Source organism: Pseudorasbora parva, chromosome 25 (assembly GCF_024679245.1).
Source record: "Pseudorasbora parva isolate DD20220531a chromosome 25, ASM2467924v1, whole genome shotgun sequence".
Taxonomy (NCBI): Eukaryota; Metazoa; Chordata; class Actinopteri; order Cypriniformes; family Gobionidae; genus Pseudorasbora; species Pseudorasbora parva.
In genome coordinates, this window is record NC_090196.1 from 22,244,212 (window position 1) to 22,305,826 (window position 61,615).

Sequence of the window (61,615 nt, forward strand, 5' to 3'; positions counted from 1 at the left end):
AAAATTAACATGAAAACTAAACATATAACAGCTAATTGAAAGTTTTAATAATACTAACAAAACTTTAAATAAATATATAAAAACATAATAATATATTAAAAACTAAAATAACACTGGGCTTTTCAAATAAGTATAAGGATTTTATATTTAAAATATATAGTGCACATCTCCTCAAAAATATGATTTGAAATCTCATTCATATTTGGCACATAAATTGTCCAATGTTGTTTGTGATACAAAGAATAAGGTTTACACTTTATTTTATGGTCTATTTTAGACAAGTAACTGTAGTAGACAGTTGACAAGCAGTAGACAACCTGAGGTAATGGATCAGGTAGAAGAAGTTGAATTGGAAAGTTACTTAGAGTCAGTACACTGTAAAAAATATTTCCATTTTATATTTTGTCAAATCAACTAAGATAATTATTGTGATAACAGATAACATAATATTTTGAGTTTCTATTTATCAAATCAGTCTTAAAAGTCATTGTATTAACTCAATGAAGACTCAAAATTTTAATCTGAATTAACTGAAAAAATATTGGTTTTTACCCTAAAATTTTTAGTGTAGGTAGGTGGGGGTACCATAAAGTAGGTGTAGGTAGGTGTTCAGGCACATTGGTGGTGTGTTGCTATTTTGAGGCAACTGAAAACGACTGTGTCATTGACCAACAAAACCTAGTCGAAAGTCAATAGCGCAGTAATTTTGTGTTATTTAAAAGGCGCATATACTCTGCTTATTACACACACAGGGATGCGCAGCAGCACACAAAAAAAAAATGTTAATATAAAAAAAAGGATTCCTCTCTGGAGAAACGTTCAGTCTTTCCGCCATGTAGTGAATACTCTAATGACTGGTAGCTGACATGTAGTTGCAAAGTAACATAGTTAGTGAAAATTTCTAAAGTGGACCATCGGAATAAAGGTGTTACCAAGTATAATACTTCGGGTTAGAGGTTTGTTCAAATCCGAAACCTGCTGGATGAACAATAATAATAACATACATTATTTGTACAGAAACGCACTTACAATGAAAGTCTATGGGTCGATAGTTAAATGTTTGACGCATTGACTGTACAACTTGCAATACATCCCGAGAAAAAAAAATGTTGCCCATATTTCTCCAGTGCCTTTTTGAAATAGGAGACAGTGTGCATAAAAGCAGAGGAAGAGACGAAAGTCTCTCTGTTTAATTGTATGTGACAGGACGGCTGGCATGCAGAACTCAGCCATGCACTATAGCTGTAGCACACAGAGACAGACAGAGAGCTGTGCTACATATTCTACAGCATGCACAAACACAATGGTTTGGGCAGCGGCACATTTTGCTCTACTGGAGGGTCGGTCATGGTGAAAATAGTTCCACAGATCTCCCTGATATTTAAAACCAATATGAAGTTGATTCCACTGCAGTGTTTAAAAGAAAATATATTCAGTATGAAGAAAGTGGGTGGGGTTTGATTTTATGCATCAGGAATTGATTGGATTGTGAAGAGGGATCTTTGTATGACAGGAGAGTGGAGGGGCGGGCTGAAAAATAAGAGGGCTTTGTGATGTCATCTGAAAAGGAACGTTGTTTTAGTCGTTTATGATGAAAGATTTTAAAGATGTGTAATTTCGAAAACTTCCCTAATGAATTTCTCACAAAAAGACTAGGAGCATGCATCAAGTAAAAAAGTACACTATTGTTGAAAGGTTTGTGGGTTGGTAAGATTTTTTTCAATCTTTTTAAAAGTATCATCTTATGCTCAGCAAGGCTACATTTATTTGATTGAAAATCAAAAATACTGTAAAATTATTGTGAAATATTACTATTTAAAATAACTGTTTTCAATTTTGATATATTCTAAAATTTAATTACATTTCTGTGATGCAAAGCTGAATGTTCAGCAGCCATTACTTCAGTCTTCAGGGTCACATGATTCTTCAGAAATCATTGTAATATACTGATTTGGTGCTCAACATTGATTATTATTATGTAGAATATATATTTTTCAGGATTCGTTGATGAATAGAAAGTTCAAAAGAGCAGCATTTATTAGTCTTTACTGTCCCTTTTGATCATTTTGTCGTATGTATGTATGTATGTATGTATGTATGTATGTATGTATGTGTATATATATATATATATATATATATATATATATATATATATATATATATATATATATATATATATATATATATATATATACTTATAAGGATTATATATACGGCCCACACAGTATATATATGAAATAAGAAATCCATGTTGAGCTGTGTTTTCTGCCAGTGATGTAATGGGGTCATTTATTTCAGTAAATAAAACAGTGGGAGGAGACCTGAGTTGGCCTGCTGATATTTACAGAAAACACACACACACACACACACACACACACACACACACACACACACACACACACACACACACACACACACACACACACACACACACACACACACACACACACACACACACACACACACAGTACCAAATACCACCACAACACCAATAAAGCTGGTACCAAAACAAATATCCATTCTGTATAAATGACATTTATGAGGTCAACCATACACGCTAATAAAACACCTATAAACACTCAATATGTAATAGGATTATACATTTAAATAAATATTGATTGTCTGATTCCAAGAACTAGATGTCGAGATGGCTGATGGGAGAGTTTGTGTGTATGTGTGTGCGTGTGTGTGTGTGTGTGTGTGTGTGTGTGTGTGTGTGTGTATCCAAGACCAATGGGGATCTCGTACGGCATTCTATAAAATTCCCCCGAGCCTGTCTGCCGAGCTGAACGTCTGATTGAGTCGTGTCACACTAATCTATCCTGACACCACGCGAGCAGTTGCCATGTACCCCTCCCAGCCCCTAATGCACTTTTTTGTGTGAGAGAGAACGAGAGAAGCCCATCCGCCCCTCCGTTCACTTCAGAGAGGATGACGTGGTGTGTGTGCGGGATTGAGTGTGTGTGGCAGAATACCTCGGGGTTTATGTGAAGGGTGATTTGTAAAGGAAAGAAAATCAATAGTTGGTCCATAGACGTCCTCTGCAGAGATGCTATTTTTATATCATATAAAATATACAGTAAAAGAACACTTCATAATGTAAAATTAACATAAAACATGACAGGTATTTAGGTCTTTAAGTCAGTTACGTGATTGGCTTAAATATTCATAGGATCGTGGGAACTATACGGTTCTTTTTCCCTTTTATTAAACTTTTGTAGTCAACTTTTGTACTTTTGAAGCATAAACCGATGGACAAAACTAACCAATGCTTTTATTATTTTGATCTATTTTTGTTTAAAAGTTTATAAATACATTTTTATTTTTATTTTTATACATTTTTTATGTAAAAGTACAAACAAGAAAAAATAATAATAAAATATGATTGAAAAGATCAGCACAATTTTATGTGAACGATAATGTTTGTAAAGGAACGAAAATCAATATTTGGTCCATAATGTCCTTTTGCATTAATATATAACATATAAGCTTCGAAATATTTATATATTTACTATAAACGAAAAAAAATGTTTCGAAGCTTATAATGCGTAATTTTATATATATATATAGCAATTGTATTTATTGCTATATATGCGTGTATATATATATATACGCATTATAAGCTTTAAAACTTTTTTTTCGTTTATAGTAAATGCAAAGAGATGGACGCATAAGTAATGCTTTTATATTGTTTTATTTGTATTATTTAAATTATTATTTTTAAATATAATATAACAATATATTTTTAATTATTACATTTTTTGTACAAATTGTACTAGGAGTTGTTTAAAATGGCCAATGCATGCAATGGGAAATAAAAAAGGCCTAAAAAGCTAGAAAAGAAGTCATTTGTGTTGAACTTTTTCCATAGTTATTCCTGCACTATTGTCTGGCCTTGTCTAATCCCGTCCCGCTCCAGATGGGGATCAGGCCAGGAGAGAGGACTGTCACCCTGCAGGTGGGTGTGGAAAGCGGCTGGGGGATCACTCCCCTTACGCCTCACCTTCTCCTCCACCCCCTCTCCCCAAAATCCTGTTTTTAACACATGACCGGATGCCCTGAATTATTCAACCTTTTCAATATTTCACATGGCCCCCTTTTCCATGTTTGTTGCCCTGGCCTTATGCAATTTTCATGGAAAAAAATGTTTTTGTCCTACTTTAAAACACAAGAGAGACAGAGCAAAGGTTTGGTATCACTGGTGTGGAGACTGTTTTGTATGAAGACTGAAAGGGGTTTGTGATAAAGACATGGAGAGTTTCTCATGAATTTAGACCGGCAGGCAAAAAAAAGAAAAAAAGTATGAAGATCATACAATAATAAAGCTATTTCTTGTTTCTCACATAAGCCACTAATATGACTATAAAACACCTGATTCTGTTTGGTCAAATAAGGCATTCTTGGGTTCAAATACTTTTATATACTGACCGTTAAACTGTATATTTGTCCCAGACAAAGGATTTCCTATATAGCTAGTTTCACCTCTCTTGTATCACTCCGCGGTATCATTTCTCACACATACAATAAACAAAAAAAATATTTGAATGGCTATTCAATAATTATTTGTAGCACAACCATATGATTAGAGGCATAGGTTCAATGGTTCAATGAAGAACCTTTAATATAAATGGAACTTACAATGCACAAAAGGTTCTTTATCGTGAAAAAAAGGTTCTTTAGAATATTAAATAGTTCTTTTAAAGACCCCCTGTGGTGATAATCAAGTTTTTAATGTTGTTTATATGTCTATGTGGTGTTTTTAATATGCTTTCAGACAAACCATATGCATAAGTCATCAGTCAACACCCTTGCTCAGTTTTTAATCTTTAAAACTGCAGTGAACCAAAGACCAATCCCATTGCTGGTGTTTCTGACATCCGAACTACTTTCTAACCAATCACGTTAACGTCTAGGCGGGCTTTTGCATATCATCATTGCTATGCTGTGAAGCAGGGGAGTCTCGAGAGAAGCCAGATTATCCCGGTATATTTTTCTGTTGATATGAAAAACTGTGTGTATTTAGTACACTGTGTATAAATCTGGTGAATTAGGGATATGATGTACAGGTGCTGGTCATATAATTAGAATATCATCAAAAAGATGATTTCATTCATCCATTGCTACTCCTGCAACGCTCGCTCCTTCTGGGTTACGAGAGGCATCAACAAAAGTTTCAATGTCGCAGTGGTGGTGACGTGATGGGTCAAATGGCATATTGTTGTTGCATGTATGTGTAATGGTAATTTGGACATAGAAATTGTAATAGCCATAGCCTACAATGTTCGAGGGGGGAAGAAGGAGGCGGGATCCTGCGAACATTTAAAAGACTTTAACCAAACAAAACGAAAGTAACATTGGGTAGCCCCTCACGGACATCTGCCACGTGCACACACATAATAAAACGTAAACACAACTCAACGTCAAATCCAGCTGTGGTGATCTCTCATGCCATGATATGCCTCCGAGCTCCCTCAGAGGACTCGAGACCGGTGTGGCTCGCAGGTGATGCTCATTCACAATCACGCCCCGGTCTCGCTCTCTCTCTCGTTCACCTTGCCACAGAAATATTGCACATAGGCCTATTTTTCATCCGCGCTACTACCCGCCCGCACAGAGTTAAACATCCGCCCGCATCCCCGCCCGTGAATTTTATAAATGTCACAATCCACCCGTTTTAACCACTTTTATGCGGGTACCCGACCCGTCGCAGGACTCTTCCCCCTTCTAGCCATAGACAGTAAAAGAAATGGACAGCGCTATCCCATTCACTTCTACGGCGTTAAGTGAAGTCAGTAAAGGAGCACTCACTTCCTGATGGCTGAGCGAACTGTGCAGGCTCAGACTGAGCTTAACAACGTGAGCCTCCTGTCTGACAGCTGTAGGTCTTCTAGTAGTTGTGGAAAGTGAAATCTGAATCCCGTTGTTTAAATATTTTCTCCCGTTGCTTTTGGCTCACTATGGGCTTCTCCCCATTCTTCGCCCTTGACTTTATCAGACTTTATGTCTCCACGTCCCCCCGACGGTCTCATAGACAGTAAAAGATTGTTTCTGAGCGTCTCCTCCTGTCTATACGGTAATTTCTCAACTGTGCGACAGAGTCGCGTTGGTTATGACGCAATAGTTAGCCTATTTTTACAAAAACAGCTTCTGCGGGGCGATAGTGTAAGATACAAGGTAACGGAGCCTTTTATGCATTGTCGTGTTTCTTTAGAAATAAACAATGGACAAATGGAGTCTTTAAACGCCTCTGATGTAAAGTTATTCACTGTCAAAGTGACTCAAAAATGAATGGGAGTCAATGGGATGCTAACAGCAGGTGATGGCTTGGTTAGCAATGGCAGCCCCTATGGGTGGAACGCTTTCCGAGTGCTAGATTACCCCCTTGCTTCTAGCCACAACTCTTCTTCTCCATTTTTAGTGCATTTCTGTGGCAGAATTACAGCACCACACACTGGCCTGGCATGAATACTACATTGTTTTGAGTCGTTTTCATTGCTCTTGTGTTTATGCAGATATTTCTTGAAACAAGGAAAGAAAAAAAGATTGGATTTGGTAAGCTCTGGCTTTGTGTGGATAGAGCCTCATTCTAGTTCTGTAGGCTACACAATCATGGGGAAGACTGCTGACTTGACAGTTCTCCAAAAGACAACCATTGGCACCTTGCACAAGGAGGGCAAGACACAAAAGGTCATTGCAAAAGAGGCTGGCTGTTCACAGAGCTCTGTGTCCAAGTAGATTAATAAAGAGGTGAAGGGAAGGAAAAGATGTGGTAGAAAAAAGTGTACAAGCTATAGGGATGTCACATTCCTTGTGTCAATCCACTCTTGAACATCAGACAGCGTCAGAAGCCTCTCACCTGGGCTAAATACAAAAAGGACTGGACTGCTGCTGATTGGTCTAAAGTTATGTTCTCTGATGAAATTATATTTTGCATTTCCTTTGGAAATCAGGGTCCCGGAGTCTGGAGGAAGAGAGGAGAGGCACACAGTCCAGGTTGCTTGAGGTCCAGTGTAAAGTTTCCACAGTCAGTGATGGTTTGGGGTGCCATGTCATCTGCTGGTGTTGGTCCACTGTGCTTTCTGAGGTCCAAGGTCAACGCAGCTGTATACCAGGAAGTTTTAGAGCATTTCTTGATTCCTGCCGCTGACCAACTTTATGGAGATGCAGATTTCATTTTCCAACAGGACTTGGAACCTGCACACAGTGCCAAAGCAACCAGTACCTGGTTTAAGGACCATGGTATCCCTGTTCTAATTGGCCAGCAAACTCACCTGACCTTAACCACACAGAAAATCTATGAGGTATTGTGAAGAGGAAGATGCGATATACAGACCCAACAATGCAGAAGAGCTGAAGGCCACTATCAGAGCAACCTGGGCTTTCATAACACCTGAGCAGTGCCACAGACTGATCACCTCCATGCCACACCGCATTGATGCAGTAATTCAGGCAAAAGGAGCCCCAACTAAGTACTAAGTGCTGTACATACTCATACTCAGTTGGCCTAGATTTCTAAAAAACTTTTCTTTGTATTTGTCTTCAGTAATAATCTAATTTTCTGAGATACTGCATTTTCCTTAGTTGTCAGTTATAATCATCAAAATTAAAATAAATAAACATTTGAAATATATCAGTCTGTGAGTAATGAATGAATATAATATGTAAGTTTCGCTTTTTAAATTGAATTAGTAAAATAAATAAACAATTTGATGATATTCTAATTATATGACCAGCACCTGTACATTACGATGTTAGGATGAACTATATGCCTTGCTCCTGAATTTCAAAGTGTTTCTAAGGATGCTGAAGGCAGACTGAGATGGCAAATGAGAACGTGGTTTGTGTAACATTAGCAACACATTACTAGCCATTTGATAACGTAGTAAAGCAAAAAGCCAATCTTTAATATTTACCGTTATGTGTCCAACGTTGTAAAGAGTGCCATTGTGCAGCATGTACTACAGTAGCTTGAGTAAAAGTGGACCTCTGAGCTGGCGTAAGTGAGTGAGGGCGGAGCTATTTTGCACATTCATGAGTCCATGTACTGTATACTCAATGAAGCAAGGTTTATTATAAACCTTGAGTTATAAAGCTATTTTATGGCATGAAGGAGGAAAAAAGGCGTTTAAATATGTCATTTTGGTAATCAAATATTAGTTTTAAGGGATACAATTATTGACTACAGGGGGACTTTAAGAACTGTTCACTGAAACAGTTCTTTGGAGAACCCAAAATAGCTCTTTTATAGCAGTACTGCGAAAACTATTTTTATTCAGGTAACGGCAACTTTGGATCAACATAAACCAATCAAGTATTATCTATATATTGTATATAATCCGTTATCAATACAAGCACAAGTTATAACGGCTTGATTTCGCAGAGCTTTTATTATGCCACAGACAACTGCTTACGCTTCTTCCAGTCATGTGTATGTGGGGTAACACAGCGCTGTTTTATCATATTAGATACATTTGAATGTGTTAAAAGTTATGTTCTAATGCTGCTCTGTGCATTCGCTCAGCAGCTACTATGAGACACTTGTTGCACACTGCAGTGAGCTAGATTGATATTAGGCATGGTAAAACATGGTACTCACGGTAAATCAAGAAAGCGAGATTTAAACAATAAAACTAACTATGTTGAGCTATATAACAATGATTAGGTTTCTGTCGATGAATGTATCTAAACAGTTGCTCACCGGTCTAATAAAACATAATACATTATTAAAGCGTCTTTGGTGTTTCCATGGTTTCTATAAAATCGGACTATGTCTTGGTTAAAATAGCTTATTTCTCTGGATTCTCTGGATGAACATTTAGGATAATATAAATATACATGTCAAAATTTTTACATATGCGTGTAAGTGAATAGATGAGAATAGATAGACCTTACAGGTGTATATCACTGCTATATGAAAATGAATTTGATACACATCTTTTAAACAAGCATTTTCCTTTAAAGCTCCTTTGCATTACAAAAAGCGCTTTACAAATATACTTGAATTTCATTTTTAAGAGTGAATTGTACAGTCAGATGGTTATACCAACAAAAACCCTGATTATGCAAACTATACTTTATATAAATAAGTTCAGAATGTTAAAACGGGCAATGTCAACTTTACTACACTGTTCCAAAATAACTACATTGTGTCATTTTGCATACCTCACTCACCACAGACTTGGAGTGATTTGAGAGACAGAGTCGAGGAAAGTGAACACCCGAGGTTGGGCATGTTGGCTGGTGACCAGCAGGCTCAAGCCGCCCCATTCTCCCACTGTTTCCTTCAGAGTCCTGGCTGCCGCTACTCGCCAACCCCCCTGACCTTCCATACGGCCCCAGCCCAGGACACCGCGCCTGCCCTGCCATGTGGTTGGCTGTACACTCCTCTCTCACAGGACCCTTTTCATCCAGAGTGGGGTGGTGTTACATTTTCTGTATACACACACACAAACACACATACATAAAAATACAGTAGAAAATATAAGCAAAGATTTAGATGTAGACGCACAAACAGTCTGACACACATGCGGCACCTCATGAGCGAGTTATTATTAAACTTTCAGGTCAATTGTGTGGTAGAGACTCAACTTGAGGCTTTCAGCAGCATAGTGCAGTAAAACTGATGAAACATTTATGCTCGGAGAGCCATGTTTCTTTTCTCTTTTTTTCCGTCCATTTTCATTATATGTCATCTCTGTTGGGTCAAGTCAAGATCTCCTAATTCACTAGTATATCTTACAGCTAATCAGCCTGACATATAAACTTACATAAACAGAACTCGAATGTAAGTTTGTAAAACGAACACCAGAGAATAGCCCCCCAAACACTTTTTAAGTTTATATAACCATTTCATGCAGGATGTAACAGGCTTTTAATTATACATTATTCAAAGAAAATGCAATGTGAGGATCTGCTTAAAATGCTTCTAAAAGCACTTCCGAACAACATGATAAAATTGATAACTATTTCTTGTTCCTCGTTACATTTCCAAAACAATAAAATAAATGTCAAAATTGTAAATATGAGTATAAAATACTTGATTCTGATTGGTCAAGGCATTCTATAATCACATATTTTTAAACTAGAAACTGTAAAACTGTTCAAGGCAAAAGATTTCCTCTAGCTATGCTAGTTTTCTTCTCAAACAATACAATAACTTCATATTTTATGTCTATTCATTAATTATTTGTAACAATCATACAATAAGAGGCATATTGTACAGTACAAATGCAAAAAATATTTCAACAACTATTTCAACAATGCTTTTCATAACTAGCATGGATATTTAGTAACATTAACAATGTGAAACCAAATCACATCAAGATTAATCTCAAAATGACTGAACTGTGTAGACAAAAACAGGCATCTGGTGGGGGCCGCTGTCCCGGGTCCTCAGAGTGTGGCCGGTATAGGGGTTGCCCCTGCCTTCTGCCTATAGAACAAATGTGCCCAAGTTTGGACCCAGGGTTGCCCACAGTCTGCTTGCACCAGCAGCCAAGACCTCCATATGCCCACCCAGCTGACACCGTCTCCAGCACGCTGTGACCCCAATGTACAGTAAGGCAGACCAACACTTCCCAGCACATGCCCAGAATGTACACAGGACCAGTACGCCAGGATACATACATAGATACGGAAGCATTAGTGTTGGGGAAGACACTTTGGAGGTTGCCAAGCTAATCATAATTTCAAGTCGTTAAACTACTTCCACACAACTTTTTAGAAAAGGTAGATTCAAGTAAATGCCACTGAAGCCTTGAAGCCTTGCCACTGAAAAAAAAATGATTATTGAAAAAACATAAACTGAAAGTCTTAATAAAAAGTATAAATAGTTTAAATATTAACATTATATAAATTAAATGCATTAATTGACCATTTATTTTAATTCAAAACATTCATTTAAAATGTATTTTAACATTGTAAAGCATGGCAATAGTCTGTAAATATTACATTTAATCACCTGAATTATATTCATAGGCCAGACTATAACAGATGAAGAATATACAAAATACATATTAAAAATATGTGATTATAAAATGCCTTGACCAATCAGAATCAAGTATTTTATACTCATATTTACAATTCTGACATTTATTTTAGTGTTTTGGAAATGTAACAAGGAACAAGAAATAGTTATCAATTTTATCAAGTTGTTCGGAAGTGCTTTTAGAAGCATTTTAAGCAGATCCAGATCATAAACAGAGGAAGAATATACAAGTCGGTGCTGTTCCTCAAAATCCTAATGCATCAGTTTAAAAAAAATAAAAAATAAAAATAAAAATAATATATATATATATATATATATATATATATATATATATATATATATATATGTGTGTGTGTGTGTGTGTGTGTGTGTGTGTGTGTGTGTGTGTATGGATGGATGGATGGATGATCAAGTAAACTTAAGTTGTTTAAGTGTTCTTGTAATATTACATACAATATAAAAGTTATTCTTGCATTCATTTAATAAAAATCAGTAAAGATTTTTGGCAAACAATAGTTTAATCAAACTTGTAGGGTCATTAAAAATAAATATCCCCTTTGGACATCACTTTTGACCGTTTTACTGTATAATCAAAACAAACAAAAAAACATCTTATATGCCATAGAGGAACTCTTTAGGGACTTTTTGAAGGCCCCATTTACACCTGTTATTTAAATACTCTTTGGTTTACTTCGATAAGTCGCACAAAAGAAGATAAATATACCTGAATCGTAAAAAAGAAAGAAAGAAAAATACTTCTGACCTGTAATGTTGCCAGAACCATAATCATACACTGTTTGTTCATCGGCCAGAGGAGAACTGCCACCCCGACTGAGCCTGGTTTCTCCCAAGGTTTTTTCTCCATTCTGGCCCCTGAAGGAGTTTTGACTCCTTGTCACTGTAGCTTTTGGTTTTTTGAGCTTGCTCAGTTGGGGAAACTTAAATTTCAACTATATTACTGATCTGCCTGCATTGACACCAAATAACAATTGAAATGAGCTGGATGACATCACCGTTTTCACCAGAGTGAGTGTACAGCCGAATCAAATTCAGTTGCATTATTTTCCTGTTAACACTGTGAAGCTGCTTTGAAACTATCAGCATTGTAAAAAGTGCTATATAAATAAAGGTGACTTGTCTTGACTCCTTTTACACTAGCATTTAGCATATTCTCATTTTTAAATGGATTAAACAAAGCAAAAGTTAATATCCCAGGGTTAAAGTGGGCCTTACTTACTTAGATACTTCCCACCATGCATGCATGAACTCAAATACACACAGACATGAGGTTACAACAATCAAATACAAACACAGTAGCACAAGCATTATGCAACCCTAATATCACTGCGTCCATTAAAAGTCAGAGCATTAGTAACCACAAAAAACAAAAGCTTACTGATCTCCGAGCAGCTCTCACACTAAATTTACACTGCTTCTGATACATTAACACTTAACAGGAGTCATCTTCTCCTAACAGCCACCGCTGAAGGCTCCCGTTGCATTAATATTTCACAAGATTAATATTTAAACACATCAAATGGAATATGGAAAATAGCATATTAAACAGAACCTCATTAGCCCACAAGAGAGAAGCTAAGTAAGTTTCATTCAGAGTGCCTTTTTATTGTGTGTGAGAGTGAAATAGAAGGGGGGGGGTCAGTTTAGAACACACACTGGATGGATGGATGGATGGATGGATGGATGGATGGATGGATGGATGGATGGATGGACAGATGGATGTTTTCTTAGATATTGGGTAAAAGATTATGGGCAACCTATATAAATAAACATGTTCAAGAGTTGACTATGACATTTGGCAATAACTAACATTTGCTGTTTAAAAATAGTCTACAAAAAGAAAAAGTAAACTAATGCAAAACGACCAATCAACTGTCTAGACTTCCTTTATAAATGGTTGGATGGCTTTCAAAAGCAAGTCGCAACTTTTTTGGCACATCAAGTTTAGGGTCGTGGAAGAGACTTCATGCACACTGAGGAGGAGCGAAGCCAAAAAAACGTCACGCCACGAGATCACAAGACTGCCTTTGGCCAGAATCATAGACGGGGTTTCATTTGTGCACTTTTCAGCATTCAGAGTCCAGTGCTCTATTGTGATTTATAATTTCTCTCCACATAATTTGAAGTGAATATGAAAGAGGTGCTATAAAGATTGTGCTCCAACAGACCCAATTTTGGTTAAACGGGGGGGGGGGGGGGGATTACTTTTAAAAGTCATTAAAAATTCAAAAGCTTAAATGCCTGTTTAAAACAGAAAAAAAGTGATATTACATGGGGGTTACATATAAAACCCGTATCCCCCCACCCCTCGCTCAAAAAAAAAACTAAACAAATTATTACAAGATATTTAATAATAAGCTAATAACTATCTCAAGAAAAGACAATCTGACCTTTAATTTTTAAATATCATCCAGATGTTCTATCTCCATTATATTGTGGCTGAAAAGGAAAGAAACATCGGAAACAAAGTAAACTCATGGTGGGAAAGGCATGATGCCCTTTAACATGTGGCATTGTGCCAGATCAGGGTGGCAAAAAAAAAGACTTGCACGTTGTCACATATGACACTCGACAATACTTGTTTGCCTCCGAGCTGCCTGGAAACAGCTTGCCGGCTGCTGATGATGGCAGACCCTGGAGGCCACCAAATCCCTGAGGTAAAGGGAGGAAAACATTAGTAACAAGATAACAGGGGAGGAGAGAGCTTCAGGTACCTGGGCCTGCTCTCAACTCCTGAACCAGCATCCCAGGGACTGGACACAACAAGCAGTGGGTTTTACAAAAGAAAGTGCTTGGGGTGGATCTAATGGTTGATTATGAGGATGATTTTCAGTCAGTATATTCCATGATTACCATACCATTCTGCCTGGCTGTTTATATAAAATCACACATTTAAAGTGTAACAAGTAAATTATTGAATTTAATAAACTTTTTCACTAAAATTAACAGTCGCCTTATTATGTGAGAATCCGCCGGGAATAACCAGGGATTAAGTGCTTTGCTCAAGAACAAAATGCTGATAGTTCAAATAATGCCCCATGTGGTGTTCTAACCTAACCTTTCAGTTTTTTAAATAATTGTATATTTTGTCTATTTTTTTTTTGTTCGTTTCTTTTAGTCGGATTTTGTTTCCAATTATCAGGACAGATCTTTATGTTTTTAATATCTGTATATATTCTGTTAGGTTTTGCCTGAACTGTGTTATGTCTATATTTTGTTTGTTTAATTGAGTTTTTTTTGTTGTTGTTATTTTGTTTTGTTAAAATCTTTATCTTTTAAATTATTGTATATATTCTGTTAGATTGTGTCTATATTTATTTATATTATTTTTTTGTTACGTTAGATTTATGTTTTGATTCAGTACAAACCAAGGCAGATCTTCTTTTTTTATGATTAATGGTTTATTTTTTTTATTTTTTGTCTATATTTACTTGTGTTTTGTCGATTTTTTCTTTCTTTAGTTTCATTGGCTTTTTGTTTGTTTCAGTACCAGACAGATCTTTATTCTTTCTTTTATTTTTTATTATTGTATATATTCTGTTAGATTGTGTCTATATTTACTTGTGTTTTGTCTTTATTTACTTGTTACTACTTTTTTAAGTTAAGTTAGATGTACGTTTTAATTCAGTACAAGACAGATCTTTATTTTTAATGATTAATTATTTATTTTTTAAGGGTTTCTCTATATGTACTTGTGTTTTGTCTATGTGTACTTGTGTTTGGTCTATTTTTTTTATTTTAATTATTATTATTTTAGTTAGAATTATGTTTTGATTCAGTACCAAAACATATCTTTATTTTTTTAATGATTAATTATTTATTTTTAAGGGGTTGTATATGTACTTGTGTTTTTTCTATATTTACTTGTGTTTTGTCTATATGTACTTGTCTACTTGTATATTTACTGTCTATTTTTTTGCTTTGTTTGTTTGTTTGTTTAGTTAGATTTATGTTTTATTGATTCAGGACAAGACAGATCTTAATTTTTTAATGATTGAAGGTGGGGTAGGTGTTATTTTCAAAACCGTTTTAGAAAAAGGACTCGGGCCGAGTGGAATAACAAATTAGTAGCCAATCAGCAGGTAAGGGGCGTGTCTATGGTGAGAAGAGAGGCCCAGTGCACCTCATTATTCAAAACACACGAGTCACCAGTGATGGAGTACTTGAGTCCTGGACTCGGACTCGAGTCGATATTCATAATTGTAATATGTTGTAAGCTGCACTATTGCAGCTACACATAGCTGACACGGAATAACATAGTTTAATATGAAAAAGCGGTGAAATATCCCTTTAAACATAAATATATAGCCTACTGATACAGCAAAGACAACGTTGGCAGTATTGACCATACTATGGTATTGATGGCAAAATAGGCTGCAGAATATTTCGTTCTGTATTGACGTGCAATATTTGAAAATCGATAATTATTATTATTTATTTAAATCATTAGTTTATTTATTTAAATAATTTAGTTGTATCTGCAATGTCAAAACCTAAAGACTTTCAAACATCAAAATTAAACATCAAAAAGTCATTTGTTAATATGTTTTCGAGTCAAAATGACATCTAAAAATCTTTTCCTATTGTATTTTGCATGGAAACGCTTCAAACACGCTTGCGTGACACATGAAAAATAGGCGTCGGTTCCATTTCCAGCATGCGCACGTTTTCGGGGCGTCTGAGGCGTGTGTCATGCTGGCAGTGTGCAAGCTCTAGCCTATTAACATGGGAGGCGAAATAAAAACGGACACGTTACACTCGCAGTGTGTCGCTGGCCTTACAGACTACCGGTAAAGGTAGGGGGTTTCCGAAACACGTGCACTAGGGAGTCAGTGAATCACAGCACATTGAGCCAGCTAACCAATCTGAACCCATTGCGTATTTTTGAGGGACTGGCTTCATAGAACCCGGAAACCATCAGACCATTTTTACAAGGAGAGACAGAGCAGTGTAGAATAAAGGTAAAATATATGAAAAATAATGACATTTTTTTTAAAAACGAAGCATGAACACGTTACAGTGCACACCACAAACACAATTAAGCCTTCGAAAGAATGAGTTTTGCCACTCCTTTAAACAATTCCATATACCATCGTATGGTACATGTGCATAAATAAAAAATACAACAAATCATAAAATACAATAAAAATTAAGAAATAAAATAATGAAATAAAATAAAATAAAATTTAAATAAAATAAAAGTAATGTAATGTAATAACATGGTGTTTTCTATACGGAATACATAGTCTAATAGTATAATGCAAGCAACAAAACACAAACAAGTCTACTCGAAAAGATCTACGAAAAACCATTGATAAGTGCCATAAATCAAGACACTAGGGAAGCTGTTAATCAGTGACTGCCATTCACAACCTGCAAGAGACACTTAACAAGGGGTGAATTCTGCTGAGACTGTGATGGCTTCATTACACTGGCCTCACTTACCGTCTGGGAAAAAAAAATTAATGATTTAATGAACAGAGTAAAGATTTGACACCACCGCAGCACTCCGGCGCTAAATCAGAAATAATGAACGAGCCATTAACGAGGGGCTGGGTGAGAAACACCTGATCTGCCCCACATCCATCCCTCCCTCCATCTCTAATAAACAGTCCACAGCTGAATCAGGGCAGCACCTTCACCTGCCTCTGCTGCACTGAACCTCGGTCTATCAGAATACACCCACACACACACTGCGCCTCTGTCTGTCACACTACTCCTACGCAGTGTACACACACACGCATGCACACACTCACAGACACCCCTTCACCTGGAAGATGAGCTGTCTGTCAGGCAGGGAGACGTCTCTCGAGAGTGTGTGTGGGGGTCTCTCTGTCTCAGTAAACCCCTGTCTGTCACACTCGCAACCCCAGACGCGAACACTCACGAGGCACGCGGTAAGAGAAGCACATCCGTACACACCTGTCAACAGAAGAATGTTTAATTTGAACAGGCCTGCCATTGTTTGATAAGATAATGACTAGGGCTGCCGGTATAATAATTTTGTACATTCATCTTCGCTTTGGTATAATGAAGGTGAAGCCTGACAGTTCCTGAGATTCGCTAAACAATCATCAACAAGTTTTGAAGTAAATGTTTTGAAATGAGACAATAAACAAAAACACAACTAGGACAAGAAAAATGAAGTATGGTTTGCTTTGACTCCATACACTTAAGGTTTCTCAAATGATTTTTGGTTCACCAAAACACCTTCCTATCAAGAAATTTTTATTTTTTTCACAGGGTTCGTGAGTTGGCTATATGGTTCTTTGGAGATTAAAAAGTTATGTCATAGGGTCTTTAGCTCAGCATATTTGTTTTTTCTAACTTTTTGGGGTTAAAAATTGTCCAAGCAAGTACATAACCAGCCAGTGTTCAAAGCTTGTAATAAATATAAGCTTGTAATAATGTTTTTAATTCCAGTGGTACTGGTGGATTTCAGCGGGAAATTCAACTGAATTTCAACTGAATCAAGTGTGTGCAGGTGCAAAGTCCTGTTGGAAAATGAAATTTGTATCTCCATAAAGTTGGGCAGCAGCAGGAAGCATGAAGTGCTCTAAAACTTCCTGGTATACAGCTGTATATACATTGGACCTCACAAAGCACAGTGGACCAACACCAGCAGATGACATGGCACCCCAAACCATCACTGACTGTGGAAACTTTACACTGAACCTCAAGGAACATGGATTGTGTGCCTCTCCTCTCTTCCTCCAGACTCTGGGACCCTGATTTCCAAAGGAAATGCAACATTTACTTTCATCAGAAAACATAACTTTGGACCACTCAGCAGCAGTCCAGTCCTTTTTGTATTTAGCCCAGGCGAGATGCTTTTGACACTTTCTGTTGTTCGAGTGGATTGATACAAGGAATGCAAGAGCTGAAACCCATGCCTTGCATACATCTGTGCGTAGTAGTTATTTAAGCACAGACTCCAGCTGCAGTCCACTCTTTGTGAATCTCCCCCACATATTTTAAGGGGTTTTGTTTCACAATACTCTCCAGGGTGCGGTTATCCCTATTGATTGTAGGCTATTTTCTACCAGATCTTTACCTTCCCTTAACCTCTCTATTAATGTGCTTGGACACAGAGCTCTGTGAACAGCCAACCTTTTTATGCAATGACCCTTTGTGTCTGGCCCTCCTTGTGCAAGGTGCCAATGGTCATCTTTTGGAGAACTGTCAAGTCAGCAGTCTTCCCCATGATTGTGTAGCCTACAGATCTAGACTGAGATAACTTTTTACAATATTCTAATTTTCCGAGATATTGAATTTGGGATTTTCTTTTAGTTGTCAGTTATAATCATTAAAATTAAAAGAAATAAACATTTTAAATACATCAATCTGAGTGTAATGAATGAATATAATATACAAGTTTCACTTTTTGAATGAAATTAGTGAATTAAATCAACTTGTTGATGATATTCTAATTATATGACCAGCACCTGTAAATGCCACTTGGTTTAATACTGTGTTATTGAATGCAACAACATTTATACCTTTTTTAATTGTGGCTTAAGTGTCCAAATATTTTGTGGAGCAATTGCATCCTTGATCATACAGCCTCTGCTTCAGGTAGCCAATGGTCTGGAACTCTCCGTGGCTTTATGCTGTTGGGAAACAAATTATTTAACGTTACAAAATCATGCTAGTTTACTGGTACTTCTTTTAAGTGTTAACATTTCCTTAGCTTTTATGATCTTAACCAGGCCTATTACACACAAAAGGCCCCAACATTAATTTAAGTGCTTTCCTTACTCCTCCAACCAAACCATCAATTAAGGCACTCTTTACCATGTGTTCCATTCTGGACACAACTTTACAATTTAGCATTGGGGCACCTCTTGAAACCTGCTTTTAAAGAGCTGTCGAAGAGAGGGATTTTTAACTTTTGACAAATAAACAATGGCGTCCTCTAAGCCCACTGCGCTAAACACCGCTCACCGGGCCCAAATTAAATGAGGAGAAAAATGCTCAGGTCCTTTTCCACCATACCACGATTTTAAGGAGGGGAGAGCACACATTTCACACAGTTGCCTTTGTGTGTAATATATTGTATCATAGCCATCCTGCTGGGGGTATTTCATATAGATAATGATGCAGGCGATGCGAATATCTACGTGAACGAGTGGGTTAGCTAATTAAGATTATAGCTACCCAGAGAAGTGTCTCGGTACAGTTTGTACTCAGCAAGGCGCTGCCTTCAGTGTGGGAAAAGCAGCACCATTTAAACAACAGGCTCCACATCACCTGGAGAGCAATTGATACCAATTATACCATATCATAAAGTAACCCAATTTAATAGTCAGGAAACCAACATGGGGCATTTGGCTCATTTAAGAGACAACAGCAAAAGGATTAATTTCTAGTCAGTGAGCTGTCATTGTGTCGCAATGATAAAGCCCAGAATCTAAACTTAAGGATCTGACTGTCACAAATAAGGCAGGAGATGAGAGCAATTACACAACCTAACGCCAGGAATGGGCGGTAATTAAGTGCGTTATTGTCTTTAGCCTTACTATTTTAGTTTTAAAGGAGCTAAAGATGTTTTTAAAAGATCATTTTAGAAAAATCTATCTGAATTAAGTAAAAATATTATTAAATATAATTAATATTAAAATAGGTAAAAGATTTGTGAGTCTAGTCTAAATGATTTAAAGGTCCCGTTCTTCGCGATTCCATCTTTCAAACTTTAGTTAGTGTGTAATGTTGCTGTTAGAGCATAAATAATACCTGTAAAATTATAAAGCTCAAAGTTCAATGCCAAGCGAGATTTTATTTAACAGAAGTTCCCTTTCAAAGCCTACAGCGAACGGCCGGTTTGGACTACAGCAGGAAGTGCAGGGATGTAATGACATCACTGGAACCGTTTGTTGACTAACCCTCCGCCCACAAGTACACACAAAATAGGGGGCGTGGTCTTGTTGCTCTCCCACGTGGAGAAGAGCGTGCATTTCCTTTGCGGGCAAAGTGTGCTAAGCTGCTGTCCAATCCCAACACGGGAAGCGCTGGCCCAATCAGAACTCTTTACGTGTTTCTGAAGGAGGGACTTCATAGAAGAAGGAAATCATCAGGCCGTTTTTAGGACAGAGAAAACAGCGCTGATATTACATAAAGTAGTTTTTATATTTTTTTAAAGAAATCAATACTTTTAATGCAGCAATGATGCTTTAAACAGATTGAAAGGGGCAGTAAAGACCCCTAAAAAGAGTAAAGAGTAAAGAATATACATTAAGTTGACTTGATCTGACTCGACAAAAGATTTCTATTTCAAATACATGTTGTTTTCATAAAGAAACCTGAAACTAAGGAATCAGTTTCCACAACAACAACAACAAAAAACTTATAAGAATGAATAAATATTAGAATGATTTCTGAGGGATCATGTGATACAGTAATGACTCAGCTTTGTCATCAAAGGAATAAACAAAATTGTATAATATATTAAAATAGACACCTTAAGTCATGAGATGCTGGTAGAAACAGGTGGAACGCAATGGCGTCAAATGTGGAATTTTAAGTAAATGGATGGAACGAAGTACCGGACAAGGATAAAGAGTTTGATGAGTTTGATCATTTTTAAATTTATGAAAAGTTTACAATTACCATTAAAAATTGAAATATTGACCAAGATTCTTTAGTGAATTCAATTGAAACCGGCTCCATTGTGAACGCCATAATCCACTCTTAATCTGGATCAGGGATTCCAGTGTGTTTTTTTTACCCCTCTCTTGAGGCAGCAGTTGCCGTTCATCCCGTGCCTTTGTGTACGTGCCGGCCTCCTTAACGTTTTAGCAGGGCTTTGACTGGTTGAACTTTGATCTGATGTCTTCATTGAGGAGAACTGCAGGTTACCCATTCAAGATGCAAATCCTTTACCAGAGCCTATAGGCACTTTGTAAAAGAGAGAGAGAAAAACAGGGTGAAAGAGAGAGAGTGAGTGTGTCTCGATGGGAGGGGGAATCCTGTGTGAAGTTGAAACACTCTGCACGTCCCCCTCCACACGCACACACACACACACACACACACACACACACACACACACACACACACACACTCGCGCTCTAATCCACATTGCAATATGGATTAAGGTAGGGGATAACCTTTTCTTAACGTGCAAGAAAGAGTACGGCAAGGACAAGCCCGGGGTGGGCGGCTGGGGATCTTCTCATAATAAAAGCAGTGCGGTATAAAAGCACGCTCTGTGTCAGGCGCTTGTGAATGGGCCTCAATGCAGCCCCATTCCCAGGCCTGGTGGGGAGGCTTGCCAAAGCCTACCTAGAGCCAACTAAGCGTGAGTAATCCGTCCACGCTCAATGGACGGGGTGAGCCCCATTCAACCCTCTCAGAAGTTTAAGAGTTGATCAATTTATTATCTGTGGCGATTAGGGTGCAGGCCCAGTCACCTTCTTAAAACCGACAGCCCGGGAAGAAAAGAGAAAAGAAACGGGTCTCTCCGTTTCCACAGCTAGCGTCGCATAACCGAGGCCCTCTAATTGCGATACTAATGCGCTCGAAACCTCTGATTTGAAATGAACCAAAGCAGAAAACCGATTTCATGCTGTGACAGTTTATATATTGCCGGCGATAGACAAACGGCCCATTGAATAGGAACTGTACCTTCTAATTTTGTTTCCGGGGGAGGGAAAATAATCGCTTTGTTACATAGGTAGAGAAAATTGGGTATAAAATCATTCAGCCATTTTTTTATTTTATTCTTACAGTCTGATGTGATGTTTTTAGACGGGAATTAGATGACTTAAAAAGCAAATTCGAATAATTGACTGTTGTAATTACGCCCCAAAAAAGTCTTTGTGCTTTTAACGGCTTGTAATGACAACTGAGTTAACAGATCGGTGTGGAAAAATAAACTCTACAAGTCAAACAAGCTTTGTTGGCTAAGGATCACACCCACTCCAATGGCCACAAAGGGTGCAGTGGTTTGGGACAAATCTCAAGTGCTCTTCACACACACACACTTCTTAGCACATGGATAAACAGTTTTATTAGCTTGATTCACAATAGCCATCGTCGTCTTTTTTTTTTAAAAGAATGTTAAACGCCACAGGAGACCAAACAAACGTAAATGACAGCCGAAAAGGGGAGTGTGGTGAAGCCATGCCTGATTCCTCAGAGCAATGGTGAGGTAAACAAAGCAGGTGTAATGGGGTGTGGTTCAATCAGCTCACTAGTTCTGTAGTTTATACACTAGCTACTAGCTAGGAGTCAGCCATGTCAAAATAGTTCCAGTGACGTTCACTTTGTAGAATTTCCCAGAACGCTCACTAGATTCACTTATACAGAAACAATGTCTTAACTTAAGTCAACAAAGGACGGTTGTGAATGTAAATCAAGATAGTCTTATTTTCTGTAGTTACATTATATTTAATGGCTTTAACAGAATTAAGTGTCAAACAGTGCTGTAAACTACATATTTAAAAATTGTAATATGTACGTTTTTAAGAATATTCAGTGATGAAAATGATATGGACATTTGCTATAATGATATGGACATTTGCTATGGTCTTGCTATAGGGCTAATTTCATAGCTAGCATTTTTTGTATCCTAAATAATATTTTCACACTTTCCAGTTCAAGATGACGCACAAAAAATTATCTGCTCATAAATGCTTTTTACCTTTTTTCCTTTGTCTTCTTTCCACAACAGTCTCATCTCAAGCTCATTGGGTCTCCTTGGCAAACACCTGCACTAACTTTAAAAAAAGAGATAGAGGAAAAACACGATTTATTAGAAGCATGGTGTTGGTGTTGTGCTAATGATGACAATACATGATGGAATACACTCACCTAAAGGATTATTAGGAACACCTGTTCAATTTGTAATCAATGCAATTATCTAATCAACCAATCACATGGCAGTTGCTACAATGTATTTAGGGCTGTTGTCCTGGTCAAGACAATCTCCCGAACTCCAAACTGAATGTCAGAATGGGAAAGAAAGGTGATTTAAGCAATTTTGAGCATGGAATGGTTGTTGGTGCCAGACGGGCCGGTCTGAGTATTTCACAATCTGCTCAGTTATTGGGATTTACAAAGAGATTTAAAAAGAGTAGTGTGAAAAGGGAAAAACATCCAGTATGCGGCAGTCCTGTGGGCGAAAATGCCTTGTTGATGCTAGAGGTCAGAGGAGAATGGACAGACTGATTCAAGCTGATAGAAGAGCAACTTTGACTGAAATAACCACTCGTTACAACTGAGGTATGCAGCAAAGCATTTGTGAAGCCACAACACGCACAACCTTGAGGCGGATGGGCTACAACAGCAAAAAGACCCCACTGGGTACCACGCATCTCCACTACAAATAGGAAAAAGAGGCTACAATTTGCACAAGCTCACCAAAATTGGACAGTTGAAGAATGGAAAAATGTTGCCTGGTCGGATGAGTCTCGATTTCTGTTGAGACATTCGGATGGTTGAGTCCGAATTCGGCATAAATAGAATGAGAACATGGATCCATCATGCCTTGTTACCACTGTGCAGGCTGGTTGGTGGTGGTGGTGGTGTAATGGTGTGGGGGATGGTATCTTGGCAGACTTTAGGCCCCTTTTTGCCAATTGGGCATTGTTTAAATGCCACGGCCTACCTGAGCATTGTTTCTGATCATGTCCATCCCTTTATGACCACCATGTACCCATCCTCTGATGGCTACTTCCAACAGGATAATGCACCATGTCACAAAGCTCGAATCATTTCAAATTGGTTTCTTGAACATGACAATGAGTTCACTGTACTAAAATGGCCCGCCCAGTCACCAGATCTCAACCCAATAGAGCATCTTTGTGCCCTGGATGTGCATCCCACAAATCTCTATCAACTGCAAAATGCTATCCTATCAATATGGGCCAACATTTCTAAAGAATGCTTTCAGCACCTTGTTGAATCAATGCCGCGTAGAATTAAGGCAGTTCTGAATGTGAAAGGGGGTTAAACACAGTATTAGTGTGGTGTTCCTAATAATCTTTTAGGTGAGTGTATTTTAATGAAATGAAAAAATAATGTAAAACATTATTGAAACATTTTTAAAATAAATACAATTTCAAGACTATTATTTTTACAGTTACCTACTTTTAACACTTTTTTTTAACAGAACAACTTTTCCAATTTGTTACAGATAAAAAATAAATCTAAAAGTGCTCAAAATTGAAGAAACATTCAATTTGTTTGCTAGTGTTAGGATCACGGCTCCTGTTAGTCTACAAATTGAATGCTCACGATATACAGATAGGGATTTATGGAGCAGAATATCAAGTGAGATATTAACATTCTTGCTGGGCAAAGCAGTCATCACCTCCTTGGTTCACATGTTCATGCCCCTGTGTTTGAAAGAGGTCACTGCCAACCCACAACAAGCCACCACCTCATTACCCAAACTAAATAACTTGATTCTCTCTATTAAAGCCATGTGACAAATATGCTACATATTCACATGGACGCTGCTCAAAAGTGAGGCCCCGATTACAGGCCCAGAGCGGAAAAGATTGTTTCATCGTCATTCTCACACTCAATTGACTGTGTGGTTATGTGTGTGTGTGTTACGCTTGTGTCCTGGAGTTATTATGTGCGATTCAGGCAAGCACGTGGATGGATGTGTACAGAGCTTTCAATCATGTTTATGAGGGGCCGTTCGTGCATATGCGTGTCTGTTTGACTCTTAGCGGCTGTTCCCTCTGCAGTCAATTTATCTTAATGTCAATTGAATGTGCTAACAACTCCAGCGCCGTTAGACATCATTTCATGTCAATCATCCGGTATCAACCACACTGATCTACAACGGCAAACGCTCAGTACTAACGGCAACAAACAGATTGTATGTTTATCAATGTAAATTATAAAATTTATTTTGGAAGAATGGCACAGGACACTGAGAACTCTTAGTTTGTTCAATTTTGACAGCTGGCTTACTTGCAAACACTTTAGCCATGACTATACTAACAATTTAGCACAGCATTGAGTGTATTACTGAAATAAATAAAATACATTCCACAACCCTACAAGCAATTTGGTAAATAAATCAATTCTATGATTCTATAGGACAAACGGTTTGGAGGATAAATAAATAAAAAATACCTGATGGAGTTTTGGTTCCTTGCCACTGTCGCCTTTGGCTTGGCTTGCTCAGTTGGGGACACTAAAATTTAGATCTAAGTTTTCAACTAAATAGCCAAATAAAATTACGAAATTAAATGTATTAGCTATATTAGTGATCTTCCCACATTGTCGCTATATGATAAATTAAAATAAGCTAATAACATAACCGTTTTCTCCAGAACGACTGTACAGCCGAATCAAATTTTGCTGCAATATTTTCCTGTTTAACACTGTGAAGCTGCTTCGAAACAATCGGAATTGTAAAAGCGCTATATAAATAAAGTTGATTTGACAAGCGGTTTAATAAATAAATAAATATTCTGCAACCCTACATAGGACCAAATATGTAAATAAATGTACAAAATAATTAAAATGATAAAAAAACAAAAAAATATTGTTATTAATAATAACAACAATGATAACGGAGTATCTAGTTACACCAAGTGCAAATGTTGTTGTTACTGTTGGCAGAGGCTATTTACACTAACTCCGCCCACCATTTTCTGTTGAGCCAGATAAAATTACAAAAGAAATCCCGCTGATAACAGAACCAGTGGCTAGGAAAGTAAGGAGGAGGGCATTACATTTTTGACGTAACCTTTTAGCGAACCCAATAAAGCTGCATCGATTTATGATTTTAATAAATATAAGCATTTGGGTTGAATATGCTGCTATTATTGCATACTAATTTATCAATCAATCAATCAATTATTATTTATATAGCGCCTTGCAGCAGCCAAAAGGTGCACAAGGCGCTTTCCAAAACAAACATCAAACGACAACATAAAGACAAGTCCAAGCAATCAAGTCCAATACTAAGAGTCAAAAGCTTGATTAAAAAAAGTGTTTTCAGATGTGTTTTGAAAACACTCAGCACCGTGATGTTTCGGAGGTGCAAAGGGAGTGCATTCCACAACTTTGGTCCTTGAACACTAAATGACCGGCCTCCAAACTTTTTATACCTGTATGTTGGGGTAACCAGAGAAACATAATCAGAGGAACGGAGTGTTCTGGCTGGCTGATATGTTTTTACTAGTTCAGTGAGGTATATTGGGGCCAAACCATGGATGGCCTTAAACACAAACAACAGGACTTTATACTCCACCCTAAACTGCACTGGGAGCCAGTGAAGCGAGCGGAGGACAGGGGTGATGTGTGACCGTTTAGATGTATTAGAGAAGATGTGCGGCTGCGTTTTGTACCAGTTGAAGGCGACTGATGAGTGATGTATTTAGTCCAGTGTAGAGGGCATTACAGTAGCCGATCCTCGAGCTGATGAAGGCATGAATTGCTTTTTCAAGGTCGGCTCTGGACAAAAAATATTTGACCTTACTAAGAAGTCTTAGCTGGTAAAAACTCGCTTTTACTACTGCACCAATCTGTTTATCATACTGCATGTTTTTGTCCAAAAGACGGAGCAAACTGAGGTGTCATGGGACCAAAGCTAAAAGCACTGTTGGATGAATCCGGGCTGAACAGGATGTAATTTTTATAATTCTACAATAAACCACGGTGCAAATAGTACACTCTTAGAATAAAAGGTTCTATCGGCGCTATGTATTTGGAACCCCTAAAAGCTTCTATATAGAACCATTTTTAAGTGCCAAAAGGGTTCCTTCTTGTCATTATAGAACCTTTTTAGCATAAAAGGTTCTTTTGAGTTGAGAACACTCTTAGAAAAAAAGGGTTCATTGGGGTTCTATATAGAACTATAGTGTTCTTTACTCAACTCCAAAGAACCTTTTATGCTAAAAAGGTTCTATAAATGACAAGAAAGAACCCTTTTGGCACTTAAAAGGGTTCTATATAGAACCTTTTAGGGGTTGAAAATACGTAGCGCCGATAGAACCTTTTCTTTTAAGAGTGTATATCATCTAATAGTAGCATCTAACGACCATTTACACTGTGCAAAGAAATGACTTTGTGTTGCCATTTACAGTGTAAATATCATCTGTAGCTAGTGCAATTAATTGCTGCCTAAAAAGAATAAGTAATCATAATAATGTAATCATTTTGTAATGTATTTTCATTCAGAACTTCTGCACTGACCAATAAGCAACCACAATCGCAATCACCACATTTTATAATAAAGTAACAAACTACTAAAAGCCATTATTGTGATTTTTTTAATCACTTTTAAAGGGACTTTGCCAATCATTTCACACAAATGTAATTATCTGTTTCGGCCTATACACTTTGTAGCATGTTGACTGTTCCAGTCTCTTGGCCCCTTAACAGGGTACATGTGTGAAAGAAGATGTGTCAGAACCCCTGGGACGAATCACCTTTCTAACGCAATAACAAAACAGGCCATTGTCTTGCAGATAACACCTTAAATTAGAAAAGCCACTCTTCTTAACACCAACACTTCCTGATTAGACCTGTGAGGAGCTGTGGGCCAATCAGAGGCTAGGACCATGGGGCATTCCTTTGTGACATCATTAAGGTAATGTGTGGGCAAAGGCTGATTTAGATCCCTGGGCTGGTCACTGTTGCAGTTTGCCGGTTAGGAGTGTTTTTCTGTTTGGGGAGGAGAGGAAGGTGTGAGTGTGTGTGAGGGGATGAATTCACCTGTTGCTTCAGATTCTTTTGCTTGTTGACTCTTCCTGGGAAAGAAAAAAATAAATCACACTCTCAAGGCAAAATTACATTTGGTCAGGTCTAATTTGACAACAAAGCATTACCTTGGGTCAAATCAGATCCATCTGTCATTGCGAGGAAAAAACAACAGCAATTATTACCCATACGGTCAAACACATACAACGGTCAGACAAATACACACAATCTTCGCTAAAGGATATTCCTCAGACAAGCAGGAACCTTACATTTAAAACGAGGTCAGATACACAAAACATGTCCACAACATTCTTTAGATCCATGGAAACCTTCACTAACCTTCAGTGTCTCTGCACTCTGCCATGCAAAGGAATGGGAGGCCTATCAAAAACAAGCCAACATCCTGCATTGGATTCCCGCCCTCCCCATTTATATGGAAAACAAAGGTTTACGCCTTGACCCCACCCTCCATCAATCAAAATATTTACAATGGCCTCCCATCTGTCCACCGAACTGAAGCGGCCCGGGTGCTTCTGTTCCTCTTCCCATTAATGGAGGGCTTTTCCTGGAGAGTCGTGGGTTTGCATGACCCCCTGGCTGTGGTGAATGCTCGGGAAGGTCATTAAAACCAGCAACATCACCGAGCTGAAATGACAAGCAGAAGATGCACTTCCTCTTTTGTGGGATTCACTGACTGGCTGGTGGCTTTTCCTTACACCGACTCTGCACGGCTCGGTAGTTTTGCTTCAGAGGCCAGATCTGGATTGAAAGGTTCAGGAAAAGGTGAAGGAGCATATTGCAGTAGGAACAATATTACTATATGAAAATATGACAAAAACAACCCTGCAAGATATTACCAAAGAACTAAAATGTTTCTGAAGAAACATCTAGCAAGCTTTTAAATAATACAACCATGGTAAATAATGTAATGGATTGACTTGAGCTAAAGTTAAACACTGAATCTCATATTCCATAAAAGTAGTTAAAAATCCCATATTTGATCTTACATCCAAGCCCTTTGAGGCTCGAAGCCAAGCCGGGGAGAGTGCTCAATCTCTGGCTTGGCTGAGTGGGTCAGCCCCCTTGGACGAATTTCTCTTTTCCGCTTATATCTCAAAAACGCCTAGGCGAAAATGCTTGAAACTCGGATCAAATATAGGTCTCCACGTGTCGCATGCTTTTCAGAATGTTCAAGTCATGAATATGCTTTCTTTCCTTAACAAGGCAATAAAACACAGACAATGAATAACTAAAGCATAATGAATTCACATCATCATATAACAAGTGTATTCATTATAATGTTATTTCAGCAGTTTCCACATGTTGTATTTATTAAATGTTAATACATTTAAAATATATTTTATTTGGTTTAACTTTTCAAATAAAATTAGATGCCATTTGAGTCAGTGGTTTGCAAACAGGGGGCCTCCACACCAAAGGGGCCGCAAGGTTGACTTAAAAGTATTTAAATTAATATATTATGGCCTGGTTTCACAAACAGGGCTTAGATTAAGCCAGGATTAGGCCTTAGTTCAATTAAGATATGTAAGTACCTTTTATAAACATGACTTGGATAAAAAACGTACAAAAAATAATGGCACCGGCATAATTTAAGATATGTCAGTCCAAGTTGCTTTCAGTTAAAACAGCTCAAACATGCATTTTGGTCTGGGACTAGGCTTAAGCCTTAAAATAATCAAGCTATAAATTTAACTAAAAACACTTAAAATCTCAACAAAAAAAATTGCTTCCACCAAAATGCATTAAATTAAACATCGTGTTAGAGAACAGGGGCCCTTCGGGTTGATTCAAGTAAATAATGAATATGATGAAAATTATTGAATATGATGATGAAATACTGACAAAATACTGAAAACAAAAAAAAGACAAAAAACGATTACTTGGGTGTCACAAAAAGTTGCCTAGGAATGAAACTGTAATTCTATGATAATCTTTGTGCTGGAAATATCTAGCCTGACAGACTGGAAATACAGCTAACGTACAGCACGTGTACTTCAGCATGAAATATGATCAGTTCCACAAGAACTTGTGTTTTTCCCCCTCCAGACCAAGCCTTTCAAATAACAGAATCGGTTACAGTAAAATTATATTTTGATATGCTATAAATGTCTTTTCATTTGCAGCCCCAAACCCATTTCGATTCAGCCTAAAAACAAAAGGCACTGTCTGCCTCAACATCACTTTGCCCCCAGACTTGCTGATTGTTCAACTATCTGCCACTCAATGATAAAAGTGCCACCCAAAAGCATGGCTTCCTTGTTTCTCCCTCCATCCTGCCTTTGTCTCCAAAACGGTGTAATTTCAGAGATTGAAGTCCTCGCCGGTGCCTTCATTCCCCTGCTCTGACAACAATAGGACCCAAGTGCTTTCAGGAATGATGGATAAATTACTAGGTAGTAAAATATTATATCTAAGGTAGGTGATGGGTCCTTTTCTGCAGGGCTTGTCTCCATCAGTCTCATGGCACTGAAGGTAATTATAGTCTGTTGGATTGTCTCTCTCTCGGCATGGGAGAGAGCTCTGCTGTTTGTCATGAACTCATCTCGCCGAGCGATAGGACAGTAATGGTTCGAATTAACATCTGTTGCCTGGCTGGCATTGTGAAAGGCAGTGACAGCTTCACCACTGACCTTTTCTGACTATTGACCAAAAAAAAAAAAAAAAAAGCGAACAATTAGCTCCCCTATCAGGGGCCAATCGCTTAAATTACAATGTATATTGTACGTTTGACTGAAAGACTGTCAATGGACTCTGTGTGATTTATCGTGTCATTTCATTGCAATCATTTGGTCATTTAAAGGCGGTGGTTAAAACCCGTTATTTGGAGGTGGAACAACGGTCAATGATGTGGTCCAGGACATCAAACGCCTGATTAGATAATAAAAATCAACAGCAGCATGCCTCAAAATGTACACATAAACACATAAAGCTTAATAATAATATTTAGAGGATGTGTAATGCTTTAAGTTAAATTGAATGCACCTTTAAATAAAGTAATAATAGTACATACAAGAATGAATGTGGCTAATTAAAGAAATATTTCTGGTTCAGTACGAATTAAACTTAAACCAACACAAACCAAATTTGTGGCATAATTTTTATTATCAAAATGTTCTTTCCTTTGTTTAAAAAAGCAAAAAAATTATGGGTTACAGTGAGCCACTTGCAATGGAAATGAATAGGGCCAATCCGTAAAAATGTTAAAATACTCGCGGTTTCAACAGAATAGCCACAAGACGTTAATTATTTCCTAACTTTTTTGTGTACATCCATGTTAACGTGACGTAAGAATAATAATTAAAAAAAAACGTTTCTATGTAAAGTTATATCTAATTTTACTGTAAACCCTAAAACTACTGTAAACATTTTCAGATAGCTTTTAAACAGATTATACAGTTAACTTATAAAATTTTAGCTTAGAAATCTAAACGCACCCTAGCGGCAGCAAATCTTATTTGCCGCGAGTGTCGTCTAGCAACTCTCAATACACTTCTGAGCTGTAAACGGCAAACTCTGGTCGGGCCAATCACATAATGTAATGGGTAGGTTGGCGGGGCCATAATGACGACGGCCGAGTTGCGTTTGCGTGCTTCTAGTAAACACAGAAACTGCTGAACGGCGGTCTTTCGAATCAGCTTTGACCGTGACTCTGAAAGACTTGGAGTTAAGCTTTTCTCTGAGAAAAGAACGGCACTGAAGTCATCTTAAAAAGTGAAGATGTGTTCGGAGTTTTGCCGACTGAATACGGCGAAAGTTTAATCTTTCAACTAGCTCCTCTTCACGTTGCTCTGGTTGGTTGTAGCGCTATCCAATTGCGTGCACGTCATGCAGAGGGAGTCTGAGAGACAACCGTTTATCCGCCCCTCAGATTGAGCCCTGTCAATGGTGAGTTTCCAGACCAAACATCTTGATGTGGATCTGGCTTGTCAGGCTGATAAAATTTGGTTTTAACTTATAAAATTAAGTTTCATATTTCTGCTTTCAAAATCTCCAGAAATCGTCCGTTCACTTTCATTATAAGTGCATTTTTTAAGTAAACAAGTTTAAATTATTTTTGCGGTAGGCTAATCAACATTTTGCAAATGCTGATGATTGTACTGACTTCAGAATATTCCTTCAAAGTCAGATAACTCATTTTGGACCAGTTTGGAGCAAAGCATGGGAAAAAAACACTCAAAACATTTAAATTTCACTTTTTGTGCGACAGCCTTTTCCAAATCTCCTGCGAAGGAGCCAACGTCTAATTCACCTCAGAAACAACTTGACCCCGACGGCCAAATAATGACAGCAAAGTTGAGTAACGAACACAGTACAGTGGCCAAATATCATCAGCCTCACCCATAAACTCACAGCTGAGTAAGGCAAAGACGAGAGATTCCACCGCTCTTCAATTTGTCTCCCAAGGATTGTCTTTTATTGATGGCTTTCTAGGTCAGCGACCCTCCGTGCTGTTCAAAGGATCTAAGAGGCACCCAGATGGGCCCTCTCAAGATGGAGCCTATTGTAGCATACTTTCTATAGTGTCTTACAAATGAAATGCGTAGGAGCCATTAGCCCAGAGTGGATTGTTTTAGGGGGTGGGTGTCCTTCTCATGGGGGGTAATGATGACAGTCTGGGCCACAGATCAGTCATCAAAACAATTGTGTTTCGGGCCTTTTCTTTTGATGAGAGGCTTTCGCTCTTCTCGCTCTCTCATTGCTCTTAACTGCGAATAAACTCTTGATTGCCTTCACAATAAAGAGCCGAGAAAATGCGAGTCATGAATGCTCCAATCTGTTGGTTTTACACCTCAAGAATCAGTCCAAGAAAAGATAGACTGATTGATGACATAGCTTTAGAACTGATGCTGTAATAAAAGCAGAAAAATCAGGATGTTTACTAACTTTTCTCTCAACACAATGTGACTGTCCGGCCACAAAAACAGCAGGTGAGGTACTTACTGTTGTCTTAAGGGATTGGAAAGGCAGGTGTCAACTTTCCACCTTGCTCAGCCCAGCACTGTTTAAACTCCCAGACACCTTGTGTGAATTCAGGAGATAAGCATTGGCTGACACCGACATCACCTTATTGAATTAGGCTGTTTGTGCAGGCAGCCACCAGAGCATTCGGCTTCAGCTCTGGTTCTCACCTGTTGACAGATGGGACAGACATGCAAGTTACCTCCGAGGAAATTAGACCGGGAATCCAATTTGAATACCAGCTGTTTTTTATGCAATTGGAGAGCCCCAGTAGTTCAATGGGGTCATCTAACAGGTCTTAAACCTGAGGGAAGGCACTAACAAATGGTTAAAGAAGAGATTCTTTCATTTCAACTAACATTTCATAAGACTAAAGAATTTTCTTAGAACTAGCAGTGAGTAAAAATAATGATTTTACAATTGAAGTAATTACAATTGAGTCCCATTGAAATCTGAATGGGATGAGGCTGGGATTTAGGTTTGAAGTGAAAGTATTTGATGAACGTATACTATGTGCAGAGAGAGCATTCTCTCAGTATTGTCATCTAATTTTTAGATTCTAAAAATCAACCATATCTACTGAAAATGTACAGGTAAAAACATGGATAAAGTAATGCAAAAGTGTTGACACTTATTATGAAAGTAAAGTCAAGAAGCCAGAAGACATTGTAAGCGCTTTCGACTTAAATGTAGTAAGACAGAAAAACAAAGAAGCCATAATCACCACCATCAATAAAAAAAATCTAAATCCAAATTAGAGCGTGCAATCATGGGTAACAAGCTAAATTTTGCTAAACCCCCTGTCATCAAATCCATTGTGATCTTGTTGCTTGATTATCATATCTAATTTGTAAGTTGGGCCGGGGGGGCCGTGGATCTCTCTAATCCCCTTTCTCTCTCCTGTGCTTTGCTAATTTGAGTCTGTAATGTTGTATGCTTCTGTGGCAGTGATTGCTATCAGTGACACAAACCTCCTGGGAATTCTGATCTGACTGGTGGGGCCTCATAGACTGATCTACAGGACTATCTTGCTATATTTGCATAAGCGGCATGCAGCTTTGATACTGGACAGGCAGGTGTCACGCATTCTGTGATCGTAGTCTACAATCATGACTGGGGGTGCCATTATTAACACTGATAACGGATGTGTTTTCATTAAGCAGGAATAGATCACTCTATGGAAGCTCAGTTATGAGGGATGAATAATGAATGCAAAACCTCAGTAATATATACTGCTTTTCTGCCGCTGGGGTCAGATTGAAACAAAATTGACAAGATTAAACAGCGTAAATGATTTGGTCCAAATGTGAAGAAAAAAAAACACTTAATTACCTGCACTGGTCAGAATTGAAAATAGGTAGTCATTGGTTAACTATCATCAAATTATGGAAGATAAATCGATAAATGGACAACATCTATACTAGCTAAACAAAAAAGCAATGTTTTAATTGCTACACGTCAACAGACATCATAACATTATAATATACAGTACTTAAATTTGAGATTAAATTTAGTATTTTTTTAAAGATCAACTTTGTGAATATTTTGGCACCCTTACCAAAGACTAATATAAAACTAACTCTGGATGCTGTTGTATATTTAGCCTAACTGAACTGACTTTAACACTGATGTTTGTCATTTTAAAATATAAATCACAAATCCACATGGGTCCAAAAGACTAGTTAACATCATTCCAACTTCCCTTTTGTCCAGCATTTTGACACAATGCCTCATTCGTGAAACCGTGCGGTCTGTACTTGCTATACAGTTTGGAAGGTGTTGTTTAATAGTAGCAGGTATGTTTTTCTGTTTGGACCCCCTGGTTGAAGCATTTCCAGTTTCCCCAAGTTCCCCACAGGGCCTGACTGCCCAGCACAGCAGACAAGGATTCATGGAGTCATTTAGGAGAGCAGCAGGTCGATGTTGTGGCCTTGTGCTTATTGATCCCATCCAGCCGACAGACACGTCCATTTCCCACAGCACACAGTGGGACAGGAACAACAGCTTGACACCCCTAGATCATCAGCTCATGAGGAGAGGTATCTTTTTATGTGAGGGATTTTCTTGGAATGTTGCTTTGAAGATGCGGGAATGGGGAGCCATGAATGGTGAGATTCTTGAGAGAAAAGCAGCTCCTGGGATGGAGGGGTCTGTCAGCAGGGGCTGTCACTGTTAAACTATGGCATCCGAAGTATTCATGGACAAAAGGAAACTTCTACCAGCTTTGACCACTTCTGACTTTTCTTCGAGAAGGAATCTAGGATTAGAATTTGGGAATATTTATGACCATTGTGCATTTGACAGACATAAGCTAGTTGTCAAATCAAATCTCACTTTCTTTGATTGCTCCTTGAAAACCCCAGCAAGTGATGTCAAACATCTGCGATCAAAAGACACAAATCACTGTAAAAAATCTCACAATAAAATTGGGCATCATTGCGGGTCATTGTGGTAATCACACAAAGGACAGCTGATCGAACCTCTCACATTTAAATGTGTGACGAGAGATCCAATCGCTGGTAGCTATGACTGCAAATGGCCAACTCATTTACGATCTGAATCCCATTTGATTCCCAGCGGCTCTCCCAGGCACCTCTCTCCACAAGCTGTACCACCCGCCACTGAGCCGGAGACAGAGAGCCAGCTTGCCACATATGGATCGTCCCTTGATATCATTCAGTCAGCGTGTAATCTTATTATGCAAAGTCTTAATCCGCACCTATGTCCCAATGCCCAAGGGTGGCAATATTGTGATATCAAGGTTCTGGTAGGTCATGTTGCGTGATCCCTACTCTATTCTTTGGAGAAGATGGGGGGACTTAAAAGCCATCCCTAGAGGCCAAAGCAATGGAGAGAAAGAGAGATCTGGGGCAGGTCCAGATGTATGGTTTTGTTTTGTTTTTTTCCCTTTTGGAGGACAAGATTGACATGAGGTCTCCAGCAAGGATTAGACTTGATTTGGAGCAGTGGGATTTTTTCCAGCAGACACATTATTGGACAAGGGAATAAGGGGCCACCAGCATGGCGAAATTGGATCAGGATTGGCAATCGCTGTGAGTCAGCAATGGTAACAACAACTGCTAAAACAGCAGCTGCCCTGCAGATCTCTCCCTCCTTTCAGGTGGAACTACCTTCAGTCACTCGGAAAGGGAGCGGATGGAAACCGAACCGGGGGTGGGAGAAGCAAAGAGATACGAAGGCTAGCGGTGGTGGGGGTAATTTTGATGTTGGTGAGACTTAGCACTGGCGTAATGGGATTAAGCGAAACACCTTTGTGCCCGAAAAAAAGCCACCTGGTGCTGTAAAGAGAAGAGAGGCAGCGAGAGAGAGAGAGGCAGACAGACACACAGACCGAGGGAGAGAGGGAGAAGACTAATCCGTTCCCACCTCTGGGATGTCATTCATAAAGCCGAGTGATTTCCGCTCTGCTTGCTTCAAGCTAATTCCATCACCAGGAGCGACGGGCGATGGGAATAAAAGGCCGAGCTCATTATCCCAGCCACGGCCTACAACATGGAGGCATTCCCGTTCCACTTGGAATCAATGCTACATGATGGGTTTCTTAGACCCGGAAGTTGTAAATGATGTTTACTTCCTAAAAAAGGAGGGTGGGGAACAACACAGGCAGCTCAGGTGTGGTGGACACTTCGAAATGATACATCTACAGCTACAGTGTCTGCAATTACCACCCACTGCCTCTCACTCCAAATTAGTGGGTTTCTCTCAATACAGCTTATAAGTCCAATAACCAATTAAGAGATTGGCAAACAATGAAGTTGCATCTCCAAGCAAGCTGTGCGTGGCCAAGCAGTTCCTTGTTGCATTTCAAACTTGGAGTCGTTTATTAGCAAGTCCGCCTCCTTTGAGACATTACTGCTCTGCCTTTTCAGTCTATCTGGCTAAAGACAGAAAGCATCTGTCTGCCAACCTGTATGACATACTAACATTAGAAAACAGGCAAATGAAGGTGTGCGACGAGCAGGTTGACATAATTATCGGCAAGGGAGGACGGTGTGTTTTGGCATAGCGGTTGGGGGCGGGTTTGCTTTATTAACAAGGACTAGTTATTTTTAAAACCAGGTTCTGACATGTCCGGGCTTGTGACGGTGGGGTGGAGGCACCCGAGGGCCTAGTGGCTTCATGGGTGCACCAGTGCTGTCACTTGCTCAGTCTATGAGCACATTGGGGACGCTATAGCATTGTGACTTCCCTTGGCAACTGCTTTCACAACAAATGTGTAAATAGCCTTTAAAAGAAAACAGTCATGATTCAAACACACCAATTCATATTTCAAGCAGATAGTATAGCTCAGCTCTACACATTACAATGAAGGAAGGCAGAATAAAACTAGACTACCTATAATGATTCATTGGTATTTTGAGAGGTTATTCTTTGGCTTAATATAACTGTATCCCTCTCTGTCTGGCTATCTCTCTCACGTTCTCTCTCTCACACACACACACACACACACACACACACACACACACACACACACACACACACACACACACACACACACACACACACACACACACACACACACACACACACACACACACACACACACACACACACACACACAGGTCTAGCATTGCATGGGGGCTGTAAGCATTATTGCCAATTGAATGGATAGGATGATGGGATAGGCAGTAAACCTCTGGCTCTCTAAAAGACTCTCAGTCATAAACAAACCAGACAACCACAACACAAGGGTGGAGCCATCAGCTTCCTGCAAACATCTTTAGTAGAGTCATCCATCAAACATAGAGCCAAAACGATACAACCTTATAGTGTGTCATTTTAAGCGTAAATATACTATCCTATTCCAGTTTAATTGACATACCGAAGACGCTAAACATTGTGACAATTTCAAAATATTGCTAAGTTTGTTTGAGCAGACGGACATGTTAACTTCTGCAAAAACCAATGGCATGTGTTTTAAGTCGAATCACTTATTTGGGGGTCACATCAATATGAACATAAAATTCCGTAAAAAAAAAAAAAAAAAAAAAAAAAACGCCTGTAAAAGAGTAAATGCATATCTACATTAATACAAATAAAATATATTATTATTATTATTATTATTATAATACAAATGTATTACTCATATTATTATTAAAGCATTTAGCTAAAAATAAATTCAGAAAATATTATGTGAGAGTAAAAAAAACAATGCCCTCCAGCATCCTCCTCAAGGTTTCCCACCTGTTGGTCCCTTTGAAAATTTGACAGGGCACTTTTGAGATGAGAGGCAAATATGCAACCAAGAAACTATAATCACTGGATTCTGGTAACGGCCGTACGAGAGTCGAGTTCCGGCGGAAGAGTGACCTCTGACCCAGTGTATTATGTAGGAGTAGCGTTAGCTTAGGTGACAGTAGATGCCTCTCCTGTTTCAAACAAACAGGGCTGGGCAACAAACCTAAGCTCTTCTTATATTGAAATCCTCTCACAATTCTCATTTTAGACTTCTAATTTGTGACCAGTGTTTTGTTTTTCTCTATCCCCTGCGCTTCGGTCTTCGTCAATATGTCATGCTTCGGGTCATAGGTCACTCTTCTGCTGGAACTAGACTCGTGTACGACTGTTACCGGAAGCCAGTGATTATAGTTTATAAAGTTATAAATATGGATTTACAAAATGCCTTTATTATCCTTTATGTGGATTACTTTTATGGATGTGCTTTTTCATTTGCTTCAAAATTTAAGGTACAGTTCACTCTATTTATAAAGCTTCAAAGAGCTTGATCATTACCGGGATATTTTTAATATAACTCTGTATTTGGCTGAAAAAAGAAAGTCTAACACCTAAGATGACTTGGGGGTTAATAAATTATGGGATAATTATTTTGGGTGAACTAACCTTTTAAAGGTTTGAGCTGAGATGAGTTAAAAGAGGGAAGTTTTGTATTTTTTCCCCAACTGTCTGCTTTAAATGAGAAACCATGAGAGCATAAAAGGTGATGAAAGTTCATTCAAAGAAAAGGATCCTATCTTCCTGCTCCTTGGAGCGCAGGCTTTGCATTAAAAGATACTCTTTTCAAAGCTACCTGTTCTGTACCTAAAGTCTTGCTTAGTTAGACAAAGGTTTTGGGTTACCGTTCACACAGACGTCAACAGGGAAAATAACGTGAGAACAGTCACCAAATAACAGTCATGGTTCCACTTAAATGGTTATTAATATAATTTCTTCCAGAATTACTCATCAGTGTATATTTAAATATTTAGCAGAAAAAGTAATTGTAATGGCCAATAATAAAAAAATATTTTTTAAATAAAAATACATAGCTTTCTAATTTTCTAACCAAAACGGACTTAAAATTCTGATCTATTTTTATGAACACTGAAATTATTTAGATGACCAACATACAAAGTCACAGTTCACTCAAGTAATGACTAGAACAGTAAGGAAAACTATTCTTTACCATATTTATCTTTATGAATTATTTTTTTAATCATTTATAGTAAGACATAAAGGCACATTCATTCAAAGAAACCCAGCTGCCCACAAGAGCAAGCAAGGTTAAAAGTTAGATCCCCTCAAAAATAGAATGATGATGTCTATCATTGCACTATAATGTGTTGTTGATCCTGTCTGCACATATAGGGGGGACTGAGGACTTAATTAGAGATTTGACAAGCCCACTCTCCAAAAGTGATGAGATTATGCGTAATTGATGTCACAGTCAATTACAGTTCGGTCCATTGCCGGTCCACTGGCAGGTCTAGCCTCGGTTCAGGCCTCAGGACATTGATGAAAAGCGTGGTTTTGCCCCGATCAAGCTGTTTCTACTATGGGACGAAAGATTTTAGCAAACAGCCTAATGACTGTTTGAAGTTTAATAAAGCCTTGACCCTTTTCCAATGCCACAACCTTGCGGATCCCCCGAAAATTGAGTGGACCAGAGAACAATAATGCTTGGAAGAAAAGCTCATCATTAACCAGAGGGCCTTTTTCAACCAGTGATGTGTGGTGGCAGTTTGTGACTTCATTGTTTGAGGAGGAAAAAGTGCATTTATTTACATGCAAACAAAGTTAACAAGAGCTAAGAGGTTACTGAGCTGTCTGGTCCTCGCAAACACAGGGGAGTGAAAGGAAGGGGCTGGGGAAAAAACAGCATGTTTTTTTCTTTTTCTTTCGGTAAACGTCTGGTCTGTAAAAGAGCACGTCTGGCTCAGAGGAAACAACCAAGGGCTATCTGAGACAGTGAGAGTCTAGTGCGACCCAATTCTGGAAACGGTTATTTGGTGATGCACTTGCTAAAAAGGTACATGTGACATGATAGGGAAAAAAACGATAATGGGAAGATTTTTACAATCTGGTTACTTTAAGGATTTTTGTGGAGACCATTGAAAAGTAACTAAGAAAGAAATGCCTTTTGAATTAATTTAATAATGAATTAAAAAAAACAGTTCCTGAATTATATATATATATATATATATATATATATATATATATATATATATATATATATATATATATATATATATATATATATATATATATATATATATATATATATATATATATATATATATATATATATATATATATATATATATATATATATACATATTTCCTCATAGGTGTCAGGCTCAGTTTAGCCTGGGAAAACCCACACAACTTTACTGACAAATTTAGATTTGCTCTGCAAGTAGTCTGGCAAAGAGCCCATTCAAACCCATTTCTAATCCGTCGAAATCCCTGCACCAATCAGAAACGTTGAGGCGGGCTTTACACGATGACGACAGCGCCGCGACGGTGAAGCAGGATGCCGCCGTGGAACATCACTCGTTCAAATAAGCTATTGCCTCTGTTTTAAGCGATTTAAACTTTTCCTTTGCGTTAAAACCCGAGCAAAGAACAACACTCGGCTACCAGATGTGGATTACACTGGCTACTAAAATGAGGAGGATGGCGAGTGTGATCATGTGCTAACACCACCCAGCAGCTCTTGATCGGGCCTTTCTTTGCTTATCTCCTCACACTATATCTGGTAATCATGTAAAAAAATGTAAATAAATAACTTGCGTAACTATGCTCAAGTCTAAAAATGTTCGAACAAATCTGAAATGACTGAATTTGAATAAAGTTTGTGAGACACAATTTTCCAAAGACTCCTCAATATTATTTTATTTTCAAAATATTGCAAATTGCGTTCTAATCGCAATAAAAATGCCTTACAACGGGTCAAATGCGATCAGAGCTCGATGTTTTCTATTCGACCATCAATCCGAGATGTTTCAGTCGGTCTGAGATCCAACGTTTTTGATGGAGTGTCGATGGACACCAGCTATTATCATAATTTTTTTACAACAACGGCAAAAGTCGTCAGAAGCTATTGCAACATCTTCCTCAAAATCACAGAAAATTGCTGTCTCCGATGATTCTCCGTCGCTCTGCATACGTCATCGTCGGTTGGTGATGCCCCTTTTGAAATTATTTGTCTATGAAGCTTTGCCAGACCATAACTCAGTTACTACTGAGAATGGTCTGGTTTTAACCAGGCTAGGCTCAGTTATGAATGGGGCTGACTTCCTGTTAAAATCTACTACGTGTCCATAGAAGTCCCTTTTTAGAAAAGAGGTAAATAATAGTCCAATGAGAAACTAGCTTGAAGTATCCAAGTGTCATGTAACCTTTTTAACTTCAATGCTGAGCGAACAGGAATTGCAGCACACAACCGTTTCCATTTCTTCTGTGTCATCCTTCTCCAAGATATATTCTCCTCCACAGCGGCAGCCATAAGTATAACACTCAGTGTCTGAAAAAGAAGAAATACTTTGGAATTATAACCCATAGTTATAATATTCAATTGCAAATTGCTTGAGAACAGAGTATTGACTAACCGCAATCCCAGTTCATGTCGTCTAGTGTTATATGAGCGTCCATTGGCCAGCTCTGTTTCAGTTCATGTGCTGCAGAGAAACGTAATATATAAGTCAAATTGATGATTGGTGGTGGTGGTGGTTGAGGAGAGTCCCCCTTCTATGTAAAGCGCTTTAAGTGCCTAGAAAAGTGCTATATACATGTAATGAATTATTATTATTATTATCAGTCTGAACCTTTGAGCTTTCACAAAAGTGTCTGGAAGAGTCAAAGCATCTGCAAAAAGTTTCCAAAGCAATCCTTGCTCGTTTAAATATTTAAGCAATAATCACTGAGGATTGCTGGGCCGCTGTTCCACTTATAAGAGATTTAGAAAAAGGAAAGCTTCGAAGTCATCCGAGGTCATTCAGAGTGTCCTAGTGAAGTCTTCATCTCTCCTACTGCTGCTATGAATACACATAAATGAATCGTCTTAAAATATTCATTGAATATTAAATCAGGGAATGCTCTGCTTATAAAGGCTGCTAATAAGGGAATTTGAAACTAAAACCATGTGTGAAAAAGTGCAATATGACAATTAATTGTCAAGAGGCCGAGAATGAAATTAGATCTCTTTGCTTCCCAATGAATTAAGAAATCCGAGACGCGACACTTCCAAGTAACGGTTCTAGTCCCTTTCGGCCAGCCTGTCTGAGATATTGGCAATTAACAGGTTTGAATGCAACATTTTATCATGCTTTCTTTTAATTAGTTTAAAGGAATGTCCTAAGTAGGTGCCATTTCGGTTCTGGCGACTGATTTTTATCATTCATTCCGTATCAGTGCAACAACAACAAAAACCTTGACAATGAAATGAACTCCATCTTTAAAATGAGTAATCCGATGTGTCTCCATTCACCTCAAGAATATGAATAACATTTGGATATAATATTTAGCAAAAAGCGAAACTGACGGGAGGGTTTCAGTCAGAGATGCATAAACTGATTAACGGTATAAAGACTTATTCCACTGACAGTAACCACAAGTAAAATGCTATCTCTTCTTATATCTCATGAATAAGACCCTTTTCATGAATATTCAAGACTGAATACATTGCTGATAAGTAGAGTGCATCAACTGCAAAAGATAAACCCAATGAAACATGGCCTTTTAAATAGAGGCCACAGTATTTGACATCAAACCTTGTCTGGTCAATATTGACACACATTTTGTTGTCCAGTTAATGACTGCAGGGCAGGCTACTTAAGTTGGATAGGGATTAGTGTATCCTTTGAGCTGGCCAGAATCAATCTCAAACTTAATTAAAAAAGACCATAGACTTAAATTGAGAGCCGAGTAGTGTTATTATTTTTACATCCATTAGACAAATTTATGAACTGTACAGTTGACTTTCTATGACCTGTGTAGACTTTATTTTACACCAATACCGACAAAACAATAATTATTTTTGAATAATTAGTATGAGTGATGACTAATAAGGTCACTTAAAATTCTACACTATATTGCCTAAAAATAAAATTTAAAATTATTTTTAAATGCTACAGGTTAATTAAACCATCACATCATAATTGACATTATTAACTTTAAGTGAGCATTAGCAGATGGCCAAGAAAAAAAAAATGTTTTAAAAAAGAGGAAATAAGCACACACAATTAAATATCATCAGTCGATTCAATTACTTGTTTTATGAGCGAATCACTGAATCATTCATTCAAACTGTTTTTGTTTTGTTTTTTTATAATTCAAATTAATTAAACATTTTAATGAACTGCAACAATTAACATTTTGTCAGATCCTCTAGTAAATTACATTTATTAGTTGTCTGTTAAGAATCTTGGTGATCTTGATTTGAAACACAGCTTGCTATTTAGAAAATAAAATAGTTTATATGAGGGTTGTATAGTTTGAATCATCTTTACATTAATTGTATGCCTACATTTATAATATACACAGTTTGAGAAACATATTAAAAAAATTATATTTAATATAATTATCATAATACAAAAAATATATATAATATAAAAAATAAAAATAAAAGTGTAATTTAATACTTGCAAATTAAGTCAAATCAAAGCGTGTCTGCATCTAAATGAGGAGGTCAACTCTATCACTCCTGCATGTGCAGCCTAGACAAGGCCTGGCTTTTCTTTGAATGCTCTCTAAATGTCAATTCCGTGGCTGTGGCGATCTACGTTAGCAAGTAGCTGTGCAAAGTGTCCCCCCCCAAAGGCGATGCCACAGCTCCCCAGTTAATGGCGCACAGGACCCTGGATGTACACTTATTGAAGGTCCTAATGGAGGGCTAGGGGGAGCTTGTTCCTTAGGCGAGAGAGGAGAGAAGCAGACTATCACTTCATGTAAGAGCTGGCCATGTGTGACAGACCTGACCTACATTCTCTCTCGCTCTCTCTCTTTATTCCTCTCCTCCTCTAGTACCCACAATTCGAACTACGCTCTTCTGTAAGGAAGCATCTGTCCAGACCAAAGACAACAACTCGCTTCTCATTCCTTCCTTTGGTATTTTAAATATTTCAGACAATTTTAGTTTGCCAAAGGGCTAGTGACAAATCTGCCTTTTGCTCTTAATAAATTATCAACAATAAATGGAAATGAGTGATTTTTTTTTATTTTTCAGAGTATACATGAGCTGTACTAATCAGTGCTAGACTTTGTAAGCATTGTAAGCCTATGTTAATCGTAGAACAATTGCCACAATGGTCTCTACGAACAATTCTTTTAGAAATTGCTATGAATATTATCAAGTTAAAAGGGCCAAATCCATGTCTCTATGATATTCAGGTCCCTAAATATGATCCCTTCTTCACTTTTGATGGTGCAGCATTATTCAATGTGTTGACGTAATTTCCACTGAAACAGGAAAACAGCGCTGGATATATTTAAATTGCCCATTTTTAAAATAGCCAATAGCATTTTGTTTATATCCCAGTCCGGCCAGAGCCGTGGAGCTCGGTAAAGCTGCAGTTTCCTCCTGATCCCGAACCGTTTCTCCTCCTAATCTCTTCCATATTGCTTTAAAATATAGCATTATGTGAAGAATTCAAATGGATCCCATACATTTTCTGATTTTCTCGCACATAAGATCTGCTCTGTGCTATCGTGTCTATGGACCAGAGCAGACTGTGTGCATTCACCCCAATGGAAAGCATACACTGTTTAAATCATTCCTATATAGTGCACAATGTGCCATTCACCATGTAGAAAATAATGTGTGAACAAGTGACCAATTTTAGCAACAGCTTCTATTTATAATGTAGGGGGCGGGACTCTTCAGAAAGAAGCTGAAGTGCAGCGTGATGTCATCAAAATCGTTAAACCATGTTGGCGGAAGTAAGAGACTAAGTTTTGAATGCTTATGTCTTCTTAATGCGAATTTTGTCATTGTTTTGGAGCACACTAGCTTTCAGAAAGGCTAACATATTCATACTAAAAGCCAAAAAAACTTGTGGGGACCACTTCTCAAATTTTTTAAGGGGAAAAAAACGATGTTGTCCATAGTGTAGTACTGTATGAAGCTTTACTTGCACAATATTTCACTTCCAAACCAAACAGCCTTCTGTTGGTCAGCATGGTGCATTCACTGACCAACTTGAACAAGCGGAATCTGCTTGGAGAACTTTTTTGCCATTCATGAAACTCTCATCGCACAGATTCCAAAATTCGATACAATGAAGCTCATTGCATCTAAACATAATTCTTGCAACAAGAAAAAAACAGTGCTACAGTAGTTTCAATACTTAATGAAACTGAAAATTCAAGAGTATTCTGGGTGATTGCTAGGGTGTTGCTAGTTGATTACTTAGCAAAGGAATCCCACGTTAGTGTGGTCACTTAGCAAAAGCATTTGCTGAACATTTACGAAATTCAATACAGCATAGATAGCCCATTTAAACAAAACTCCTTCAAATACACAGAAGGATGAGACTGAAAGTGCATGAGAGGATAGACAGGAGGAAACGTACCGCGTAGCTGGAGGTTGTATTCCTTCCTGCTTTCCTCATTACTCAAGATCTTCCAAGCCTGGTCGACGTCAATAAATCTCTGCAGGTGCTGCTCCGCCTCCCCTTCTGAAACATCCGGACTCTGCTTGTCCGGGTGAAACTGCCGATCAAAATGCAGTGATGAGATGGACAGAAAGGATAACCAATGACAGTCATGCTTGATTGAAAACATTATGTAATTAAGTCAGAATACAAAAAACTGTCCATATGATTGGAGATACAAAAGGTAAAATAATAAAAATGTATATGAGATGACAAGACTTGACGCAAAGATCATGGGCAATTTGCATTTGGACTTGCAGTGTGTTTGGACAATTCACCAGAGAAGGCAGACCATTGACATTAATACAATGGTGCAAAAAAAGGCAAACTATATATCAGTTAGGACAGATATGTCTTTTCAATGAATAGACTTGGCAGAGTAGACAGTTAGAAGGGCAAAGGCCGCCTCTTTCCTCCAGCCACTAATGCAATCCTCACTTTGTGTCCTAAAATATGACAGATCTTACCATAACGTCACAACTTCACCAAAATAAATCTTTTTTACCCAGAAGTCTAATACAGCTTCCCTAAAGGGAGTTTTGGGGGTTACTTTGACAGTCCCTTCTGGCCTGGATGGATACAGTATAAAGTCATTCTCCTTGAGGAATCTAGGGATTGTGGGCTGTGACTATCGATTAATGGGGGTCGAGGGTCAGTTGAGCCGTGGGGCACTTCATTCGCCCACTGGAGAAGAGCAAGGTTGAAAGGGGCAAACGGAAAACAACTTAGATCCTTTCGAGCAGGCATTCAACCAAACTCTGATTATGCCCTGGCACAGGCGAGCACAGCATTGCATGTGTGTGTGTTTGTATTTTTGTATGGTCGCTATAGTTCAGAAGCCGCATTGCCGCCAAAGTCGGGTAATGATGCATGGGGTGACACTGGGCTACAATAACCGACAATCTGGGACAAGCCAATTACTGTCCACAGCGATTATATTTTTAATTTTAAGTAACAGGAAGACTGAATTCAACTAATCATTTCAAGCAATTACGTTTAAAACTAATTAAAATTTAAGGGTGCCCGTTCTCCGTTGTTTCCCGTTCATCCCCCCTCCCTCCTCGCCCCTTTCTGTTTGTGTTTTTGTTGTTGTTTTCACTTTGTTAATGGGCGGTCAGAATGCGATGAGAAGAGGAACAGAAAAGCAACTGCAGCAACAAGCCAAAAATTAACTTCCTGATTGAGCGAATCATTAACCATTTCTTGCCATTTTTACAGTGCGGTTGAAAGAGGACACAGCGCTCAGCCGCCTCGTAGCCCATTCTCAAATATGGAAAAGAGGGGAACTGAAAGATCCTTAAATATACTGACGCAAATCATTCATTGTGGCCATTAAATCGATGGAAGGCTTTTGGGAATGAATTCACACCAGCACTAGCACTTTCACACACCTTCATTAGATTCAGAGAATTTCAAGTTGGTAAAATGCAAGAAAAGCATCCTTCTTCACTCAAATCTCAGTTTAATTAAAAGTACCCGAGTAAAAAAGACACTAAGATTAGGAACTGCACAGGATACCAGCTAAGAGGATTAAATCGATTTGTGTTTAGGATGCTTCAGATCAGAGGATCAGAAAATGACCAAAGCTAAATAGCTAAAGTGAAAACTTGAGCCGTAAGTGAAACTTTAAATCAGCAAAGCCATGTAGAAGAATGCTGGAAATATAAATCAGTATAATATAATACACCCGGTGTTAATCTAGTATCTATAAAATATTAAAATAAGCATTGTGCTTCGACATGTAATGTAATGTAATGCTTAAAGTTTGAAAATTAGATTTTATTTCCTGATCGCAACACGGAAACTTACAAGCAATCTACAGTATATTATGGCACCAAATTGTAAGGGGTGTATCTTAGTACCCATAATGGCAATGAAGGTGCATGTGCAAAAACTACACTAGCTATGTTTAAATATCAGAATTGCTCTTTGTATTTCTGTGGTGAGACAATCTGAACCATCACCTTTCCCAAAGTAATATGTCCAACATCTATTCTCAGCCAGCACCGAAAAGGAAAAACAGCTCCGCTCCTGAACCCTGAGAATGGTTGAGCAAGCTTGGCAGCACAATTTCTCAGTTACCTCCAGCAGGACGCCAGATTCTGCTGGAGAATTAGACTCTCTCCCCAGTGGCGGAATCGGAGATGGGGTTTTGCTTCCATCTACTCTTTGTAGGTGAGCTTGAGAAGTCAGGACCACAGGTGTGAAGTGCAGCTTATCCCTGGCAAGCACATACTGCTGCTCCACAAACATCTCCCTGGGTAGTCTTTTGTCAAATAGACAGTGCCTGTGAACTGAGTTTCAGGTCAGTAGTAACGGAGCGTTTCCCTGAGTGTCTGATGGAAAGATGAAGAAACGCTAGGCTGAATTTGAAAAACTTAAAAAGTAAAAATGTATGAATATATTATTAATTGGTTAGGCATCTAAAAAACAAAATGTGAACATTGTGCACAATTTTGTCAACTGGACAAACTGTCCCTCATTGTATTATGTATGATTCGTTATATTTTCATAATATTTTCATTTAACATTATTACATAAATAACTATAACATAAAAGCTTGGGGTCAGTAAGATTTTTTTTTTTTTTTTGGTGACATTTTTGAAAGATCATGATCCTTCAGAAATCATATGCTGAGTTGGTCCTCAAAAAACTTTTCTTATCATAAATTATTTTTTAGGATTTTTTTGGATGAATAGAAAGTTTAAAAGAATAGAATGTATTTGAAATAACGATTTTATATTATAAATGTCTTTACTGTCACTTTTGATTGATTTAATGCATTCTTCCTGAAAAAAAAAAAAACGCATTCACTTTAAAAAAAAACACACAAAAAAAGGTAACACTTAAGTTTACAGTGTCCTTGTTACATATTACATGTACTTACCAATGTTTTAACAGTAAATTATGCATAATTACATACAACTAACCATCAACCAAACCCTAATCCTACTCTAACCCTATATTAAGTATATATAGTTAATTAATAATACTCAGTACTTAAATATATAATTGTGTAACTAAAAAAAATCTTACTGATCCCAAAATGTTACACTGTAGTAATGTTAAAATACGTAATATAAACAAAGAATTAAATCCCAAAGTTGTTCCATGTAATTCTTCTGGAATCTGGGCCCATCCTTTAAAAATGGAAATCAGATTGTCACATGACTCAAATAAATAACTTATGAAAACCGTATTGAAAAACAATCAGATTTAACCTTTGAATGTTAATGCTTATTATACTGTTTTCCGAAGTCTTCTTAACATGTATTCTGACTCAATGTTACAAACACTAATGAGATTATCACACATTTTACTATAGTGTCATTCTACAATTTCCAGTCAGTATAGCTCAGGTACTTGTCATAAATACATAACACAACGAGAGGCTGGAGCTCTGTTAGAGCAGCCCGTCCTCCTGCCCCTCTGGAGTTACACGCTTTAATTGCTGTCTCTTTGCACGCATTGTAAAATATTCATTTACTGGGGCTAATGGAGCTTGGAGAGCAGGAACACAATATAAAGGGCTGGGCAATTTGGAGCACTCGCCAGCTCTAACAATACATCATCATCTCTCAGAGGCTGCGAAGGGAGCACTGCCACATCCTCCGCTGGGCTCTGGTGTGCTGCCTGCAGCCGCTTTCTGCTTCAGTGGAGAGAAAGGAAAGAGACTAGGGCCACAAAGGCTACTACCATCACACTACTGCCACCTACTGTCAGGCTGATCTCAGAATGAATGAGGCTGGACACTGCAAACAGTAATCCTAAGTATTACAGCAGTATAGATTGATTTAAGCCTCAGGTTACAATGGCAGTGCTGAATTCTGAATCAGTCTCCTGCTCAAAACATGAAGAAACCAACATGTGATGTCATTTCAATCACAAGAAGCTGATTCATTTGACTTTGACAGGCTAAAAATCATCAATATCATTACCAATCACTCTCCTGCTGTATATTGCGTAAGGCATTGGACTGAAGTCTTCAAACTGCTTCTACAAATTGCAGGGCACACATCCTGATTGATCGACTGGTGTTATGAGATTGCTGTAATTAAAATGGGTTTGGGATTAAACAAATCAGCTTAAGTATAACTTGACTGGGATAAATCAACCTGCAATGTGCATTAATGAGAAATACTGATGCCATTGATTAATTGTGCATATGTTTTCAAAGCTCGTATTTAGCAAGAACAATTTGCCCTTGGAGGAAACTTTGATAAGAGAATCAAGCATAATCTGCATTATCTTTATCTCGGTATGAATTTTATCACTATAAGCTCAGTAGACATGATTCTACTGATGCACTGCATGACATACAGCATTTATTGTGTATTGAATGACATTTATGGCAGTGATACTCAGTTTCTTTGACTCCAAGGTCCAATGCTTTTCAATACAATATTCAAATCTAAGAGTACCTGCAATAAAAAAATATATATATACTAAACTGTAATTGTGATTTCAGAAGTTTAGAAGAACTGTTTGTTGGTCTACACACTCCTGACCACAACGTAAATATTTGATATACAAGGGTAATAATGTGTGTGTGTGTGTGTGTGTGTGTGTGTGTGTGTGTGTGTGTGTGTGTGTGTGTGTGTGTGTGTGTGTGTGTGTGTGTGTGTGTGTTACACACGGTAACACTTTAGTTTATGGTCCAATTCTCACCATTAACTAGTTGCTTATTAGCATGCATATTACTATGATATAAAACATGGACATTGCTGTTTATTAGTACTTATAAAGCACATATTAATGCCTTATTATGACCATACGCTGCATTCCTTAATCCTAACCAATACCTAGACTTAACAACTACCTTACTAAATATTCCTTTTTTTTTTTGATCTGTCATTATTACAATGTAAAATAACTTTTCTATTATAATAGATTTTAAAATGTAACTTATTTCTGTGATGCAAAGCTTTATTTTTTTCCGCATCATTACTCCAGTCTTCATTGTCACATGATCCTTCAGAAATCATTCTAATATGATTTGCTGCTCAAGAAACGTTTGTGATTATTATCAATATTTTTTTTATTTTTTCAGGATTCTTTGATAAATAGAAAGTTCAAAAGAACAGCATTTATTTTACGCCGATCAACATAACATTATGACCTAACACTGATTATCTCTTCATCACAGCACCTATTAGTAGGTGGGATATATTAGGCAGCAAGAGAACATTTAGTCCTCAAATTATATGTGATAGAAGAAGGAAAAATTTGAAAGTGTAAGGATTTGAGCGAGTTTAACAAGGGCCATATTGTGATGGCTAGATGACGGTTGGTTGAGTTGGGTCAAAGCATCTCCAAAACTGCAGCTCTTATGGGTTGTTCCCGGTCTGCAGTGATCAGTATCTATCAAAAGTGTTCCAAGGAAGGAACAATGGTGAACCGGCGACAGGGTCATGGGCGGCCAAGGTTCATTGATGTACGTAGGGAGCGAAGGCTGGCCCATGTGGTGCGATCAAACAGACAAGCTACTGGAGCTCTAATTGTTCAAGAAGTTAAGGCTGGTTCTGATAGAAAGTTGTCATAATACACAGTGCATTGCAGTTTGTTGCGTAAGGGGCTGCATAGCCGCAGACCAGTCAGGGTGCCCATGCTGACCCCTGTCCACCCCTGAAAGTGCCAGCAGTGGGCACGCGAGCATCAGAACTGGACCTCGGAACAATGGAAAAAGGTGGCCTGGTCTGATGAATTACGTTTTCTTTTACATGGCATGAATGGCCGGTGCGTGTGCGTTGCTTACTTAGGGAATACATGGCCCCAGGATGCACTATGGGAAGAAGGCAAGCCGGCAGAGGCAGTGTGGTGCTTTGGGCAATGTTCTGCTGGGAAACCTTGGGTCCTGCCATCCATGTAGATGTTACTTTGACACGTACCTTCTAACTAAGCACTGTTGCAGACAGTGTACACCCTTTCATGGAAACGGTATTCCCTGGTGGCTGTGGCCTCTTTCAGCAGGTTAATGCGCCCTGCCACAAAGCAAAAACGATTCAGGAATGGTTTAAGGAGCACGAGTTTGAGGTGCTGAATTGGCCACCAAATTCCCCAGATATCAATCAAATTGAGCATCTGTGGGATGTGCTGAACAAACAAGTCCGATCCATGTAGGCCCCACCTCGCAACTTACAGGAATTAAATGATCTGCTGCTAACATCTTGGTGCCAGATACCACAGCACACTTTCAGGGGTCCATGACTCGATGGATCAGGGCGGTTTTGCCAGCAAAAGGGGGAACCAACAAAATATAAGGAAGGTTGTCATAATTTTATGGCTCGGCATTATAAATGTCTTTAGACCAAACTTTTGATCAATTTAATGCATCCTTGCTGAATAAATGTAGTCTGACATGGTCATACTCAATTCTAGTCAGAATATGAGTCTGAAACTGCTCCATTGGGCTGTGATTATGGGGCGTGTTTCAACCGAACCAGGAAAGACCTCAATTGGATAGAACTACAACCAATCAGAGCAACGAAGCAACACATTGTCAAATGTCAACAGAGCTCAACTGCACTGTGTTGTCAAGTCCGCGTTTTTTTCCGAGGGTTGTTTTCTATGTCCGCGGGTTAAAGCGACTATTATGTGATATATAGACCCATGAGTGCGAATTTTAGCAGGCAACCTTGCCAAAATAACACACATTTTACCCCCCAAACGCCATGTTTTCCCCCAGAGAACCCCCCGAGAAGCTATGGTTTAGGGCTAGTAGTTAGCGGGTTTTGTTGTAAAAACTTGCCAACCCGGTCTGCACCCGTGCTGGAATCATAGACGGCTGGAATACACGATCTTTGCCGGTGTTGTAAAAAAAAAAAAAAATTAATGATACACAGAGTACTTACCCAACATGATCATCATTTCTGAGGGAAATTGTGAAGGTGAATGCATATAGAAACAAGCTCTCCGTTTAGGATTCGAACATTTGATGACGTGCATGATTACATTACTGTTTATCTGTCCATCATCATCTAAAGCCCGCCCTAATGATTTCATTGGTCCGAACAGTTTCTGTTCGGAGATAATTACTCCTCTATGGATCGAGGCCAGACTGAACCACCCAACATAAAAAAATTGTGGGCGGGGCTTAGGGCTGTCAACGAATATTCTAAATTCGAATATATATTCAAATAGTTTTTAAAAAACGAATTTCGAAGGTAAAAATTTATATTCAAATAAAAAATTTTTAAAAAAAACGCTGCGGTAGTAGAGGCGTGGCTGTGTGCTTTGAGAGTGAGCGCATGCGCATGGGGGTTCAGGGACAGGTCACAGTCGCTGCTGAAAGTGCATGGAAGATGGCAGAAAGTGCAGAGCCCAACTCGACCGCGGCAGAGAAAGAGATTTTAACCCTCCAAAATCTAAAAAGCCATGTCTGGAAGTACTTTGGATTTTGGTCGGTAGGAGGTAAAATTGTTGAGCCGCGAGATAAAGTTATTTCAGATAAATACTGTTCTTTTGAACTTTCTATTCATCAAAGAATACTAAAAAAATAAACTGTTTTCAACATTGATAATAATAATAATAAATGTTTCTTGAGCAGCAAATCATATTAGAATAATTTCTGAAGGATCATGTGAGACTGAAGATTGAAGAATGGTGCTGAAAATTCAGCTTTGCATCACAGATTACATTTTAAAATATATCCAAATAGAAAACAGTTATTTTACATTTTACTAATAGTTCACAATTTTACATAACCATAATGTAGAGATTTGGTCCCTGTATAAAATGTATATTATTGTTATAAATTATTATTTCATATGATACGCATCTTTCAGTGATCAGGCAGCATTTGTTAAAAAACTATTGGATGCAGGGACAGACTGAACCTGTTCAGAGTACGGTTTGATTGCCCATGGTTTGATTTTCAGCTATGACGGATTATTTTAATGCTACATATTTTATTTTTGTGGGACCAACCCCCCTGGTTGAGAACTATTGATGTATAGGAACATTTTTCTGAGCACCTACCATGAGGATGAGCTTCTGATACTTCTGTTTGAGCTCTCGTATGTCATCTGTTGGACAGGCACCCAGTATTGAGTACCAGTCTTTATGTAGACCACGGGAATCTGCCATAATTCTGCAGAATACAAACAGAAATGTAGAAGAAAGTATTAATTATTCGTTCAAAACAAAATTTAAGTGCAGGACGACTCGCTAACTCTTCATTTATAACATTCATTTATATTCATATTGACCATTACGTTTTAAAAGTACTGATAGTTAGTAGTAAATAGTGAAGACAATCTGTTTTCAGCAGTCAGTTGGCAGGGTGTACAGCACGTCACATTTAACGACTAAAAAAGCATAACAATTAAGATATAGATATATTGTAGGATGATATCGTATAAGAGAACTTCGCGCCTCCAAACCTAATATGAAGGCGTTTCTCCTTTTGTATACAGCTGTCATTTGCCTTGGCCTCTCCAGTCCATGCTGCTTCCCGTGTGAGGGTTTGCCTCGCTCTTTAACGCCCTGACAGAAACACGTATGATTTGATAAAATCATATTTTATAATCAGACAGTGTTTTGAACTAGCCAAATTGCGTAACACCACAAAAAATTCTTACTTATGTTTGTAGTTGAACAATTTGATGTCTATTCTAGAGCATTTCATTGCTCTCGAAGATGGCGGAACTCATCCAACGTTTCTACACGGATGCTTTAGAGAGCAACACAAGAGCGGGCACGCTGCATCTATGGAAACAGAAGCAAGCAGAAGGCAAACCAGTATTTTATAATGCTTTCACGTGCTATCGGAGATGTTCTACTTCCCACTCCTGAAGTCGTGATTATGAGTTCATTGCATTCAAAAATTATGACTTAAGAGGGCGTTTATGTCCTATTATTTAACTAGAAAACTGATAATTCCGACAGCACAGGCAGCATTAGTTACAGCTTGAGACAGCTGCTATTTTTTTTTAGAATGTAACGTTAGCCTATTTAAATAAGACCATTTTCACTTCTTAGTTTGAACAATTTAATGGATAACAAAAATGTATTCCACAATGGTTCTTATTTTTTTATTGGGATTAATATAAAACAAAAGAATTGATAGGTGGGATCATTAAGGTGGATACATGATTGGACATGCAGATTGAAATATTGAAATTCAGAAAATATTAATCCTAAAGCAAATCTTTTAAAACTATTGTTCAAATACAGAACTGACCTATAAAAAATGGAGACATCATGCTATAATGGGATGTCATAAAATACTGATATTTTACAAAATTACAAATCAAAACACTTCTTGGTGTGATTGTGACAAAGGTTGCGAGAAAAGTTGTTGGATGTTTGTTAATTGTGCTGGGAATTATCTAAAATACTGTGTGTGTCATAGTCTACAGAGGGCAAAAAAGGAAGAAAGAAGAAGAAAAGAAATCACACTGTGCACACCTCAGCCACTGTCTCCAGCTGCTAATTAACAAAGTCTTTAATGAGCACTGATAAGATGCCACATGTAACAGAGAAAACAGATTGTTTGTCGAGGCATGTTTACTCAATTTAGGTTTATTATGAAGCAATTAATAATTCCATGATGAAATGTACAGATTTTTTGTATGACATTTCAGATGTATAAGGCACAATAACAGCTGTTTGTTTTCCTGTTTTACTGATGCGTGTAATTCGTTTGTGTAATTCTACTTCGACTTTTCGAGGGCAGGAAAAGTTGTGCTGTTAGAGTCTTAAAAGTTGTAGGAATAAGACGTTATGCTTATCAGAAGGTCACTAATTTGTTGCTTCCATTTATATAAATATAAAGGCAGATATTGTATAGCATATTCAATACATGGAAAACATTTTAACATAATTATAAAGATTTTATATGTCAAACACTTTCTGCTGTATAGTGTCTTTAATACATTTCAACTGCTGTTGTTATTTACAGACTCTGTAGGTGTTAACGAGAAAAGCTTTGGACTGGCGTACATCTAACGACACTCAAATATTACTTTAATTACTGGAACTGAAAAGCTAACAAAGCAAAGAGAACAAACTTTACCGTGGCATTGTGCAACAGTTCTAACGTGTAATTATTTGTGCTAATTACTGATTTTGAATTAAACAAAGTAATTAGCAAATGGCATTCTGATTAGTTTCAGCCTTGTTCTTGTGGAGTGTGATGCATAAATCCTTAAAGCACTCGATGATCAAACGAGCAAACGCATCTCTTTGAGTTCCTAAGGTCATTCATAAATTAAACCCGATCATCTTTTGTTTAATAAGGAAGCTCTTCATGGACTTCTGTAGAAAAAAAACATAAATCAGTGCTGAGGGAAAAGTTCAGATTACTTTTAAAGGGGTACTTCAGCGTTGGGAAGATGAATCTGTATTTAAAGTTGGTCATCAATGTAGTAGAAATGTGAAATTATTCTTGAATTTGGTGCCTTCTAGACTGAGAAAAGACTCAGTATTTTTGTCTCATGGGGATGAAAGACTATAATTCCCAGAATGTTTCGCTACCCTGTGAGGCCATTCCCAAAGCCACCAACTTGTTTACTGTGACTGACTGAGTTGGAGGAGACACTACAATTAAAAACTGAACGTGTCTGTTCAATATAATGAGTGAGTCACCGCGTGAGTATCACGACACTGAGCACTAACTGCAGGAGTGAGATAAATGAGCTGATGAGCTCTCATGATGAGAGCTGAGGTAATTGCGACTACACTTGCGGCATACATTCACAACGCGAGTTCAGTCTGGCGTGTTTCAGTTCATGCCTTTGCAAGCTTAACTTTCATAGAAATTAATTTGAGAAGTTAAAAGACTTACATTGCTCACCATTAGGGGTGTCCATGGTTAACCGATTGACCGATTAACCGTTAAAAATTGCGTAACCGAGTGAAACATTTTGCTCGGTTAAATGGCGTCAATGACGTGCCTTGAATTTAGTTGTAATATATGTTTGCACCACTAGAGTAGAGACCGCCAGAGCGCTCCCAGACATTTGTAGTATCCATAGGGTAGTATCCACAAGAAGAAGTCATGACCAGCTTTCTAAGCGGGCAAAGAAAGCGTGGGAGCACTTTAAAAATGAGAGTGACGGGGCAAAATGCAAGTATTGCAATGCAGTGCTTACCGCATTTTTCAGGCTAGTTGCTCCGGAGTATGAGTCGCATCAGTCAAAATATGCGTCATGAAGAGGAAAATAACATACGTCGCACTGGACTAAAAGTCGCATTAGGGCAGAAGCAGAGCGGGAGCCGCGCGCGCTGTGCATAACGGATCAGAAGAAAGAAAGTTTGAAGTAAGAAACTTGTGAATGACTAGAGAAAAGCAGAGGTTACTTTAACTGTAATGAAGAAAACAAAAAAGCTGATCGCGGTGTTCTGCCCCCGCTTCTGTGTGTGTATGGTGCAGTCTAGCCTTTTACATCAGCTCGGCAGATAGTTAACAGTTTCCCCAAGACAAAGAATGAAGCTCGTTTATCCTTTCCAAACTTTACTCAGGAAGCACTGTAAAACTGCAAAGAACAATACGTTTCAGTATTCCATTCAAATACAGAAGTTGTTTATGAAAAATATTGAAATTGAATCTGAAAAACATATACAAATAAATATGCCAACTTAATGCTAACTTCTATGGGAATTTACATTACGAAGCTAACATTTAGCATATGCGATCAAAATACACATTTTAAAGGAACTAAACTTAATTAACAAAGGATCTCATTACTATTATTCTCAGTGCTAGATGATGAGATAACTATATGACTTCGTACTTACAGGCAAACGTGTTTTCTGGCCAAAATAAATCAAGAGTGAAAAACATGAGATCGCCCTTCACCGAGAGACATTGAACTGACGCGAGACTGCTTGTAAATGTAAACAACATGCTAGGTTAGAAATTACCACAAGAGGTCTCTCTTTGACCAGAAAAACGTCAGAACATAACACTCCCCGCTTGTTATAATGTATTATAACACTATTCCCTTTTTACAAGTAGAATAACTTCTGAGACTGGTCTAGAATACACCCTCTGAGTATCCTTTCTGCCCACCCTCACATCCACTTTGCGAACTTTAGAATCTTTGCTGGGAATTGCGTTCACCACCACTCCGACAGGCCATTCGTTCCGCTTGACCTGAGCATCCTTGAGCAGCACAACATCTCCTTCACTCAGGTTTGGCTTGTCCACGTGCCACTTTTTCCTTGGTTGAAGTAACACCAGGTATTCTTGACGCCAGCGCTTCCAGAATGAGTCGGCCAACGCCTGTACTTGCTTCCACTGCTTGCTGTATAGGTCTTTAAGGTCATACTGTCCCGCTGGTGGCAGCACTTGGTCGACTTTTTGTGTCAGCAGCATGGCAGGAGTGAACACTGTGGGCATATCTGGGTCGGATGACACAGCAACAAGGGGTCTGGCATTCATGATGGCCATAACTTCAGCCATGAGTGTGACCAAAACTTCATGAGACAGGTGGGTAGTGTTTGTCTGTAACAACAGAGCATCCAGTATCCTACGGGCAATACCTATCATACGCTCCCACACTCCACCCATATGGGAAGAGTGTGGAGGATTAAAGGTCCAGGTGCAGCTTTGATTGTGAAGGTAAGCATTTAGTTCCTGGTCATCAGATTTGATCTGAAGTTCCTTGCATGCCCCAATGAAGTTTGTTCCCTGGTCAGAACGAAACAAACGGACAGGACCACGGACAGCTGTGAATCTCCTTAATGAATTAACAAAGCTTGAGGAGGACAGAGACTCAAGAACTTCAATATGCACAGCTCTTGTTACCATACAAGTAAAGATGACTGCCCAGCGTTTGTTCTCTACAATGCCGCCTCGAGTTCGTCTTGAGCTTATGGTCCATGGGCCAAACACGTCGACACCTACATTTGTGAACGGAGGACCTGGGTTGAGTCGTTCAGCAGGTAGGCTTGACATTTTTTGTTCTTCCATTCTTCCTCTCAGCTTATTACAGGTCACACATTTATGTATGATGCTTGACACCAGTCTCTTGCCTCCAATCAGCCACAGTCCAGCAGAGCGAACAGCACCCTCTGTCAGATGTCTTCCCTGATGAGCGACCTTTGCATGGTAATGTCTCACCAATAAGGTTGCTATGTGGTGTTTTCCGGGGACAATGATTGGATGTCTTTCTTCCCAGGGTATGTCAGCCAAATGAATGCGTCCTCCGACTCTCAGCAGGCTGTCCTTATCCACAATTGGATTCAGTTTCCTTAGAGGACTTGACTTTGGAACGACTTCGCCTCTGGAAAGGCATTTCATCTCCTCAGCAAATGTATCGTGTTGAGCGTTTCTGATGACTATTAGCCTTGCTTGTGTCGGCTCATCCGTATTGCCGATTGAGCCCTTTGTACAAGACCTGGCCTTGTGTATGAGTTTGGTAATGGCTCGAATAAGTGACTTCCAGTTGGAGAAGCGTTCAAATCGGTTTGATCCCAGCTGTCTTTTAAAGGTCTTGGTAATGAAAGCTTGGATCTGTGGGCGTATGTCTGCGTCTGCCTCAGGGTCAATGAGCTCAAACTCCTCTGGCGATGAGGTGTCTTTGGCTAAGAAGGCTGGACCTTTGAACCAGTTGGTGTCTTTTAACATGGCAGCTGGCACTGAGCGAGTCCCATGGTCTGCAGGGTTGTGTTCTGTGCTGACAAAGTGCCATTGTTCCGGGCTTGAAGACTTTCTGATGCGTGTGACTCTATTGGCAACATAAACATAGAATCTTCTACTTGTGTTGTTGATGTAGCCCAATACAATCCGACTGTCTGTGTAGAATGTGACCTTGTCAATGCCTACGTCAAGCTCTTCTTTAATTAAGTCTGCCAATTCAACAGCCAAGACAGCAGCACAAAGCTCAAGACGTGGAACGGTGTGTGGGGGATGAGGAGCCAGCTTTGCCTTGCCAATGAGGAATCCAATGTGAGTGTTTCCATTTTTATCTGTTGCTTTGAGATAAGCCACTGCTGATATGGCCATAGTGGAGGCGTCAGAGAAGATGCAGAGTTCTCTGTGTTTTGTGGAGCACAAGGAAACTGGCACATAGGGTCTGTCAATTTGAAGCTGCTCAAGCTCACAGAGTGAATCCGTCCACATTCTCCACTGTTCCTCTTTCGCCGCTGGCAGAGGAGCGTCCCAATCAGCTTGCTCAACAGACAGCTCCCTGACTAAGACCTTTCCTTTGATTGTGACAGGTGCTACGAACCCCAGGGGGTCGTAAAGTCCATTGACCGTAGACAGGATTCCCCTTCTAGTAAATGGCTTCTTTTCTCTAGATACACAGAACGTGAACGTGTCAGACTGCAAGTTCCAGGTGAGTCCCAAACTCCGCTGCAGTGGCAAGGGGTCAACATTTAGCTCTAGATCCACCAAGTCTTTGGCCCGCTCCTCAGGGGGAAAGGCATCCATCACAGTACGACTGTTAGAGGCTATTTTGTGTAACTTAATGCTTGACTCTGCTAATATCTCTTTTGTGTTTTTCAGTACAGCAATGGCCTTTTCGTCTGTGGGGAATGAGGAGAGCCCATCATCAACGTAGAAATTTCTCATGATGAACTGTGTAGCATCACTGTCCTGTTCCTTTACTCCATGCAAGGCTGCTCTTCTCAGGCCGTAGATGGCTACTGCAGGGGAAGGAGAATTGCCAAAAACGTGCACTTTCATGCGATACTCAGTGATGTGTTTGTTTGGGTCATTGTCTTTGAACCACAAAAATCGGAGAAAATCACGATGATCTTCATGGACAATGAAGCAGTAGAACATCTGCTGGACATCTGCAGTTACTGCTACAGGCTCTCTGCGGAAACGCATGAGGACCCCCAGTAGGGTGTTGTTCATGTCAGGTCCACTGAGAAGAACGTCATTAAGGGAGGTGCCTTCGTGCTTCGCACTGGAATCAAACACTACACGTATCTGGTCTTTTTTCTGTGGGTGATAAACACCGAATAATGGTAGGTACCAGCATTCTTGTTGTGGCCTCAGTGCTGGGGCAAGCTCCGCTTGATCAGCATCAAACATTGCTTGCATGAAGTTGAAGAAGTGTTCTTTCATTCCATGTTTCTTTTCCAGCATGCGACGGAGGGAGGCGAGACGATTGACAGCATGTTGTCTGTTGTTGGGCAGACGCGGCCTGTTTGGCTTAAATGGCAGCGGTGCTACCCAGCAGTTTGCTTCGTCTATGTAGACTTCCTTATCCATGAGGTTAAGGAACAACTGATCTTCGATGGACAGCCCAAGCTGATCGTCGTGCCGTGTTCTTTGAAACACGTCTCTGCTCATGCTATCTGCTTTATTGGCTGCATGAGACACACATGGAAAGGTGTGGGGTTGTACAGCGCTGTCAATCTTCTCTCTGACCATTAAGTTGCTGGTGCATGGGTAAAGGATGGAGTGGCGTCCGCTTGTCAGCACACTGGTTCTGAAGACGCTGACAGTAGTGGTTTTATGAGTTCTACCCAGACACACATCTCCGATTATGACCCATCCAAGGTCGAGTCGCTGAGCAAACGGTGCATTGTGTGGCCCATTACACTGTTCACGCACTTTGTGCAGCCGTATTATGTCTCGCCCAAGTAGGAGGAGGATGGACGCGTTGGGATCCAGGACTGGGATTTTGTCTGCCAAGTGTTTGAGGTGCGGATGATGTCTGGCTACCTCTGGTGATGGTATTTCGGACCTGTCATCTGGCAGCATGTCACACTCAATAAGAGTAGGCAAGGGAATGTGGATGTTACCGTCTACTGATTCCACTATGAAGTTGCTGGCACGTCGCCCTGCTGTATCCACTACTCCTGAGCATGTCTTTAGAGTGTACCTCGACCCTGTGCCTTGAATTCCAAAATGTTCAAAGAATTCTGTTCTTCCAAGGGACTTATTACTCTGTTCGTCAAGAACAATGTAGGTCTTCATGGCTTTGTCTCTTTGGCCAACAGGATACACTAAGGCAAGACATATTTTGGAACAGGATTTTGACGTGTTCACACTCCCACAGATTTCTGTGCATTTGGACGTCACGGACGGAATGGCCTCCTGCGGCTGCTGCTCCCCGCTGTGATCCACAGTACTCACATGTACATCAGTTTTCCATGGGGCGGGCCCTGGATG

The 61,615-nt window shown here is 38.8% G+C and overlaps 1 protein-coding gene and 1 long non-coding RNA gene across 3 annotated transcripts; both read right to left on the reverse strand.

Moving 5' to 3' along the window:
- Positions 1–16,781: 16,781 nt before the first annotated feature.
- On the reverse strand, positions 16,782–22,721 carry LOC137064486 (uncharacterized). The gene is made up of 4 exons (XR_010901552.1): positions 22,644–22,721; positions 20,730–20,899; positions 18,505–18,615; positions 16,782–16,927 (listed from the first exon to the last, which is right to left on the reverse strand). It is a non-coding gene; the product is annotated as an uncharacterized lncRNA (long non-coding RNA).
- Positions 22,722–32,696: 9,975 nt separating this feature from the next.
- On the reverse strand, positions 32,697–54,191 carry dnajc24 (DnaJ (Hsp40) homolog, subfamily C, member 24). 2 transcript variants are annotated; one of them, XM_067436160.1, is made up of 8 exons: positions 54,120–54,191; positions 53,922–54,024; positions 53,518–53,629; positions 45,460–45,598; positions 41,500–41,568; positions 41,290–41,414; positions 34,985–35,030; positions 34,720–34,907 (listed from the first exon to the last, which is right to left on the reverse strand). In XM_067436160.1, exons 3-8 carry the CDS (start codon positions 53,623–53,625, stop codon positions 34,846–34,848), a joined length of 549 nt encoding a protein of 182 aa, XP_067292261.1. In that variant the 5' UTR covers positions 53,626–53,629; positions 53,922–54,024; positions 54,120–54,191; the 3' UTR covers positions 34,720–34,845. The 2 variants fall into 2 exon arrangements, with proteins under 2 accessions (XP_067292262.1, XP_067292261.1); XM_067436161.1 differs by lacking the exons at positions 34,720–34,907; positions 34,985–35,030 and adding an exon at positions 32,697–32,820 and having other exon boundaries at positions 54,120–54,184.
- Between the last annotated feature and the right edge of the window lie 7,424 nt (positions 54,192–61,615).

Coding starts and splice junctions, on each gene's coding strand:
- dnajc24 (XM_067436160.1), bottom strand. CDS start 53,625: ATGGCAGATTCCCGTGGTCTACATAAAGACTGGTACTCAATACTGGGT. Junction 41,415..41,499: donor CGACATGAACTGGGATTGCG/GTTAGTCAATAC, acceptor CTTCTTTTTCAG/ACACTGAGTGTTATACTTAT. Junction 34,908..34,984: donor TCAAGGAGCAATCAAAGAAA/GTGAGATTTGAT, acceptor TTCTAATCCTAG/ATTCCTTCTCGAAGAAAAGT.